At 45.3% G+C, this 72089-nt stretch overlaps 1 protein-coding gene across 2 annotated transcripts; it reads right to left on the bottom strand.

Annotated features, from left to right (window-relative positions):
* Positions 1-17191: 17191 nt before the first annotated feature.
* PLPP3 (phospholipid phosphatase 3) lies at positions 17192-71036 on the bottom strand. 2 transcript variants are annotated; one of them, XM_040408261.1, is made up of 6 exons: positions 70511-71026; positions 44498-44655; positions 29868-30148; positions 29096-29153; positions 22057-22233; positions 17192-17796 (listed from the first exon to the last, which is right to left on the bottom strand). In XM_040408261.1, exons 1-6 carry the CDS (start codon positions 70647-70649, stop codon positions 17683-17685), a joined length of 927 nt encoding a protein of 308 aa, XP_040264195.1. In that variant the 5' UTR covers positions 70650-71026; the 3' UTR covers positions 17192-17682. The 2 variants fall into 2 exon arrangements, with proteins under 2 accessions (XP_040264195.1, XP_040264196.1); XM_040408262.1 differs by lacking the exon at positions 44498-44655 and adding an exon at positions 44865-45022 and having other exon boundaries at positions 17661-17796; positions 70511-71036.
* Between the last annotated feature and the right edge of the window lie 1053 nt (positions 71037-72089).

The following is a 72089-nucleotide window of genomic DNA, read 5'->3' as shown; positions in this document are numbered from 1 at the left end:
GGAGTCCTGTCAGGGATCACTATGCTTTTTACTCTGAAATCCTGGTACAAATCCTATAAACCTGTAGATCACTGAGCTCCACTCGTCGGCTTCTCTCCCTCTATCATATCCTGCTCTCAGGTACAGCAGCAGAAATCCAACATCTGGAGAGAATATGGAAGGACTTGACAGAAGAAGACGACTCAAGGATTTCTGTTTACTTGGGATTTTCTTCTTTCAACAAACAAAAGAAGAGGCTGCCACTCGCTCGCCGTCCTGGAAGGAATTTGACTAGAATACCAAGGAGCACTGCAATCAGCGGGGGCACAGGCTGATGTTTTTTTCCATGTGGTCTTTTCCCAAACTAAGGCCCCAGACTCTTTCTCCTAAGGAGCTGATGAATAAATACAAATCTGTCAACGCAGGGGATAGGTTTCAAGAATAATACAGGCCGGCCACATCAACAAGACCTGTCTGTAAGACCGAGGCTATTCAACTTAACATCTAACCTGCCCCAAGTCAACTAGATCTACAAAGCTGATAAAATATCCCATATAGAATCACCAGTTACATATGGAAACATCGTCTCTAGCGAAGGGTCCCGGCCGCAGGTAACGTTTCCGCTCCTCGTCTCTGAAGTTAATAATAATAATAATCTTCTATTTTATCTTTAACTAAAACAAACACCTTCTTCTAGGAAAAGACAAGGCGCCAATGTTTTATTCCTGTTCTGTAAACCGATTTGGTTGAAGCTCCGAGAATAATTTCAGTTTCCTGCTTGGAAAGGAAACAGTGTTTTCCTTTAGATACATAAATATTACTTCCTCCACATGTCAGCGCATCTTCTATTATTATTATTACCCTGCGACCAATTCCTCCGTTATTACTGTATATCACGGGGCAGACATGTTACGTATGACCCTATGATATGCCCACCTTGCCCATAGAGACTACTGTCGCTAGACAGGGAGGTAAATAATAGCTAACTATCTGCACTTACACTCAGAACCAAAACATCTGAAATTCTAAGAAAAGAAACTGTTATAGAACAAAGTAGCCGAAAGCTGAAGGCCATGCACATTAGACTAAGGTTGGTCAAGCCCGCTGATTTTGGCAGGACCGGCTGACTCTCTAATGGGTGTTAGATGTTCGGACAAGGTTCGTACAACAGATGGCAGGAATGCAACAGATGATGGGAATGCACTCAAAATAGGATATTGATCAAGTGCCAGTTCCCCGCATTTTCCATCAATTTTTTCCACAAAAATCTGATTAATACGACCATAGTCAACTGTACAACAGTGACATTTCTGACTAGTTGCTAGAAACATTCACTTAAAAAATACTGTATCCTTAGCGACCAGTCTTTCTCATTAGGATTGGCACAAGAACAGGACGAGGAGAGGAGGCTGCATTACTAATCAGATTTTTCTAAGAATACACTTAGATTGAGAAGCCATTTAAACTCCGAGGGCCGAGGTGGAGGAGACATCATGGCAATGTCTATATCATGCAGAATGCCCGGTCTAAGTCTTTGGACTCTTTTTGCCAGGACAGGAGTTAGAAAATGGATTTAAAAACCAACCTGGCCCACTGTGATCTGGATAATATGGGCTCCTGGGAGTTTGTGGCCTTTGTGGTTGCGGACATTCATATGTGTAGAATTTCCATGCTGGATGGATAAAAGAGAAAGGAAAATGGGCAAAGTGCACAGAAAAAAAAACAACACAAAAATACCCAAGGCGAAGTTTGGCAAAGCTTAAGGCAGAGCTGATTCAGGAGGCTGGAAACAGTTGCAGCGCAGCTGTTTTCAAGGATGTTGGATAAGCACTGAAGCATGTGGATGGGATTCTGGAGCCATTGACATTTTACTCTGCAGAGAGTTTTTGCAACTTTTGTAGAGAAAGAGAAACTTCAGCAAAAAAAATTGAGGGGCTGAAAAAATAGGCGACAATCCCACAGGCTCTGGTCACATGATCCCCATTTAGTGCATTTGCTACATTGTTCCGCAAAATGAATCATTTATGCAAAAAAGTTGTGGTAAAATAGATTTAATTAGACAGGCAGCCAATCAGTGCTTAGCAAGAGGGCTCAGCCAGTATCCAACCAACCAAATGCTAATGGAGGACGGGACAGAAAATAGTAAGAAAATACCACTACGTAGGTAACTTTTCATCTTTCTTTAATGTGATGTCACATATCTGCAGTGACAACTGCTCCTCTTATAACACTAGTTTGCTACCATGTCATTGTTACTATATTATCGTGCTTGTAAAAGGGGAAGGGCTGTGACAACCTGACAGTCATTTATTTTATTTTATGGAAATGAGAATGGTTGTCACCCTTGAAAATGAAGCATTCTGCTATGCTGGCGGTCTGTGCCCATAGGGAAAGCATGATCTTTGGCTCTTAAAGAGCCAGCGCAGCCTGATCTCCACAAGCCAATGGCTGGCCACCCTGGGGTATTTAAGGCACCTGAGCAATAGGCTGATCTAGCTTGATATTCCCTGCATAAGGTGTGCTGTTCCGTTTGTCTGTCTATGTACTGACCACTTCCTGATTCTGACTCTCTGCTTCCTGACCTGACCTGTGCCTGATTGCTATATTGACCCTTAGCTGCCAGCTCTAACCTCACACCTGGAACGGATTTGCACGAACTCCTCCTGCCTTGACCTTGGCCTGTTACTTACTATGAGTTTAGCCTGATCGCTCGGTGTCCTGCACTGTTTTCTCTCCCGCCGGTCAACTGTCAACCACAACAGGACTACCCTAGGAGGTAGCGGCCTGGTGGCTTCCTTGCTACTCATTACCCTCTCTGCATGATAGTTGAGGTAGCTGTCAAATGCTTGTTTAATGGACCAGTATCTCCTGTGTATGGCCAGCCTTAGTCTCCTTGCCCCACTGTCTGTCTGGTTGCTAGTGAGGCCGTGTGTCTATAGCAACCAGTCCGTCTCCAATGCCGGTGGCAATGCTTGGGAAGAGAATGGGCCTTTCTACTCTAGCAGTAAATGATCAACATTATCCGAGCACGATTCTTCATATATGATATTAAGTGATATAATGTGTACAAAAGAAACGCGTTTTAAGACTGGACCAAAATTGCATTATCAATCAGACTTATTTATTTTATGCACTTATATAGCGCTACTATATTCCGCACCACTTTACAGACATCAGCGTCTAACTGTCCCCAATGGGGCTCACAATCTAAGGTCCCTATCAGTCTGTCTTTGGAGTGTGGGAGGAAACCGGAGAACCCGGAGGAAACCCAGTCAAACACGGGGAGAACATACAAACTCCATGCAGATGTTGGCCTTGCAAGGCACCATTGCTAAACTTAGAGGGAGAACCCCTAGAAAAGTTGGTGCGTTACATAAATTTTGCAAATACAATGGATACCATCAATGTCCAGTAAATGTAAATTTTCTGTGCCACTTGGGGCATAAGCTACAATAACCTTCATGCAGCTGAGACGGCCACACAGCTCTATAGTAGGCCATGTAGCACATAAGGGTATAGGTCTCTTCCTTAGCACTTTTTTAGGGCAGAAATAATCCCGGAGTCATGGGCTTGGCTATAGGGGGTGCAGAGGTAGCCGTCCTGAGGGCCCATTGACCTCACTTGCCACATAAGAAGACACCAGTGACATAAAGGTACATGCTAGTTGGGGTCCATGTTACATATTTTTGAATTGGGGCCCAGACCTTCAGCTTACACCCCTCCATAGAGTAGTCAAGTCAACCGAAAGCAAGCCAGCAGGGGGCAACGGTGAGCAGAAGAGAAAGCTCCTCCCAAGAGAATATGAAATCTCTGCTTCCTCCAAAATAGAAAAAGAATTCAGCAGAGCGAAAAAAATGACATTGTAACAGGAATTTTTTCCAGAGTTTTCCTTTAAGAAATGATCTGCAGATGACCTTGGTCTATCCGTCCCGTGCAGACACTTTGGGCTTCAGTATCCACCGGCCGGTAACTTCTGTCCACATGACGCTGGCAGAGTCTCGATACTTTTCACACATTGTTAACCAAACGCCCCCCCCCCCACACCCTAAAAACCGTCATAAATGGTTTTGTTTCTCTTTTCTAGTAGAAAGCTTTTTCTGCAAAGCTTCTTGTCAGCGAATAAAAGAGATGTTTTTCCTGGAACAGGTTCCTGGAGGGGAATGGAAATCTGATTAAAAATGAAGTGGCTCGATATAAAAGTGTCTCGTTATATAATGTCACATTCTCTGTGAGAGCAGATCCCGTTTACGGCACAAATTCAAAGGCGCAGCGCTCCTGCCAAGCCTTGTTTAACCCCTTCCAGACTGCCCAGTGCCGGATATACTGTATATGTGCTATCTGCACACACCCCGTGCAGATAGCACGTATATAAACATTCAGGCAGCGCTGGGATTGAAGCTCCTGCAATCTAGCAGGTTGGGTCCTAGTTGTGAGACACAGCAGGAACCCTGAGGAAAAGACCGGAGACGCTTCCTCTGTTAGTCCCGGCGGTCGCATGACCGCCGGGGGTGTCTGGGGCAGGAGCAGAGCTCTGCCTGTGTGTAATGCTCCTGTCAGTGTCCTCCAGAGGTCTTTTAATGTTGACCAAAAATAAATTAAAACAAGTAAAAAAAATTATATAAAATTACAAATGCTGTCGCCCCATTCACTCAAACCTATAGATGTTATATAAACCTATAGAAAGTTGGGGTCACTAAACCACTGCGTGCGCAAAATCACACAAAGTTGCCTGGACATTCAGGGTTAAGGCACGTGTGAGAAATTCATTCTTCTTTCTCTACAAGGAGGTAAACACAGCGTGGAGCTTATATCAGGGATGCTCAACCTGTGGCCCTCCAGCTGTTGCAAAACTACAACTCCCATCATTCCCGGACAGCCTACAGAAGGGCATGGTGGGAGTTGTAGTTATACAACAGCTGGAGGGCCGCAGGTTGAGCATCCCTGGCTTATATCATCCCAGATAATAACCGAGGTTTCTAAGGAGAACTTATCATTAAAGGCGAACCAGTTATAAACCATAATATTATTTACTGCAGTATTTACTCTACGTTGTATAAACTGGATACAAATGTATCAAACCCTCAGCTACAGTATTTACACTAGAAATGAGCAAAGTATTCCAAAAATACGTTTTGGCTGCTTCGCCGAATTTTACAAACAAATTTGCTTTGTGATAAATGACTTTTCTTTATAAGTAGTGGCTGCAATGACAGGAAGCAGCAATTGCGCCGCCCCCGTCATTGTGCCCCTCAGATGCCGCGTTCATACAAGAAATAAAAATACATTTTTTTGGAATAAACAAAAAAATAAAAATTATACTTACTACATACATGTGCTTGAGACGTGCCAGCCGCCGACATATTGACTGACGATCTGGCACGGCCAGTGATGACGTCATACGTCACTGCGCACGAGTTTTCGTGCCAGATCTTCAAGCAAGATGGAGGTGACAGGCCTGTTTGTGAGCAAATGGTTGAGGTAGGTATGATATATTTTTTTGTTTTTACAATATTACAATATTTTAGGTAAAAATTATTCGCTACCACGAAGCATGAGGAAATTCGACATTGCAACAAATCGAATTTATCCTTTGTGGACTCAACACTGATTTACGCCGTTGAAGAGCGTTGTATAGACTGGATACAAATGTATCAAACCTGCAGTAGCAGGATCAGGTCTTCTCCGGTCCTCAGGAAGCTTTCATTCACGAACAGCAAGCAGAGAGCTTGGAAATGATGAGGAATTGAATCACACTGAAAGTGTATGAGGCAGCTGAAGAGCTTAGATTGTTAGCTAGAGGACCTAATAGTCTAGTGTAAGAGCTGTGATCAGCGGTCAACCAGAGACCCTTCCAATCTGCTCCCTCTCCCCTCTCAACTGCAGCTGCATCCCCCTGCTCCCTCTCCTCCCCGTCTTCTGTATTACTAGAGATGTGCGGACATGTATAAAGGGTCTGCGGGCAAGGACATGGGAATGACAGGCTGCTGGAAGATAAGGAAGGCTCAGTACAAGGGATTGATGATCTGCGTGATCATACAGCATCCCCTATCTCAGCTTCCTGGAAATAGACTTTGGGTAGAAGTCTGGACTTTACTTTTGCTAAGGCCTCATGCACACGAACGTATTTTGTTTCCGTGTCCGTTCCGTTTTTTTGCTGATAGGATGCAGACCCATTCATTTCAATTGGTCCGGAAAAATGCGGACAGCACACCGTGTTCTGTCCGTATCAGTATGTCCGTTCCATAGCCCCGCAAAAAAAAATAGAACATGTCTTATTTTTGTCTGTTTTAGGCATTGTTACAATGGATCTGCAAAAAACAAACAAAACGGATGGCATATGGATGTCTCCGTTTTTTTTGCGGACCGCAAAACACATACGGTCGTGTGCATGTAGCCTAAGACTGTGATATAGACCATGGGTCAGGGTCCTCCGCCATTCCAGGTGTTGTCAAACTACATCTCCCAGCATGCACACTTCTCTGAACTCCTACAGAAGTCAAAGGAGCATGTTGGGAGTTGTAGTTTCCAAAACAGCCGGATTGCCAAAAGTTGCCGACCCCTGATCTAGACAACTGACTACTGACTCCGTGACGCCGAGGACTGTGATCACAAGATCTTGCTTCTTGTTTACTGTGATAGAATCGAATATTTTGTTTGGCGCCGTGTGGACAACGCTCTGCGCCGTAGGAGGCTCCGTAGGGTCTGGACCCCCATAAAACCACGGATTAGACACCTTGGCCTCTTTATTACAGTCTAAACAAGGGCAATAATAAGGGAGGATTCATTCGCAGCATTCAGCTTCTGTCGTTACAGTGTGTCCTCCGGCAGAACACCAAGGACAAGCCTCTCAGATTTTACAGTGAAGAGGTCACAAACCAGAATCACAAGGGAACAGAAAACACCACGTGACTGCACGCGAAAAAAGGGTTCCCTGGAGACAGCATTCGCCGCAGATCCTTAAAGGGAAGGTCCATCGTCACAGTTGTATTGCTCCAAAGGAAAAGAAATGCAGAAAATAGTAATTTTTCATCTACATCTTCCATGCAGTCCTATGCATCTCCGTGGTAACAGACAGCAAACAGCCCCTGTGTAGTCTGATCCTGCCGTCATATGTCCTCCATCTGTCCCCTATGTCTATATATTTGACAGATGGAAGGCAGTAGGATGGCAGGATCAGACTACACGGGGTTTGTTTGTTGTCTGTTACCATGGAGAGGCAGGGCTCTGCATAGGAGCTGCTGCACACACAAAACCGTAGGACATTTTTAATCAAGATTACAAAGCTGGTTTGTCTTACAATATAGATACATAATTCGAGGTCGTCAAGATGGAACATATTTAAGGGGGAACTCCAGACTCAGTTGCTATTAAAATAACTGATCCAGTAAATGTTCCTGACGTAAATAATAGGGGTGCGAAATGTCTTGCTTGATACTGAATATCACTCCCATCATGCTTCCATAACTACTTTACCCCGGGAGGAGCTTTCTTTTGAGCTCTGTGTCGCCCCCTGAATACTTCCAAGGCCTTAGAATCTACCTCTGATTTAGGCCTCTTTCACACTACCGTTTTCTTTTTCCGTTTTGCAGGCCGTTTTTTGCGTTCCGTATACGGAACCATTCATTTCAATGGTTCCGCAAAAAAAAAAACGGAACACATACGGAAATGCATCCGTATCCGTTCCATTTTTGCGGAACCATCTATTGAAAATGTTACCCCCAGCCCAATTTTTTCTATGTAATTACTGTATACTTTATATGCCATGCGGAAAAACGGAACCACAACGGAAACAAAAAAAATGGAACAACGGATCCGTGAAAAACGGACCGCAAAACACTGAAATAGCCATATGAGAGGCCTTATGATAACCTCAATACTAAACTGACCTCTTATTTTTACTGTCCCAAACATAGGCAGATATGAGTGCATATAGAAGTAGCAGAGCTGAGTTTGCAATTGAGCTGTTGTGCATTGCAATAACTGAGTACACTTACCTTCGTGCCAATGGAAACAAACTCAGCACCGCTACAACTGCAGATTATGAAATGTAGATTCTAAATCTTAAAGGGATTCTCCTGAATGTCCACGGTAAAAACCCAGATTGTCAGCACATTGTGCCAAATGACAAACTGAGCTCTGCTACACCAAGGAGAATGAAATATTTCAATGAGGCAAATTATAATAATTTTATTTAGGTCTGACTGTCACCCATGTTACCCCTCTGAAATGATTGGGGCCCCCAGAAGTGCATTGTGGGAAAATAAATTATGAAGCAACCTCCCTATTGCGTCTGTACTTGTATCTGCTGATGATATGGGGTAAACATCCTTGAAGTCTGGGAGTCGGGCGACCTTGGCCGCAGCTTCACCCGCCCGTCCAGACAGACTTATCGTCATGTGTAATCCTCACATAGATGTCAAGGGGCAAAAATGGCTGGGATGATATTAAACGTTATAGAACAGGAGTCCGGACGTCGCCCAAACCCTTGACTGCAGGAGATATGGCGCTCAGTGACATCATACGGCATCAATTATAAGATTATAATGACACGAGGTCCAGATTTAAGCAGGGACTCAAAGCTTCGTCTGATAGTGACCCCAAAACTGCACAGAACTCCCCTCCTTTATGCCAATCTTCATTCAATTATTATACTGCTATATAAAGCTCACAAAGTATCACAATTCAATATAAAAAGCCCAAATAAAAGTACCATTCTGTGTCTAAATAATACAACCATATGATGCCGCACCAGGGGCAGGGGCTCTGGGCAACAAGCATAGCATTCTGCAGAAACCATCCCTGCTCCAAATATTTACAGAATTTTTGTTACAGTTTTATGTTACTGCATATATGAAATAATACTGCCATACAATGTATAACAAAAATACTGAGATACAGTATATAAATGATACTATTATAGAATACCTTCTGACCACTTCTATATGTTGCCCACACAATAATGCCATTCAATGGCAAAATAAAGCGACCATTCAGTGCCCAAATACTACCGCTGTACACTACCAAATAATATCGTCATACTGTGTCCACATATTATTGCCATTAAGGATCAGGGCAGAGCAGGAGGCGGATCGGACAGCACGACTGCGACTGAACGATTTATGTTGAGCGTATCACAACATGTTGCTCTTAAAGGGGGACATCGAGGCCCCGGGGTATTGCCAAATTTGCTACTCACAAAACACAGGCCGACAACCTACAAGAGACTCCGAGTGTGCCAGTCTTAACTGTAATTCTGGTATTCTATTCTTCAGTCAAGAAGCTCATTGTGAACTGTCATATAGGCCCTTTCCAGATCGAATGTTACAATGCATAATACTGTGATATGTACCACCTTCCCCCCATTGACATTCTTCTGCTTTATTGCACTTTGTCATTTTTATGGTGAATTTATTAAACAGTGTTTGGTCCATTTTCTACATAATAGGAATAAAAAAAATCTATATATATAGGATTTTTGATGCAGTGTAAGATCAAATGCTGGGGGTTGTAGTATTGGCTGCTTATTTTCAGGCACTGGTGTAAGAGAGATTCTCACTCATGTTTTCTGGAGGGGGGGGGGTTGATTTTTGACAAAAAAGTTTTGATACCCAAGAAAAAATTAATAACAGATCATTTCTCACCCGTGGAAACAATGTTACATTTGGGATTCGGACTTTATTCCTTTGTAATTAATTATTCACAATGCGCATTTATTAATTTGCATACTTATTTGCCATTGACCATTGCCTGAAAATAAGTCTCCAAACACCCGCTGGGTCTCTTCAATGGAACTTGTGACTTCCCCCCCCCCCAAACTATTTTTTTTACTAAATATAGCAAAAAAAATAACCCAACCGGTGAGAACGGAGAACATGGAGAACATTTCATTTAGTATTGGGAAAGACTGTGACTAAGCAGTTCCAGGAGAGATTTCCAGCCTGAAAGAGTAAAGAAGATGAAACCTTCTATGTCAGAGCCGCGTCCTCAGCGATTAGGCCGCGGCACAACCAGGGCCCTGTGCTGGAGAGGCCGCCATGTGTGTGGCACCGCGTTGTCCTCAGGCCTCGGCCAAGTTCCGCACATTTCTCACAGTCACTGTACCTGGACCCGCAGGATATCACTCCACAAACACATTTAACTCCACTGCGTCCAGCAGGGATTATTGGCCTTTAGAACTTTCCAAGGGGGCGACCTGGCACCTCCTCGATTAAAGGAGCTCAAATGATTTTATTATATATGGAAACGCTTAGAAGGCAAATCCCAACCATAACTGAAAGTTCAGGCGGGGAACAGATGTCAGAAAACTGGACTCCAAGAATATAACCGAGCATTTCCCCTAAATTCCAAAACTATCTCTCTATCTACTTATCTGTCTATCTATCTATCTATCTATCTATCTATCTATCTGTCTATCTATCTATCTATCTATCTATCTATCTATCTATCTCATATCTATTATCTATCTATCTATCTACTTATCTGTCTATCTATTATCTATCTATCTATCTATCTATCTATTATCTATCTATCTATCTATCTATCTATCTATCTATCTATTATCTATCTATCTATCAATCTATCTATCTATCTATCTATCTATCCATGTACCTATCTATCTATCTATCTATCTATCTATCTATCTATCTATCCATGTACCTATCTATCTATCTATCTATCTATCTCATATCTATCTATCTATCTATCTATCTATCTATCTATCCATGTACCTATCTATCTATCTATCTATCTATCTATCTATCTACTTATCTGTCTATCTATTATCTATCTATCTACTTATCTGTCTATCTATTATCTATCTATCTATCTATCTATCTATTATCTATTATCTATTATCTATCTATCTACTTATCTGTCTATCTATCCAGGCTCAGACTGGCCCAGAGCCGAACAGGTGAATCCCCCCGTGGGCTCCTGAGCAAGGTGGGCCCCTAGTCCCTCATCCCTGCACTACATATAGTCAGTGTACAGCATCTCAACCAGACACTATTAATATGAAAATATGTAAATTATTTAGCAAACTGACCAGTTTATTATCTACACTGACGAGCAAAAGGGTAACAATGTTTTGAACCTTTGACTTCCAGGCTCCATCTCTCACCATCCACTGCAGCTTCATACGTGAGACTCCCATCATCTTACAGACAATCCTCCGGCTATCTCATACATACATTGGACTTCCAGCTATTTAGCATCTGATTAGTTCTGCAGATTCTTCTCATGTAACTTTGTTACTGTTTTGGTCCAGGTGGTGGAACAATCTGTTTCTTCTTTACTCCAAATTACAGCCTGTTCTCACATTCCCTGATAGCTCAGTGTGTTCTTAGGTTGATTCCCAAGCGAACGGTCAGTGGTCCAAATCCAGGAGCCGCCATGAAGAAGATTTCCCAAGAAAAGAGAAACAGCATCATCCAGCTCAATGATAGCAGTATCTCAGCCAAGAAAATTGCCAAACTGCATCATGTGATCACCATAACAGATGGGGAAGAATACGAAATGAAGTCCGTCCATCCATTCCAAAGGCAAGAGGTGGACGTCCAGGGAAAATATCGGAGTCACCAAGTCGGCTCATCACAAGGTCTATCAGTTCTGGAGCGATGAACATGGCAGTGGAGGCGGCTCGTGTGCTTCATAATTGTGAGATCCCAGACGTCAATGCAAGCTCCATGCGATGCACGTTACACAAGTCTGGAATGGTGGCCTGAAAAAAGGTGAAGAAGCCTCAACTTCAATATCGTCATAAGAAGAGTTGGCCTCGAGTTTGCAAAAAAGTACAAACAGTGGACAGTAGAAGATTGGAAACGGGTGATTTGGAGCAAAGTCAATAGACTGGACTGGACTGGAAGAAACAAGGGAAAAAGGTCTAAGGGATCGAGAGATTGAAAGAGCTGTCATGTTCAGTGGAGGAAGCCTGATGATATGGGGTTGTTTCACAGCCAAAAGCGTTGGATACTTGACCAGGATCGATGGTGGTCTCAGTGCTGAGCTGTATGTGAGTATTAGGGATGAGCGAATTGACTTCAGATGCTTCATCCGAAGTCGATTAGCCTAAAACGTTGTTGTAATACTGTACTGTAAAAAACCTTGATACCGAACTTGGGTTCCGTTCCAAGTGGTACCTTGGAATCGAACCCGAGTTCGGTATCAAGGTTTATTACAGTTATGATTAATTCACTAAGTTATTAAATGAAGTCTTGCAGGACGTCGCAAAGTAATAACTACTGCTTATCGGAGCCAATACATTCTAATACTGTACGGTATGTGAATCGACTTCCGATGAAGAATCCAAAGTTGATTTGCTCATCCCTAGTGAGTATCCTACCAGATGCGTTACTTCGTACACTCGAGTACTATGGGTATGAAAAGGCCGACATAGTGTTCCAGCAGGACAACCACCCGAAGCAAATGGTTCAATGACAATGAAGTAGAGGTGCTGAATCGGCCCCACAGTCCCCAGACCTCAACCCAATCCAACACTTGTGGGTTGAGCTGAAGAAAAAGCTGTATTCATACCCAAGTGAGTCGACCAGTATGCACCAACATTGGGAACGCGTAGAAGAGACCTGGGAACAGATTTCGGTCGAGACATGCTTTAGTCTGATCGAGAGCATGCCCAGAAGGACTCAGGCCGTGCTGAAAACCGAAGGTGGATTTACAAAATAGTAACAAAATAATAAAAATAAAAAAATTTGAATTTTAGGAGCAAAACAGTAACAATGCAGTTACATGAGAAGAATCTGCAGAACTAATCATATTCTAAATAGCTGGAAGTCCAATTTATGTATGAGATAGCCAAGATGATTGTCTATAGCAGTGGTGCCCAACCATTTTTCGTCTGAGGGCCGCACTAGACTTGGTATAAATTTCGCGGGCTGGAACCAGGTAGCTTTGCCAGAAAGAAATGCAAACGCTGTGAGGGGGCACGTGTGAGCATTACTACTGTGAGGGGGCACATATCTGGGCATAACTACTGGGAGGGGGCACATATCAGGGCATAACTACTGTGAGGAGGGCACATATCTGGGCATAACTACTGTGAGGGGGCACATGCGAGCATTACATCTGTGAAGAGGGCACATATCTATATCTTGGCATTATTACTGTGAGGGGGCACATATCTGGGCATAACTACTGTGAAGGGGCACATATCTGGGCATAACTACTGTGAAGGGGCACATATCAGGGTATAACTACTGTGAAGAGGGCACATATCAGGGCATAACTACTGTGAGGGGGAACGAGTGAGCATTACTACTGTGAAGAGGGCACATATCTTGGCATTATTACTGTGAGGGGGCACATATCTGGGCATAACTACTGTGAGGGGGCATGTGTGAGCATTACGTCTGTGAAGAGGGCACATATCTTGGCATTATTACTGTGAGGGGGGGGACATGTGATGTATACATGTGTGTAATGTATGTGATGATCACACACTGCACTACATACATTACACATAGAAACATAGAAACATAGAATGTGTCGGCAGATAAGAACCATTTGGCCCATCCAGTCTGCTCAATATACTAAATACTATGGATAGCCCCTGGCCCTATCTTATATGAAGAATGGCCTTCTTCATATAAGACATACACACATGTATACATCACATACTGCTCTGTCACCTTCTTCTGCAGGTCTACCTTGATGTCTGGTCTTTAGGCTTCAGTCAGATCCTCCACCGCGATGCTTGCGCCGTGTGCCCGACACCACCAGGAGCTGGCCCCTCCTCCTTTCATCTCCCGTCGGCTTCTCCTACAGCAGGGCGCTCTATCGATCCAGTGCCCGCCCAATCTTACCAATCAGGGGCGTAGCTAGAAAGGACTGGGCCCCATAGCAAAAAAAATTATTGGCCCCCCTCCCGGATCTCCCACCCCCACATACCTATCGGACCTCCCACCCCTTCCAGAGCTCCCACCCCAACATCCCTACACCCCTCCCTAGATCACCTCAGTGTCATCCACAGATCCCCCCTCAGTGTCATCCACAGATCCCCCCCTCAGTGTCATCCACAGATCCCCCCTCAGTGTCATCCACAGATCCCCCCCCTCAGTGTCATCCAGATACCCCCCTCAGTGTCATCCACAGATCCCCCCCCCTCAGTGTCATCCACAGATCCCCCCCTCAGTGTCATCCACAGATCCCCCCCTCAGTGTCATCCAAAGATCCCCCCCTCAGTGTCATCCACAGATACCCCCCTCAGTGTCATCCACAGATACCCCCCTCAGTGTCATTCACAGATCCCCCCTCAGTGTCATCCACAGATAACCCCCCTCAGTGTCATCCACAGATCCCCCCCTCAGTGTCATCCACAGATAACTCCCCCTCAGTGTCATCCACAGATAACTCCCCCTCAGTGTCATCCACAGAATAACCCCCCTCAGTGTCATCCACAGATCCCCCCCTCAGTGTCATCCACAGATAACTCCCCCTCAGTGTCATCCACAGATCCCTCCCCCCCCTCAGTGTCATCCACAGATCCCCCCCTCAGTGTCATCCACAGATCCCCCCCTCAGTGTCATCCAAAGATCCCCCCCTCAGTGTCATCCACAGATACCCCCCCTCAGTGTCATCCACAGATACCCCCCTCAGTGTCATTCACAGATCCCCCCTCTGTGTCATCCACAGATAACCCCCCCTCAGTGTCATCCACAGATCCCCCCCTCAGTGTCATCCACAGATAACTCCCCCTCAGTGTCATCCACAGATAACTCCCCCTCAGTGTCATCCACAGATAACCCCCCTCAGTGTCATCCACAGATCCCCCCCTCAGTGTCATCCACAGATAACTCCCCCTCAGTGTCATCCACAGATAACCCCCCTCAGTGTCATCCACAGATATCCCCCCTCAGTGTCATCCACAGATACCCCCCCTCAGTGTCATCCACAGATCTCCCCCCTGTGTCATCCACAGATTTCCCCCCTCAGTGTCATCCACAGATATCCCCCCCTTCAGTGTCATCCACAGATATCCCCCCCTCAGTGTCATCCACAGATATCCCCCCTCAGTGTCATCCACAGACACCCCCCCCCCTCAGTGTCATCCACAGATACACCCCCCCCTCAGTGTCATCCACAGATATCCCCCCTCAGTGTCATCCACAGATATCCCCCCTCAGTGTCATCCACAGATATCCTTCCCCCCTGTGTCATCCACAGATATCCCCTCCCTCAGTGTCATCCACAGATACCCCCCTCAGTGTCATCCACAGATATCCCCCCCTCAGTGTCATCCACAGATACCCCCCTCAGTGTCATCCACAGATATCCCCCCCCTCAGTGTCATCCACAGATATCCCCCCCTCAGTGTCATCCACAGATATCCCCTCCCTCAGTGTCATCCACAGATATCCCCCCCATCCAGAGCCGCTTCCTAGCTAATTTAGAGAAGCGCCGTAATCTCGCACAAGCGCACTGGCAGAGGCCAGGAAGACGGTGCATGCGCACTTCAATGCCTCTGTCAGTGCGCCTGCGCTTCTCTTCAATTTCACAGAGGCAAGTGCAGTGAATAAATTAGCTAGGAGGCGGCGCTGGGCGGGGAGATTGCAGGCACAGGCAGCATCGCTTTGCTGCCTGTGCCGTTCGCAGCGCGCCCTGCGCTGATAAAGATCGGTCACTGCGCGGGCCGCATGACACGGCTCCGCGGGCCGCATTTGGTCCGCGGGCCGTAGGTTGGGGGCATCACTGGTCTATAGGATGATTGGAGTCTTACGTTCTGAGCTGCAGTGGATGATCAGATATGGAGGCTGAGAGTCAAAGGTTTAAAACATTGTTACCCTTCTGCTCATGTAGATACATCAAGTGGCTGAGATGACTTCTGGATCTAGATGACTTCTAGATATAGAGGCATGCCGGCCAGCATTCTCCTAACCCAGGACCCTGCTTTCTGGAGGTCGCTGCAGGGACCCTCATAGTCATTTTGTAGAGTCTTACTCCTACCAGCTGCTGTGTGGGCAGGTAGTATTTGCATGGAGCTGTACAGTGGGCCCCCAGAATGAATTTTACCGGTGGGCCCTAGTCACCCCAGTCTGACACTGTATCTATCTATCTATCTATCTATCTATCTATCTATCTATCTATTAAGGGTCATTTGCACATGAGAGTAGTTTCATTTCCATGCTATTTTTTTCAAGTCTAGTCTTGATTAATTGACTTTCCAGAAAATTAAAAATACACCACACAAACCCCAGAATATGACAATAGACAAGACACAAGGGATAGAATAATTATCCAATATGAGCTTTTATTTAAAAAGCATCTTTTTACAGCAATTTTTGCAAAAAAAAAAAATAGTATTCTACAAAACATATTTGAATAATATTCTTTTTTTCTTCGTTTTTCTTTTCTTTACAATATGAAACATTACAAAAATACTGACAATTTCTTTCATTTTATACAATTGCCACTAGTTATTGCTTTTATTTAATAGTGAAATTACTACCACAGATCTAACAATATTTTAGGTGACTATACAAAAAAATTAAATTGTTGCTTGTTTCTTTTTTAAGCAGCAAAATAAAAACACAGGTCGAGACACCGTTAATGATCATAGTGGATATATCTAAAATTATTCTGTTTTTGTTTTTTTTTATTTTTGAAAAATATTTTACATAGTTAATTCTTTACTGTTTTATACATTATTTATATAATATATAATATAAAAAAAATCAGCTTGTTTGCTATTGTTGAAATGATAGGACGGATTTTATTTTTTTGTGTTAATATTGTGGTAAATTTAAGGAGTAAAAGTTACAAAAAGAAGTTTATTTGTGCCTTAAATTCCTCACTTTTGACGGTTTGAAACACTTCATATTGTTTGTATGATTGTTGCATGAAATGTCATGACTCTATCAATGATTGTCCACGAGACTGGACAGACTACAATTGATTCAGGATAGCATACCGTCCAGCGGTACCCTGCTCTAGGTCATGTACGTTGGGTATCAAACCCAAAGTCTATAGTGCTTAAAAAGTCTCAAGCAAGACAGGCCACTAATGGTTTTCCACCTTCTGAGAGTCTTCTGGCCAAGAACCGTGTTGGGTTTGTGTTGGGTACGTTCTGTTCTTGCCGGTTTCTAGACAGTTTCAGGAAGGGTGTCAACTGTGATCTCCTTGGTAGGAATGCCTGCCTCGGGTTTGATGGGGTCAATGATACCTTTTGTTATATATCTTTCTATATATTTTTGTAAGAAGGTCCATCGGGAATGGCCAATAATGGAGACACCATCCCCAACCATGAGTCCCTTATGGTCTTACTACATATGAGTGCTATAGATCTATATAGTGCTATCGTTAATAATCAGTTTTTTTCTATGAGCCAAGAATATCTATAGTCAAAGACAACTCCCTTTTGTTCAAATAAAGTTTGGAGTTCATAAATTTATGAACAATAGGTTGTTCATTACAACATGAACAGATAAAGACCAATTGTACATCTGGAATTCCATCTTGGCTTCTTGTCATCACTTGGCCGCCCAATAGTCTGAACTTCCCCCACCTTATGCCAGGTTGTGATCGAAAGGCCTCATAGCAGACATTGTTTATTGTATTTTTTTTTCTTTTTTAAGTCTCCGTTTGGTTGGGTCAAAGAGTCTTTCTCTACATTCTACTGTCTGATGAGATTGGAAAGCAGCAGGTCAATGAATTCACTGTCAGAAGTTCTTCTGCAATCAGTTTTCGGTGGTTTTATACAATATTTCGGTCAATGATGTCCACAGGTGACAGAGAGTCTTTCTTCACAGGAGGAGGGGTGACAGTGGGTTTCTTCGGCGTCTTGAAGAGGTCTGATACGAAAAACACCTGCAAAAAGATCAAAAAGAGAAGGTTCATGGACTCGTTTACAACTTTTTGTGTCAGTGGACAAGAGAAATAAAAAGTCAAATACACAAAACGGACTACAGGCCACCAAGATTTATGATTCAGCCGCCAGTGGATTGGCTTCCTACAGGGAAAGTCTATGCTATCTGTGAGGGCATGCAATGTCAAGTTGAGGATGACAGCACTCCTTCTAGGCATTGCTGGAATAATGCCGCCATCAGCCTCAAGCTCCCTCTCCCTGCTGACATCTAGAGCAAAAACCAATGCAAGGAAGAGATATTTGGCCATGATTTCCTGAATACATGATAGCGGATGCCGTCTGCAGGATGTGAAATAGACGACATTTAACATATCAGGGCAGGGATATGGTGACAATGGAACATAGGGGTGTGTGCAGGGAAATCACCAGCCAGGTCCACCTAACTTCCTACAGTGTGAAGTGTCAGCTGGGGACAGCACACAATGCAGGCGGAAAAATGTGTAGGATAAGAAAGAGTCTCCCCCTCCGGGGTCATCTGTGTCTGCCGGATTACTGCTCAGTTTTACAAGATGACCTATATTTTCTTACTGCCAAGTTCATTTTTCCTGCATGTAATCAGAGGTCGTGCTGGACGGTTGTACATTGATAAGTGCGGATATGCCTGTATATTGGACAGTGAAAAAATCTGGCTATATATGCCCTACAACCTAGAGCAGTCCACCTCAGAGCAACCATGTTGTGTGGTGGCTGAGGTGGGTCTCTGTTAAAGTTTATGCACTGGTGCCCTGACTGCCCAATTTTGCAAAATTGGATCAGCCCATGGTCTTGCAAAGGTCAGCAGAACTTCTAAAGACAAGCGCCAAAGGTGACCACTGCTTAAGCACACATAAGGTCAAAGGATGGGCATTTGTTCCCCTGAGCACCAGCAAAATGGCTATCTGCCAATGGGCTGCCTATATGGGACAACCAAACAAATGGAGTAACAGAACCTCTTCAAAATAACCAGGACCCTATGGAACTTCCCTACTGGAGAGTTAAAGTTGCCCAATGGATTCCAAAATTTTCCACCAATCTTGGACATACATTTCTGAAGAAATTAAATTGACTGTGTTTGACTTTTCATGGTCAAAGTCAACTTGAAAAAGGCAGTGACAGGGTTCTTGGGCAAAAGACCCACCCGCCCAACTCTGGAGGCACAAGTGCAAGCAAATTGGGTGTGTTAACCAACAGTTGTGGTCAGTCTGTCTGATTTCTGGGTTCAAGAAGACGGTGGATAATTAGACAGATGGGCAAACTAATGGTTGGTTGGTTGTATGGTAAGATGGATGGACTGCTCTGCTTTGCCTACCAAAAACAAGCCTAAAGATAGGGTTGGGATTAGGAACCTTTTTTCTCAGAAGGGTGATCAATACCTGTATGAAGGCCACCATGGCTTCTTTTGGAGGTGACTATAGTGCCCTGTGGAGTAATTTACTACAAATGTGAAATCAGCTTTTAAAAATTCCTTTCAAGCCTCTCCAGGTATGTCGGAGTTGCAGGCCTGGAGTTGTTAACTCACTAATACGTTGCACTTTGTCTTTTTCTTCGGCAGCTGTCGACCATTTCCCAATGGCTGGAGGTTACATAAACAACTGGCAGAGCTCATGAAATACAACCTCTGCAAATTCTCCTCTCCGGGTCACACAATGAAGGGCGGCAAATACAGAGGAGCGGGAGAGAGAAGGGGGAAAAGCTTCTTGTACTGGGTTTGGTCCACTTCCTGAAAAGTGAAGTTCTCCACCCAAAAAATAAACTCCCCAAGCCTTCTCAGGGAGAGGAATGCGCTTTCATTCCCGGCTGATGTGTCAAATTGTACATTTTTTTGAACCTCTTCATCTATTTTTGCACATTTTACTGGAAAAGCAACACATCTCTGGAAACATTAGAGAAATTGTCCGGCAGGGTAGAGTATTATAGACTCCTGGTGACTTCTGGAGAGTTCACTGCAGCCAGACGGCCCCTTAAAATAAAAAAAATCCACAGAAAAACATCTTCTCTTCTGTTTTATAAATTTCAAGGAAAGCTGGGTAACAGCTGGTAGTGTTGTATAGTTTTCTTTATTTGGAGGGGGGGTCACCCTTGCAGTGTGACTCATGTGAGGACATGACAATGGGTCTTTGTAACCCTGTCGAGATGCTGTGTTTTTAACCATATGGGATATGATAAAGGTCAGCGCGTGCTCACATCCTGCTGCACGACCATGATGATGACAACGTACATTTTCTATAGAAATATGATTTCATGACAGCACGAAGCGCCGGCGGTCAGATCTCATCTCACCACCATTACCCATCATCAGGAAAGACTCTGGCCGATATCCGGGAGGAATGATCTCAGTCTGTGCCCGGAGCTTTGTGTGAGAGCCGCATCTGCTCTGAAGAGCCTCTTACACGTCCACAGACGGCGGCGGCCAGCACAATGACTTGTCAGTGCTCAGTCCAACAAAGACCCAGAAGGAGTCAATGATTTTATTTGTTACTGATTAAAATTAGAAAATAATCCACAATTGCCAATTCTTCTTATCCAACCGAGAATTGGCGCTAGTGACAAGCAGCAATTTTCCGAGCTACGGAAAACTTACAGTAATTACCAGACGCCCTGAAACTTTTTTCCCCCCATGTAGAACATAAAAGTTTGCAACTATGTGTATAATCTGGAGCAATGCTTTAGAAAATGGTTACAGTTTGCAACATTTTAACAACATGGCAGCACAAAGGACCGTAGTCATCCATGACTCTCAGTATCCCTGTCCCTTTCCTTTGGTAAGGACACACAATAGTTTTACGACCCCCCCCCCCCCCCCCCACACCCTATAACACCAGCTGTTTCCTACGTGATTGTCATACGTCAGTCTATAAAAACCGCTTTTTCCCTAAATATTTTACAAGCCTGGGATGATGGCATGGAAGCCGGAATGAGGTAGGCCAGGACCCATGTAGACATAGTGTAAACTACAATGGTGAGAAAGTATAGAAATTGGGTCTCGTGAGAGCGACCGAGGGACTTAACAGCCATTCAATGGGATCTAACAGGGGCCAGATAAGCTGCCTCTCGGTGTAGTCTCCAGCCTTCGCCCATGTTTTTCTTCTGTTGCCCGAAGCCTCCGTCTCTGATAAATCTGCAGACATGATTTGATTACATGATCATTTTCTCTTCTGCTCCTGAATTAAGTGGTAACACATGGGTCGCTGTTCATAAAAAAAAAGAGGCGATGTCGACGGCCTGGCCGCTGCTCGTTGTGCAATCTGCCTGAGAACAAGCAAAGTGGCAATCGTGGTCAACTGGTTTCCACAAATCTACAATCGACTGGGTTTTGTTACCTCTCCAATAAAAACAAGGCGGCAGAAGTTCCCAGGGAAGGCATGTGCTGTGGAGGCACCGGGAGATACTTGTAGTGAGAAATTCTCAAACTTGGCCCCAAACATGGGATTTTTGTTGGTGGAGCCGCCAAATTTCACAGGATGAGGCAGCAATTGTGTCTAAAGGCAATTGTTCCCTCAAGTCCCCTATAGATGGATGATTGAATTTTTACCTGTCCTATCATTTGCTTCCCCAGAGATAAGGGGTGTCAGAAGTATCTGATAGCCGCTCATCTTGCCAATGTACACTAGTGTAACAATGGGCGAAGATAGCTGAGGTCCAAATATTATTTTATATTTTATATATTATTATATCTACTTGTCTATTTTATTAAATACCTGAATTCCTTCTGTTATTCCTCCAGGCGATGTATGACTAAATTTGCAACTAGGCCCTAAGCTTTGTCTCTAGGCTGTCTGACACCGTAAGTGGATTGGATAATGTCAGTGTAAAGGGGAATAGTAACACCTATTTGTTCATTTAGACATACAGTTCCAGGAGGAATAACAGAGGAATTGTAACAGAAAACATGCAGAGTTCTTAGAAAAAGATGCTACAAAATGGCTATTTCCTGAGAAATACAAGTATTGACCAAACTGACATGTCAGGAAAGTTGACTGGTATCTACTTTGTTTCCATTGATCTATGGACATGGCCTGAAATGGAGAACCCCTTAAAGCCAATAATACTTTACAGTCGTACTCTTGGTCCAGTGAAGGTTCAGACAATATGGTTGTTCATGGTCATATCTGCCTCATGGCAAGACCAACCCCAAGAATGAGACAGCTCCATGTGCAGATGTTCCTGATCAGGGTCACTCTCGTATCTATGTGATGGACCTGCCGATCATGGGAGATACTTACTATGCAATAAGCCACCAAAGCTCCCTGCACGAAACCAGCCAGCACGTCGGAGGGATGATGCTTGTGGTCCGAGACTCGGGACAGCCCTGTGTAGAAGGCCATCATAAGGAGGGTGAACTGCAGCAGGGGGCGCAGGAGCCGGGCTCCTCTCCATGTAAATCTTGACTGAAGGTAAAACTGGAAAAAAAGAGGAAACAATCATTAGAATTATAAATGTTATAGACATATTCTACTGCGGCTACAAGTCAACCAAAGAGGAGACACGACAGCTCCCAACGCGACAGAATTTGTTTTTAGAATCAAAAAATTGTTGGAACAAATTGGAACAAATCTGATCTAATTGTCACTTTCCCCCTGATCCGCTTAAACTTTATCCTTTCCTTCACCTCCCAGACATCTACAGGAGTCCCCAAGTTCTCAATTTAGCTAAAATTACATTTACTGGCAAAATCCTGTAATTAGCAGCTGGAGAAGAAGGCCAAAGGCAAGTCAAGGCCGGGGGGATCTGTCACTACGGAGGAGGCCGACGGCTTGTAAATGTCTAGGCCAAGGGAGCTACTGTGCAATGTAAGTGCGAGCCTGCGGCCCGACATTGATTTTCAAAAAACAAAACAGTTAAAGATAAAATTGGGATTTCTGAAAATCTTTCAAAAATTCTAAAAAATTACAGACGTGCAAAATTAAAAAAAATATATATATATAGAGAGAGAGAACAGATAGTGTCACTTGTCTCTAAATAATGTAAGAAGGTCCCAAGGTTCCAAACCACCATGGGCGTCACATGTTAAAGAAGTCTACCCCTTTAAGACCTCAGAAACACTTGTATACATTGAATCTATATATATATGTTGAGAGATACATTGTTGCTGTTTCCTCTTGGACTTGGGCCCAGTCCACTTGTCAGATTTCTGTGGGAACCTTCTGAAACAAAGGGGAAGAGATGCAGGGAAGTTGGACACTTCTGTTCCACTTATCAAAACCGATTGGACATGACCAGGTTGGGATGAGCACAACAGGCACCGGACAAGACCCATTGGTGGTCCCCTCCCTTCCTATAGGAAGGAAATCGAGGGAATGGCAGGGACGGCGCGGCTGGAGGTGACCTGTATTTTAAGAAATTACTTCATACAATCGTCAGGACGCAGTGGATCCTCAGGGAGACTGAGTCTTTCTGGCATCTATAGATGAAGTGTTACATTTCTGGCCCCAAAAACAGTAAAAACATCGTAACTTCCAATGTATCTGTGTCTGGTAAAGCTGGGTAACACCTACAAGAGCCCTGAACAGAAGCAACACAGCCGTGGGAGATGCAGCACTGACAAGATCTGTCATGGTTGTCACTCATCCTTCCTTGTAACAGAATATTTATTTATTTTATTTATTTATTGATAGATTTTTGCTACATTTCGCCGGTTTCTTGCTTCCTGCCTCTGTTCCTTCTCAAACCCTGAATTTCCGATCTTTCCTGCAAGGTCTGCAGCTTTTCTCTCCTGCCCTTGGATAGATGACGGATTTCACTTGGTTGGATGATGTCAAAAGACAACGTTTCATTTCCTAGTGTTGACCTTTGACACGGGAACTGATGTTTCCTTTGTCAGTGACTACTCAGTGCTGCGGTCATTAGAAACGGGCTTCTACCAGAATTCAAGGTGAGTCACGTGGAAGATTCTGTGGGGGGGGGGGGGAAGTGACTCAAGTGTGGATTTTATGGATTTTTTTTAACTTATTGTATGACCTAGCTTACAACAGATTTAAAGGGACAGTCCCTTTTACATAATTCTTTATAATATGTCCCAGAGGGTAGTCCTCTGATTCAGTCAGATCCTAAGGCTAACAGCATGCCTCCCCCGTTACGATGCTTATTTGAATTTCGGGACCTACATTGTCTATGGCATGCTGAGGCTTATAGTACCCCTTCAATTGTGCTGTAGTCTAAGCATACACAAGCAGTCATGTGATCTGCGGGGATCAATATAAATGAATGCCTGGTCACTATGACCCTGATGTTCAGTAAAACTTAATGAATGAGGGGTAACGTCTTCCATGTCAATGTGCAACCGTCCTGACCAGCTCACTAACTGACCCTGAAATACATATAAATCTGCAATGTTAGGAAACATTATATCCCTTTCCCCCCCCATTTTCACCCCCCCCCCCTCGTCTATTACTGTCATATGTGTCAGTCTGTACTGCAATGCTCGGATTCTATGTGTAAACCAGAAAGCTAAGTTTGACCTGATCTATAGGGAGCAGCAAGGTATGGCAGATACAATGTAATCATACACAGTAAGATCAAGGCGTACAGGGCCTGCTGGGAGTTGTAGTTTCCCTGCTGCAGGCTATAAAGCATGGCCTGGGGATAAGGACCTATATTTGGCTGCTGGCCGCACACCCCCGCCGCTCGGCTGTTTATACTGGAGCTGCTGGAATTCCCATTGTTTGGTAATGAAGGAGTCTCAGTTTTCAGAGCAAATATTAAAGTGATAACGAAACATCAGGGCATGAAATAGTGACCCTGTCATGGCGGCACAGGCACCGTCCGGAGCCTCCTGACCTCTTCGTGGGGCAGATGATGGTCCCTATGATGTATGGAGCCTGCAGAGGAGGCACAAGGATCACAACCCCCATTATCTGCTCCGTCACAGGGACATACAATGGCCACAGATAGGGATCACCTGGGTGTTGTGACAGTGGGTAATCCGATCTGTGAGGCGACCGTCCTAATCCTGATCCAAGATTAGCCGAGATTCCTGACAAGTAATCAGTGATCGACCTGCAGATTATCTCACAATAGCTACAGGCGGTCACTTATCTCCAGCACAATGGCTTTGAGGGGACAGGATTTCCAACATTTCATGTCACCTAGCTTTCTCAGAGTCCTGAATGGCAAATCAGGGAATATAAACCTGTTATAACTGCTGCTTTGCCCCAACACCATGCTTTATACTGCAGCTCTGCTTATTTATATTGGCTGATATGCATGAACACAATCTCACCCAGACTTATGAACAAACTATCTGACTAGTTATGCAGTGATGTATCACCAGCTATTGCTAAAGCTGCTACGCTCTCTTTACCCCATACTTTACACTGCAGCAATGACTGTCTGCTGAATATGACCATTAACTCCTCAGAGCATGGGACAGAACGATCATAAACCACAAGTAAAAATGTAATTTAATATATTTTTAATATCTGCAAAAGGCAGTAAACCCTGATCACAGTCTCATCAATGAGTGTCATGGCCGCCTCCGTTCTTCGAGGGGAAGGAACTGGGGAAATGAAACACCTGGCAAAGAATATATTCCGCCGCCGGCGTGGGACGGGGAGGTAGACATCTGTCTGTGGCTGGCAGCAGATGAATGATTAACCTGACATTATATTACCATTTATCTCTTTGCATCATGGGAAGAGCCCGGGGGCTCGATATGTTCATCTGGCGATCCAGACAGGATTGATAATAATATAAAAATGCTATAAGTAGTCTATCACCCAGCTTTCCTAGAATCCTGAGTGCGAATGCATAAATCAGGGGGTCTATGACTGCGTAACTAGGCAGATTTACCATTCCGGATACTGGTTGTCCCCCAGCGGTCCCTGTCACAGACAGCACCGTATGCTAATCTGATGGTCAAGTGAGCCGGATATGAACTTTGGCAATGACTACAATGTGACTAATATGTAATGATGTGTCATTTAGATCCGATACAATTGGCTACAATACAAGGAAGGATCAATGAGATTTCCAGGTAATGTGCTCTAATGACCTTAAAGGGGTATTCCCATCACATACAATGGAGGCATATCGCTAGAACATGCCCCCACTGTCTCTGGGACCCGCACCTACAATGAGAACGGAGCGGGGAAATTAACGGAGGGCGCACTGCGCATGCGCAGCTGCCCTCCATTCATTTTTATGGGGCCGCCGAAAATAGCCGAGCCAGCTGGCTCGGCTATTTCCGTCTGCCTCATAGAAATGACTGGGAGCAGGGGCCGCGCGTGCACGGTGCGCTCCCATTCACTTCTATGGGAGCAGTGCTTGGTGGTGGACGGACCCCGGGAAATCCGGGGTCCTCCAGCCACAGCTCTCCCCGCTCCGTTCTCAGAGGTAGGACCCGCACCTATAAGACAATGGGGGCATATCCTAGCTCTATTCCCCCACTGTATGTGATGGGAATACCCCTCACCTCTCCTGGGATGTCCGTTTTAGTAACTACTTGCATCCCTCATGCATCCCAAACAATTCTGGAGCATCTATTTTTATGACTCTTTGATGTGTCGTTACTTTATTATTCCTGCTAGAAGTTTTGAATTAATTGGTAGCAATATGCAATGAAGGTCCAGATGGGTGTTACCACCTGCACAGTCAGTGCTTCCAGTGTCAGACTGTGCAAGTAGTAACACCCGGCTGGACCCTTCATTGCATACCGCTAGCAATAGCAATAAAGAAATGGTAAAAACACAGAGTCATAAGAGTAGATGCTCCAGAATTGTTAGTAATTAGGGGGATGCAAGTAGTTACTAAAACAGACATGTCAGGAGAGGGGACGGGTCCTTTTTAAAGGGATCCCAATTCCAACGGTAATAAAACACAACTAATGGGGCTCACTAAATAAAATGTCAGTCAGAAGCTGGAAAAAGCCGATCGTGGATGACCCACCGCGCCCCAGCCGTATGTCCCTATTCCCTGAGAGCTCAGGGTGGCAGAGGTTGTCCTCTCTGGTCCCTATACTGTCATTTCTAGGGGATATTTGGTAAAAGGACAGAACAACCTATAGATGTCCTAACCTCAGGGGGGTCAGTCGGGGGGAGTCCTTTAAGGGGCAAATTATTATTATTATTTATTTGAAAGCACCATTAATTCCATGGCACAGTAGGTGAAAAATGAAACCCAGAGTGTTATATTTAAAGTGACAGGCGCGGCCTTGTTCCAAGTCTTCGATCTGTTAACGTGTTTATTTAAGGCAGGTCAACGGCCTCATGATTCATTCACTAATAAGGAAGTCGCCTTTTCTCATTTCCCTCTGTCCTGAGATATCGGCTCGGTTGAAAACACGTAAAACCCATCTTATCTCGCCATGGCCAAAGATCTGAACGCTACACTGAAAAAATAATGACAAAAAATCTATACACCATGCTCTGTTACGCTAAACTCCAATGTCTATCACTCTCCCGGTGCCGAGGGCGGTGATGTCATATCTGGCCGGACAGGTTCTGCCGCGGTAATTTACTGAAAGGAAAAATAGGAGCATTCGCCAAGATCGCACGCTACTTGCCAAACTGCACTGATTGCTTGCGACTGCTCAGGAGGTCCCAGGGAAAATGAGATTTTGTTTTACACTCCATGCACATCTGAAGCTGCATTCGGAAACTCTACTAGACGGCAGCGCCCTGTAACAATAAGAGCTGTGTGGATGATTTGCAAGAGCAGAATTCTGAATGCAGCTTTGCAGGTGAATAGAGCATTTATGAAACTCAAGCCTGCAACTTCTTCAACGTTACTGGTAGATGGGAGCTCCTCCGGTGGAAGGTTTCAGATGACATAGGTGTCCGCCATTGCCGAAGCCTCTCCCCCCCCTCCCTTAAAAACATTGTAAATCTGCAGTAATCGCGCCTAAGCCTCCTATCTGACACGTGGACGTATATTTTTCTTGTAATTAAATATAGAAAAACGTTTCTATAAATAGAATTCACTGTTCAATCTTCAGGACACCTCCGAAAATGGAAGTCAGGGGGCACAACAAAACTTTCATTCAGCCGAAGAAATAGGTCAACTTCTGTTTTAATAAATGTTGGGGGAAGGCGCTTACGAAAACAGGCAGAAATAAAAGTGACGGCCTTTATAGAGGGGCTTAGCTGCCTAAATGTTTTCATAGCATCCGAGCCGGGATGGGGGTATAACTGCTCACAGACACTATGATGGGGGTGGGGGGTCTTACACTACCACGGAGGAAATTCAGCACCACCTTTCCCCTCTAACACCTGCAGCAGGTAATATTTTACAGCTAGGCAGCGAGCCGGGGGTCTCAAATCATTTTCCAGACATAAAGCAAAATAAATACCATAAAAAAAGAAGAAAGAATCTCTAAACAGAAAACAACATCCCTGTTAGGACTCGAAGCAACCCTACGGGGGTCTTCCTGCAACTTTAACAAAATGCATAAAAATGATAATAAATCAAGCCGTAATACATCGGTTCTGTCCGCGTGGCTCCAGCGTGTCTTATTGAAAACTTTTATATCTTGAAATAGCAATCAAATGTCTCCTAGTCTGGACGGGACATCCAATGCTTTGTGGGGGATGGGAAGTGACAACCTCTGCTCCGAGGCGGCGTATGACATTGTTATAAAACATCAGAGCAGTTTAGTTTCACGTTGCAAGATCTGAAGTGGATGCCGAACTCCTATTCTCTGTGACCACACCCCTTCTGTTAAAAGCCCCACCCCCCTGCATTGGAAACTCAGTAAAACCCGCCATCCATACTTCCTATATGTGTTTAAGTCTATTAATCATCATCTCTATGGTTAAAAGAAGAGTTTTCTAATGAGGATTACAAAAAATACTGATCAGTGTCAGGCAGGTGGATCACCCCTTTAAGGTACCTGAATGTGGAGCACCCCTTTAAGATGCTTTCAGACGAGCGAGTGTCACGCTCCGGACTCACAGTGCAGCACCCGTTTTGAACTTCCAGCACTGCCGGGGGTTGTATAGCATTATATTGACTTATAAAGCTATGTAACCCTTACAGTTCTGGTATGTATTGTATAACACTAACATAATGCTGTCAGTGTTATCCAACACATTCCAGACCCCTAAGGGTTACAAAGCATCATAAATCAATATAATGCAGTGCTGGGAGGTCAGGATGGGTGCTGCACTGCGAGTCCAGGGCGTGATACTCGATTGTCTGAAAAGAACCTTAAACTGCATTTGCAGCCACTTTTAGAATCGGTGAGGGTCCTCACACTGGAATTCCCATTGATCACACTTGTATCAAGGTAAAGAATGCTTTGCTATGTATACAATGTGTATAACTTACCACCAAGTACAGCATGGTATACATGGAGAAGGAGGCGTGGCCGGAGAAGAACGACTTTCTGTAAAGACAAATAAAAAAATCCTTAGAATAAGATAAGGACATGACTGTGATGGACTTTTACCGAATAGATTGAGCAAGAGCTGACTCATGGCCTTATCTTGAGGAGCATCAGCCTCAAGAACATGTACAGGTATGTATAAAGAAATACTGACTGTATATAAGGGAATGCCATACCCCGTTTACTTTAAGATAATGCACCTGAGCACCAGGTCATCAAACTTATCTTTGGCATGATTCATTCTTACACAGCAAAGAAAGTTGCAGGACTTATTATGGAAGAAGGTTTATGACCATGTACAAAGCGGAGAACAGTAGAATAATGAAAAAGACCAAAAAATAGTCCTATTTGTCTTATTTTTAGATTATAAAGCCAGATTAGCATGATCTTCTGGGATGTAGCTCCACCCACAATTAAATAAAACACTGACGGCCCCTGAGGTGCTGGTCAGGCTGGCTCCATCCCTCTACTCCATGGCATTTATGGGGTTCCTCAGATTAACAGACAGAAAGTACAGGAGGCGGAAGTGGGCTGGCGGCGCTCATATTGCCCTTCTGTTCTACAAAGGGTGGGAAGGTGAAAAAAGGCATCAAGCTTGAACCAACCCCAAAAGAGGGGCCTGTTTTGACTGGCGTTTACTTCTCTATACAAACCACTGAGTCCCCCAATACCCTGAGCCAGTAACTACCGGCCTTCATGCAGTGTATCACATACCTGGCTTCAGTGACTTTACTCTCCAGACCTCTGCACTTATAATCCTGGATGTATCCAAGAGAACAGTTGATTTGCGTGAAATCCGGATCACAAACTTCTATGAAATGAGGGCGCAAACGTCCAATGGAAACCTTTGCAATGTCTGTAAAAGACTGACTTATCGCACAGCCGAATACGAAGCACCCGACTTGCTTGTACAAGGCAGAGACGTAGGGATTCTGGATGAAAGAATATGAGCGCTCCTTCAAGTAGTATATCCGGAAGAACTCGCCCACAATGATCTGCAAAGACATGGAACCTTCATTAGTAAAAGGCAAAAATGTTCAAAAGATGTTAAAGACCCAACACCAATTATCAAAAACAAGACCCAGCAACAATTACCAAGAACAAGACCCAGCACCAATTATAAAGAACAAGACCCAGAACCAATTAGCAAGAACAAGACCCAGGACCAATTACCAAGAACAAGACCCTGGATCAATTACCAAGAACAAGACCTAGGATCAATTACCAAGAACAAGACCCAATACCAAGTACCAAGAACAAGACCCAATACCAAGTACCAAGAACAAGACCCAATACCAATTACCAAAAACAATACCCAATACCAATTACCAAGAACAAGACCCAATACCAATTACTAAGAACAAGACCCAATACCAATTACTAAAAACAAGACCCAATACCAATTACCAAGAACAAGACACAGAACCAATTACCAAGAACAGGACCCAGGACCAATTAGCAAGAACAAGACCCAATACCAATTAACAAGAACAAGACCCAGGACCAATTACCAAGAACAAGACCCAATACCAATTACTAAAAACAAGACCCAATACCAATTACTAAAAACAAGACCCAATACCAATTACCAAGAACAAGACTCAGAACCAATTACCAAGAACAAGACTCAGAACCAATTACCAAGAACAAGACCAAGAACCAATTACCAAGAACAAGACCAGCACCAATTATCAAGAAAAAGTCCCTCCACTAATTATAAAGCAAGCAGCCAGTTCTCGAAAGATTGGATGTTCTCATGTCGAGGACCCCAATATAGAGGAAACTAGACAAGACCAAGCCCAACTTTATGCACATATTGTAAGAAGACTCACTCTTTGGAGAAGACTATCATATTTGGAAGAATTAAAAAGGTGATGAGAAAAGATGGCCAGGAAGATGGAGATAATCACAGGAATCAAAAACCCTGGGCCACGGGAAAACAGGAAACCCAAACACAAGACAGGACATTCTGGAGAATCGTTGTCCCTATAGGCTCTGGCAGTCTACACTAAGTTAATAGCATGGTGCAGGATTAGAAAAACATGGCTTCTTTCTCCCCAAAACAGCGCCACTCCTGTCCACGGGCTGTGTCTGGTATTACAGCTCAGCCTCACTGACGGTAAGGGGCAGGTGTGACACTGTTTTTGGGAGAAAGCTGCCATGTTTTTCATAAGGTCATTTTTACTCAAGTCAAAAAACTGTATCACCAACTAATTTAAGACCTTGTGTCCTTCTCCTCAGCATATATTTTATATTACAATGTATCCATTGCTTCCATCGCTTTGACAACCAAATAACCAAACAAAGCCCCCGGGATTATCTGTAGATACAAGCGTCTACGTGCGGCTTTTACAACCTGTAGCACATTAATGCCCATTCAGAGTATCCAGCCACCCGTGAACCCCAATGGCCGCCCCGGTCCCCGCTCTGGAGGGTGAGAATACAACGTTCCTGGACCTTAAACTAAGATATCAGAATTGTGACCATAATGGGGCACCACGGGCAGACCCTTTCATACCATCCCAACCATTAAGTCCCATTTACACATGAATGCTGCAGGAAATCTTGATAAGTCAGAGATCACTCACTTTCCCACAAGTTATTTTAGTTTTGGGTCTGTTTTTATAAAAAAAAAAGCATGGCCACAAGTAAATGTATAGAAGGCTATGTGCGATGATCATGTCTGTATATGATGCGTGCAGTCTATGTTCATACTCTGTATGTAGCCTATGTACATACTCTGTGTGTAGTCTATGTGTGTAGTATATATCTATGGTGTGTGCAGTCTATGTGTGTAGTATATATCTATACTGTGTGCAGTCTATGTGTGTAGTATATATCTATACTGCGTGCAGTCTATGTGTGTAGTATATATCTATACTGTGTGCAGTCTATGTGTGTAGTATATATCTATACTGTGTGCAGTCTATGTGTGTAGTATATATCTATAGTGTGTGCAGTCTATGTGTGTAGTATATATCTATAGTGTGTGCAGTCTATGTGTGTAGTATATATCTATACTGTGTGCAGTCTATGTGTGTAGTATATATCTATACTGTGTGCAGTCTATGTGTGTAGTATATATCTATACTGTGTGCAGTCTATGTGTGTAGTATATATCTATACTGCGTGCAGTCTATGTGTGTAGTATATATCTATACTGTGTGCAGTATATATAAGTAGTATATGTCTATACTGTGTGCAGTCTATGTGTGTAGTATATATCTATACTGTGTGCAGTCTATGTGTGTAGTATATATCTATACTGTGTGCAGTCTATGTGTGTAGTATATATCTATAGTGTGTGCAGTCTATGTGTGTAGTATATATCTATACTGCGTGCAGTCTATGTGTGTAGTATATATCTATACTGTGTGCAGTCTATGTGTGTAGTATATATCTATAGTGTGTGCAGTCTATGTGTGTAGTATATATCTATACTGCGTGCAGTCTATGTGTGTAGTATATATCTATACTGTGTGCAGTCTATGTGTGTAGTATATATCTATACTGTGTGCAGTCTATGTGTGTAGTATATATCTATACTGTGTGCAGTCTATGTGTGTAGTATATATCTATACTGTGTGCAGTCTATGTGTGTAGTATATATCTATAGTGTGTGCAGTCTATGTGTGTAGTATATATACTGTGTGCAGTCTATGTGTGTAGTATATATCTATACTGCGTGCAGTCTATGTGTGTAGTATATATCTATACTGTGTGCAGTCTATGTGTGTAGTATATACCTATAGTGTGTGCAGTCTATGTGTGTAGTATATACCTATAGTGTATGCAGTCTATGTGTGTAGTATATATCTATACTGTGTGCAGTCTATGTGTGTAGTATATATCTATACTGTGTGCAGTCTATGTGTGTAGTATATATCTATACTGCGTGCAGTCTATGTGTGTAGTATATACCTATAGTGTATGCAGTCTATGTGTGTAGTATATATCTATACTGTGTGCAGTCTATGTGTGTAGTATATATCTATACTGCGTGCAGTCTATGTGTGTAGTATATATCTATACTGTGTGCAGTCTATGTGTGTAGTATATATCTATACTGTGTGCAGTCTATGTGTGTAGTATATATCTATAGTGTGTGCAGTCTATGTGTGTAGTATATATCTATAGTGTGTGCAGTCTATGTGTGTAGTATATATCTATACTGCGTGCAGTCTATGTGTGTAGTATATATCTATAGTGTGTGCAGTCTATGTGTGTAGTATATATCTATAGTGTGTGCAGTCTATGTGTGTAGTATATATCTATAGTGTGTGCAGTCTATGTGTGTAGTATATATCTATACTGTGTGCAGTCTATGTGTGTAGTATATATCTATACTGTGTGCAGTCTATGTGTGTAGTATATATCTATACTGCGTGCAGTCTATGTGTGTAGTATATATCTATACTGTGTGCAGTCTATGTGTGTAGTATATATCTATACTGTGTGCAGTCTATGTGTGTAGTATATATCTATACTGTGTGCAGTCTATGTGTGTAGTATATATCTATACTGTGTGCAGTCTATGTGTGTAGTATATATCTATACTGTGTGCAGTCTATGTGTGTAGTATATATCTATACTGCGTGCAGTCTATGTGTGTAGTATATATCTATACTGTGTGCAGTCTATGTGTGTAGTATATATCTATAGTGTGTGCAGTCTATGTGTGTAGTATATATCTATAGTGTGTGCAGTCTATGTGTGTAGTATATATCTATAGTGTGTGCAGTCTATGTGTGTAGTATATATCTATACTGTGTGCAGTCTATGTGTGTAGTATATATCTATACTGTGTGCAGTCTATGTGTGTAGTATATATCTATACTGCGTGCAGTCTATGTGTGTAGTATATATCTATACTGTGTGCAGTCTATGTGTGTAGTATATATCTATACTGTGTGCAGTCTATGTGTGTAGTATATATCTATACTGTGTGCAGTCTATGTGTGTAGTATATATCTATACTGTGTGCAGTCTATGTGTGTAGTATATATCTATACTGTGTGCAGTCTATGTGTGTAGTATATATCTATAGTGTGTGCAGTCTATGTGTGTAGTATATATACTGTGTGCAGTCTATGTGTGTAGTATATATCTATACTGCGTGCAGTCTATGTGTGTAGTATATATCTATACTGTGTGCAGTCTATGTGTGTAGTATATACCTATAGTGTGTGCAGTCTATGTGTGTAGTATATACCTATAGTGTATGCAGTCTATGTGTGTAGTATATATCTATACTGTGTGCAGTCTATGTGTGTAGTATATATCTATACTGTGTGCAGTCTATGTGTGTAGTATATATCTATACTGCGTGCAGTCTATGTGTGTAGTATATACCTATAGTGTATGCAGTCTATGTGTGTAGTATATATCTATACTGTGTGCAGTCTATGTGTGTAGTATATATCTATACTGCGTGCAGTCTATGTGTGTAGTATATATCTATAGTGTGTGCAGTCTATGTGTGTAGTATATATCTATAGTGTGTGCAGTCTATGTGTGTAGTATATATCTATACTGCGTGCAGTCTATGTGTGTAGTATATATCTATAGTGTGTGCAGTCTATGTGTGTAGTATATATCTATAGTGTGTGCAGTCTATGTGTGTAGTATATATCTATAGTGTGTGCAGTCTATGTGTGTAGTATATATCTATACTGTGTGCAGTCTATGTGTGTAGTATATATCTATACTGTGTGCAGTCTATGTGTGTAGTATATATCTATACTGCGTGCAGTCTATGTGTGTAGTATATATCTATACTGTGTGCAGTCTATGTGTGTAGTATATATCTATACTGTGTGCAGTCTATGTGTGTAGTATATATCTATACTGTGTGCAGTCTATGTGTGTAGTATATATCTATACTGTGTGCAGTCTATGTGTGTAGTATATATCTATACTGTGTGCAGTCTATGTGTGTAGTATATATCTATACTGCGTGCAGTCTATGTGTGTAGTATATATCTATACTGTGTGCAGTCTATGTGTGTAGTATATATCTATAGTGTGTGCAGTCTATGTGTGTAGTATATATCTATAGTGTGTGCAGTCTATGTGTGTAGTATATATCTATAGTGTGTGCAGTCTATGTGTGTAGTATATATCTATACTGTGTGCAGTCTATGTGTGTAGTATATATCTATACTGTGTGCAGTCTATGTGTGTAGTATATATCTATACTGCGTGCAGTCTATGTGTGTAGTATATATCTATACTGTGTGCAGTCTATGTGTGTAGTATATATCTATACTGTGTGCAGTCTATGTGTGTAGTATATATCTATACTGTGTGCAGTCTATGTGTGTAGTATATATCTATACTGTGTGCAGTATATATGAGTAGTATCTGTGCATTTACCATATGGATGCGCTTCCACAGCTGGTCCTGGGCTGTAAGTCCCTCCAGTCAGTGGAGCGCTGCCGTCTGCAGACTATTTTTCTTCAGATCATTATATTCCATATTAAATATGAAAAATAGCTTCAGAATATCCCCCAAAGCGCCCCTTACTAATACAACCGCTCAGCCCCATTTGCTAAACCTCTGCTCCAGAAGGTGGACTGTAAATCCTGAGATCACGGACTCCAGGACTCACTGAAGTCTTCTGGATGTGAGAAAGCGTCCATAAATCAGAATTATGACCTGGAGAGGCTCCGCTACCCTGACAGGGCACATAATTAAAGTCAGATTGTGACACCAGGTCCAACTCTCTCACCTCTGTAGAAGGGGACAGGGGGGCGCCAACTCCCTCCCCCACACTACAGGCAGCAGGCCATGGGCAGCACAGAGGGCAGGCGGCTGGCACTGTCCATAGAGGGGAAGGCAAAAAAGCTGAAAATTGTAAACAATGCACAAAAATGAGAAAACTTTGGATTAAATAGGGGAATAATGGCCAAGACCCCAACTCCTCTACTTCTACAAGTTTATATGTCCTGTAAACTTTGTGCAAAAAATTTATATCAGTATCCGTGAACGAGACAAGACAGGGATACGCTGCCTCCATTACTGTATTAATCACATGGGACCCGCACCGGACCGCGATTCTGCTGCGCAATTCTCACCCCCCTAGAATTTAATGCTGAGACTGTACTGAGGAGCAACAGAATATAGGAATCCTGAAGTCTAAAGAGTTTCTTTTGAGAAGTTCTTCAAGCCCCCGGGGACGCCCTGTATCTATATTTATTTTACTATCAGGGTCCCATCCCCCATCTGGTGACACTGCTGGTGGTCTTCACAGATGCAGCAAGCTGTAAAGAATTAATTGGTAAATTAACTGAGTTTTCTTTTTCTTTTTCTATTTTTGTAGGAAAACAGAGGACACAGAACAGACGTCCATTCTATGCCGGCCATCGGGCAAGTAAAGGTCCTGACTCCTCACATAAGTAGCTAAGGTGAGAGGGGGGCTCTCAGATGTCAGACTGTGTCTAATTACCAATTATCAGGACTAAAGATGGAACTACTTAGGGGGAGCAGACTGGCCATTTGGGCATGAGGGCAGTGATTGGGGCCCTATGGCCTGATGGGGCCTATATTCCCTTAATTAGTTATATCAGACATACTGATAGGGACCTTAGATTGTGAACCCCACTGGGGACAGTTGGAGGCTAATGTCTGTAAAGCGCTGCGGAATATAGTAGCGGTATATAAGTGCATAAAATAAATATCAGGGCATGCAAAAAAGTTTAAGGGGTAAATGCTCCTGTAATGCTATAAGATCCTCTGTCCCCTCCGGACTCCTCTGTCCCATCCAGACTCCTCTGTCCCATCCGGACTCCTCTGTCCCCTCCAGACTCCTCTGTCCCCTCCAGACTCCTCTGTCCCCTCCAGACTCCTCTGTCCCCTCCAGACTCCTCTGTCCTCTCCAGACTCCTCTGACCCCTTCAGACCCCTCTAGACTCCTCTGACCCCTCCCAGCTCCTATGTCCCCTCCAGACTCCTCTGCCCCCTCCAGACTCCTCTGCTCCCTCCAGACTCCTCTGCTCCCTCCAGACTCCTCTGCCCCCTCCAGACAACTCTGTTCCCTCCAGACTCCTCTGTCCCATCCAGGCTCCTCTGACCCCTCCAGACCCCTCCAGACCCTTCTGTCCCCTCCAGACTTTTCTGTCCCCTCCAGACTCCTCTAACCCCTCTAGACCCTTCTGTCCCCTCCACACTCTTCTGTCCCCTCCAGACTCTGCTGTCCCCTCCAGACTCTTCTGTCCCCTCCAGACTCCTCTGTCCACTCCAGACTCCTCTGTCCCATCCAGACTCCTCTGTCCCATCCAGACTCCTCTGTCCCATCCAGACTCCTCTGTTCCCTCCAGACTCCTCTGTCCCATCCAGGATCCTCTGTCCCCTCCAGACTCCTCTGTCCCATCCAGACTCCTCTGTCCCATTCAGACTCCTCTGTCCCATTCAGACTCCTCTGTTCCCTCCAGACTCCTCTGTCCCATCCAGGATCCTCTGTCCCCTCCAGACTCCTCTGTTCCCTCCAGACTCCTCTGTCCCATCCAGGATCCTCTGTCCCCTCCAGACTCCTCTGTTCCCTCCAGACTCCTCTGTCCCATCCAGGATCCTCTGACCCCTTCAGACCCCTCTAGACTCCTCTGACTCCCCCCAGCTCCTATGTCCCCTCCAGACTCCTCTGTCCCCTCCAGACTCCTCTGTCCCCTCCAGACTCCTCTGTTCCCTCCAGACTCCTCTGTTCCCTCCAGACTCCTCTGTCCCATCCAGGATCCTCTGTTCCCTCCAGACTCCTCTGTCCCATCCAGGATCCTCTGTCCCCTCCAGACTCCTCTGTCCCATCCAGACTCCTCTGTCCCATCCAGACTCCTCTGACCCCTTCAGACCCCTCTAGACTCCTCTGACTCCCCCCAGCTCCTCTGTCCCCTCCAGACTCCTCTGTCCCCTCCAGACTCCTCTGTCCCCTCCAGACTCCTCTGTCCCCTCCAGACTCCTCTGTCCCATCCAGGATCCTCTGTCCCCTCCAGACTCCTCTGTTCCCTCCAGACTCCTCTGTCCCATCCAGACTCCTCTGTCCCCTCCAGACTCCTCTGTCCCATCCAGACTCCTCTGTCCCATCCAGACTCCTCTGACCCCTCTGTCCCCTCCAGACCCTTCTGTCCCCTCCACACTCTTCTGTCCCCTCCAGACTCCTATGTCCCCTCCAGACTCCTCTGCCCCCTCCAGACTCCTCTGCTCCCTCCAGACTCCTCTGCTCCCTCCAGACTCCTCTGCCCCCTCCAGACAACTCTGTTCCCTCCAGACTCCTCTGTCCCATCCAGGCTCCTCTGACCCCTCCAGACCCCTCTGTCCCCTCCAGACCCTTCTGTCCCCTCCAGACTCCTCTGACTCCTCTGACCCCTCTAGACCCTTCTGTCCCCTCCACACTCTTCTGTCCCCTCCAGACTCTGCTGTCCCCTCCAGACTCCTCTGTCCCCTCCAGACTCCTCTGTCCCCTCCAGACTCCTCTGTCCCATCCAGACTCCTCTGTCCCATCCAGACTCCTCTGTCCCATCCAGACTCCTCTGACCCCTTCAGACACCTCTAGACTCCTCTGACTCCCCCCAGCTCCTATGTCCCCTCCAGACTCCTCTGTCCCCTCCAGACTCCTCTGTCCCCTCCAGACTCCTCTGTTCCCTCCAGACTCCTCTGTCCCATCCAGGATCCTCTGTCCCCTCCAGACTCCTCTGTCCCATCCAGACTCCCCTGTCCCATCCAGACTCCTCTGACCCGTCTGTCCCCTCCAGACCCTTCTGTCCCCTCCACACTCTTCTGTCCCCTCCAGACTCCTCTGTCCCCTCCAGACTCCTCTGTCCCCTCCAGACTCCTCTGTCCTCTCCAGACTCCTCTGACCCCTTCAGACCCCTCTAGACTCCTCTGACCCCTCCCAGCTCCTATGTCCCCTCCAGACTCCTCTGCCCCCTCCAGACTCCTCTGCTCCCTCCAGACTCCTCTGCTCCCTCCAGACTCCTCTGCCCCCTCCAGACAACTCTGTTCCCTCCAGACTCCTCTGTCCCATCCAGGCTCCTCTGACCCCTCCAGACCCCTCTGTCCCCTCCAGACCCTTCTGTCCCCTCCAGACTTTTCTGTCCCCTCCAGACTCCTCTGACCCCTCTAGACCCTTCTGTCCCCTCCACACTCTTCTGTCCCCTCCAGACTCTGCTGTCCCCTCCAGACTCTTCTGTCCCCTCCAGACTCCTCTGTCCACTCCAGACTCCTCTGTCCCATCCAGACTCCTCTGTCCCATCCAGACTCCTCTGTTCCCTCCAGACTCCTCTGTCCCATCCAGGATCCTCTGTCCCCTCCAGACTCCTCTGTCCCATCCAGACTCCTCTGTCCCATTCAGACTCCTCTGTCCCATTCAGACTCCTCTGTTCCCTCCAGACTCCTCTGTCCCATCCAGGATCCTCTGTCCCCTCCAGACTCCTCTGTTCCCTCCAGACTCCTCTGTCCCATCCAGGATCCTCTGTCCCCTCCAGACTCCTCTGTTCCCTCCAGACTCCTCTGTCCCATCCAGGATCCTCTGACCCCTTCAGACCCCTCTAGACTCCTCTGACTCCCCCCAGCTCCTATGTCCCCTCCAGACTCCTCTGTCCCCTCCAGACTCCTCTGTCCCCTCCAGACTCCTCTGTTCCCTCCAGACTCCTCTGTTCCCTCCAGACTCCTCTGTCCCATCCAGGATCCTCTGTCCCCTCCAGACTCCTCTGTTCCCTCCAGACTCCTCTGTCCCATCCAGGATCCTCTGTCCCCTCCAGACTCCTCTGTCCCATCCAGACTCCTCTGTCCCATCCAGACTCCTCTGTCCCATCCAGACTCCTCTGTCCCATCCAGACTCCTCTGACCCCTTCAGACCCCTCTAGACTCCTCTGACTCCCCCCAGCTCCTCTGTCCCCTCCAGACTCCTCTGTCCCCTCCAGACTCCTCTGTCCCCTCCAGACTCCTCTGTCCCCTCCAGACTCCTCTGTCCCATCCAGGATCCTCTGTCCCCTCCAGACTCCTCTGTTCCCTCCAGACTCCTCTGTCCCATCCAGACTCCTCTGTCCCCTCCAGACTCCTCTGTCCCATCCAGACTCCTCTGTCCCATCCAGACTCCTCTGACCCCTCTGTCCCCTCCAGACCCTTCTGTCCCCTCCACACTCTTCTGTCCCCTCCAGACTCCTATGTCCCCTCCAGACTCCTCTGCCCCCTCCAGACTCCTCTGCCCCCTCCAGACTCCTCTGCTCCCTCCAGACTCCTCTGCTCCCTCCAGACTCCTCTGCCCCCTCCAGACAACTCTGTTCCCTCCAGACTCCTCTGTCCCATCCAGGCTCCTCTGACCCCTCCAGACCCCTCTGTCCCCTCCAGACCCTTCTGTCCCCTCCAGACTCCTCTGACTCCTCTGACCCCTCTAGACCCTTCTGTCCCCTCCACACTCTTCTGTCCCCTCCAGACTCTGCTGTCCCCTCCAGACTCCTCTGTCCCCTCCAGACTCCTCTGTCCCCTCCAGACTCCTCTGTCCCATCCAGACTCCTCTGTCCCATCCAGACTCCTCTGACCCCTTCAGACACCTCTAGACTCCTCTGACTCCCCCCAGCTCCTATGTCCCCTCCAGACTCCTCTGTCCCCTCCAGACTCCTCTGTCCCCTCCAGACTCCTCTGTTCCCTCCAGACTCCTCTGTCCCATCCAGGATCCTCTGTCCCCTCCAGACTCCTCTGTCCCATCCAGACTCCCCTGTCCCATCCAGACTCCTCTGACCCGTCTGTCCCCTCCAGACCCTTCTGTCCCCTCCACACTCTTCTGTCCCCTCCAGACTCCTCTGTCCCCTCCAGACTCCTCTGTCCCCTCCAGACTCCTCTGTCCCCTCCAGACTCCTCTGTTCCCTCCAGACTCCTCTGTCCCATCCAGGATCCTCTGTCCCCTCCAGACTCCTCTGTCCCATCCAGACTCCCCTGTCCCATCCAGACTCCTCTGACCCGTCTGTCCCCTCCAGACCCTTCTGTCCCCTCCACACTCTTCTGTCCCCTCCAGACTCCTCTGTCCCCTCCAGACTCCTCTCTCCCCTCTACACTCTTCTGTCCCCTCTACACTCTTCTGTCCCCTCCAGACCCCTCTGTCCCCTCCAGACCCCTCTGTCCCCTCCAGACCCCTCTGTCCCCTCCAGACTCCTCTGTCCCCTCCAGACCCCTCTCTCCCTTCCAGACCCTTCTGTCCCCTCTACACTCTTCTGTCCCCCCCAGACTCCTTTTTCCCCTCCAGACACCATTGGCAGTGGCTTATCTCTCTAAAGCTAAAAGGACTGGGCAGTTGAAATCCAACATGCCTGATACTTTTCTCCCCTGTCAGGAGATCCTCACACACATTAGATGGTTGACCAGGAGGTAGCCATCATTTATCTGATATGTATGGCTAGTTTTAACCTCTATTCATTATGGCTCTGGAGGGTGGTAAGGGGCCCATAAAACCCCCTCCCCCTCTGGTAGACTCTGCCCATCCAGGTATTACATAACCTGGGGGTGACCCTAATCTTCCCGGGGGTATCAGCTGATGACTAGGGCCACAGGAGCCGGACATGGGTCGCCTGTTTTTAGAGAAGGAGTTCTCTTCAGTGTTTTACTTTGTTACCTCGAGATTGTCAGCAGTGACACACGAGACGCTTCTGTAACTAATCTCACATCTTGTCATTCACATTGTTATTATGGTCATTACATAATGAGACATTTGGTAAAATTCTTTAACATTCAATGACTTAATAACTTAATTAACTTAATCGCCTCAACTACAAATCACTTGGAATTGTGAAACTGGCGTCAGTGCTGGTGGCGTCACACAAGTCACAATCCCTTCAGATGGGAGATGTCACCTCTACATCACCCACTGATGTCCTCATGAGGTCTGCAAGCTCCACAATCACAGGGCTGAATACAGCCGCTGGACACTATTGTAGTACTACAGCTCTGAAGACCGCAGCCAAGATGGTGGTTGAGCAGATTTGTACCCCCTAATTAATATAATAGTTTACTGTTTACAAATAGATACAATCTAAATACAATGTTGCAAAACTTTGCAAACACTTTGCTTCTGCTTCCAAAGCTGCATTCACAATTCTGCTATTTTTTCCCAGCTCTGATCCCCCCCACCCCCTGCTTGTTTAGTATCTGTCCAGAGCATGTTCTGATGTTTTTTTTCTTTTTTTGTTAAAGAGATATTTCAATCTTGTAAGGTGATGGCACACTGCTAGGATATGCCATTGCTATACTGTATGACTGGCAGATGTCCAGCCTCTGGGATCCCAAAGGATCTTGAGAATGGAGGAGCCCCAGTGCTGTGGGCCCTCAGCAGCTTTTTCTTGCATGGTGGTCCTCCTGAGAACCCAGTTCCCTACACAGCTGGGTGACAGAGTGTCACTGTGCAAGAAAATAAAGTAAAGGGCTGAATCAGGATAACTGGCTACACTCCCACCAATTACAGATATATAATATCACTTTATGAAATGGAATACCCCTTTAAGACTTATATCAGACACTGAGGAACAGTCTGATATTGAAAAAGATTATCCCAGAATGCATTGCACTAGAGTGTACTGCATTATAGGACCCCTACTGGTAGATGTGTGTCTGTCACTAATTTCAAACTGAATTGTGAATGCAGCTCTGGCTGTGATTGGAGTATAAGAACATTACTAATAATGCAAAGTATTTCTCAGCCTTAAATAGATTATCTTTAAATATTTGCTATTTATTGGTTAAAGGTGAGCATACCCTTCAGCAATTCACAGATGACTTTTATAACATATATTACCTGTCACATGCAGAATTAACTATGAATATGATGACATCTACAGGCTCTATATTCCCAAACCTGAAGACTGACGCAAGTGCAATATGCCAGGCACATAGGTGGATTATGCAGTAAGCCCCGACCTCTGTCCCAGGAGGGCCATGTTCTATATAGAAAGCTCCAGCATGGGGCCCCGGGTGATCATAACAGAATGAATCCACATATGGAAGAAAAGCAAAGGATTTTCCCAACACCGATGCAAAAGCAGAGATAACGTGGAATAAATCAGCAGTAATTAAACCCAGATCCACATAAAACTCCAATAATTGTACTTGCTTCAAGAAACAAGAAAGGAAAAAAATTTCCCCCCAACTCTGGGTGAACTGTAATAGTGGATGAGAAATGGCTGCTCGATAATAGATGTTTTGGTAGAATTTATCTTTTCAGAGGTCAGAGCTCAGTTTTTTTATTTTTTTTTATTACAGAAATCCAAAAGCCCAGAGCGAAAAGATAAAAGAAAAAGAAAGAAAGAAAGCCTGCAGGTACCACTAGGGGGAGCTCAGTGTATACTGTATTTTATCAGTGCAGCCAATGTATGCAGAAATCTCTTGAGCTCCCCCTACTGGTGGCTGCAGGCAGATACCATTTTATCATGTCTAACCAGGGGGATTTGGAGCTCTGTATCAGAAACACAGAGTCCTGAAAATTTGACCTTCATTTCAGGTAATTAATAAACAGGATTGATACAGAACATTTAGCTGAAGAGTTCTTAACCTTCACGTGGGCACATACGGACAGTGAACAATTTCAGTTATTATAGTTCCTTTAAGGGGTTGTCCAACCCATTTTCATATACACTATTAAGGAATTCTGAGTTACAATTGGGGGGGGGGGGGGGGGGGGGGGGTCCTCTGTTTAGGATCATCTATGGGCCATAGTGGAGAGTGGTTACAAAGGGCATCTCTCTCTCTGGAGGACCTATTCTTTCCTGCATTACACAAATCATCCATTGAAATAAACAGGTACTGTGTAATACTTCACTTCTCCTGTAGAGGTGCTGCAGGGAAATCAAACGCTTAGTTCTAAGTTACCCCACAGATTGTCTCAGCATGGGGGGCACTTTATGATCAGTTTATCAGAGGTTGTCCAAAGTAGAGACTTTCTTTAACTGCTTTAGCGTAGTCTCCAAATGGACATCAATTTTAATAATATACAAGGCTTTATACCAAAAAATAATATTAAGGGATAACTCTGACTGCATTCCTAATGGTGACAACTGCCTTCTTTTTCTTTGTAAGAATGAATGACTAGTAGTCACAGCTTCACTGCTTTTTCTATCATTGTTACAATGTATCATAGCAATTGTGGTGATACATTTCTATTATCATAACAATGTATCTATAGTTATAGAAAAACTTCACCTGGTGGTTTTGAAGGTCTCCTGACAGAGGTCAGTCTCTGGGTTACAAGAAGCAAGGAAATTGGGAGATTTCATATCCCCTCGGTGGCCCAGAAGGTTAAGAACCCTTTTCAGCAGCAATTCATAGGAAAAAACAGAATAGATTTTTGTGATTGACAATTGACAACTTACAGCAAGGATGGAAATTAAAATGCCAGCAGCAGATAGCACAGCGTCACTAATTGTCTCTCCTGATTTGGTGGGGTACCGGATACTCTCATCCTTACAGTAGAACCCCCGATGATACGGTTGGATTCTGTTAGTTTCAATTATCAGGAAAGGGAGGGCGGCTACCCATAGAGCAAGAGAGAGAAACACAAAAAAAATAGAAAATACGTCAATGCACAAACTAATAGACATGAAAACAATGCACAGGGCAGGCGGCGCGGAGCAATGCAGGACCTCCCAGGGGTAATGATGATGACCAGGACTCCATCATTACTGGTAGAGGGGCGGCAGGGCTCCGCGGGGCCCGGCTCCTGTGCCAAGCGTCACTTACAGAAACCAGCGCCACCAGCACCCCCAGTGCCAGAAGCAATGGGATTGATATTGTGCTTTTCTTAAACTCATATCTGACGCTTTCATCACTGCAGAAAAAGCCCCTCTGGTAGGGTAAGATGGCAGATGTACAGTTGGTCACGACTGCCGGGGCACAAGCTGTTAGGACAAATAATGAAATGTCACAAATTACAATGCACTGGTGGAAATAATCAGCCCTGATTGATCAATGCAAGAAATGTCAGGTCCAGGGATCAGCAACCTCCGGCACTCCAGCTGTTCTGAAACTACAACTCCCAGAATGCTCCATTTACTTCTATTGGAGTTTGAACAGCCGAGCATGTTGCATGCTGGGAGTTGTAGTTATAAAGCAGCTGGAGTGCCAAATTTTGCTGATCCCTGTTAGGGATGAGCGAATCGACTTCGGATGAAACATCCGAAGTCGATTCGCATAAAACTTCGTTCCAATACTGTACTGAGCAGGAGCTCCGTACAGTATTAGAATGTATTGGCTCCGAAGAGCCGAAGTTATTGCTTCGCGAAGTCTCGCGACACTTTGGGTAATAACTTCATAAATTAATTTGTACTGTAAAAAAACATTTCCCGTTTTTTTACTGTACAAATTAATTTATAAAGTTATTACCGGAAGTCTCGCGAGACTTTGCGAAGCAATAACTTCGGCTCTTCGGAGCCAATACATTCTAATTGGAACAAAGTTTTATGCAAATCGACTTCGGATGTGTCATCCGAAGTCGATTCGCTCATCCCTAATCCCTATTAAAGTCTATAGCTCCACCATCAAACAGTATTCTCCAGTTGAAATCTACAGAGGTCTTGGTTTATACTCTGTTCACACCCAAAGCTGCATTTACAATTTTGCTGCTTTCCTGATATACTGTATGTGAGGCTGCATAGGGCGGACACAGGGTTAGCCACATCTGTCGGAACAAGACTGGCAGGCAGCAAAACATTGAATGCAGCTCTAGATGTGACTGGAGCAGAAACCATAATGGCAGACATCTTTGTATGATGATTTCCACTGTGAAGCCTGTTCAGACGTGGGGCAATAAATGACTGATACCGGTGGCATTTGACTTTATTCTTCTTCCAACCAAATAATTTGAAGCAAACGGAAAGCTGGGGCTTGTAGGAAAATTGGAAATTGTGCAACTTAACGCATTCCTACGTTCTTGTGCAGCCCCAGCCTTACAGCAAACATGATAATGTAGCAAGATGGTCACCTTTTACTTCTTAAAGGGGCTGTCTAGAATTTCCTGTGCAGGGGATGTGTCTGTCATAGCAGCTCAGCTCCATTGAAGCGAATGGCTGCAATACCGCACACAGCCTGTGCACAGGTGCAGCACATTTTTTTTGAAGATTTTAACCCTGGACACCCCCTTTAAGACAGGCATTACTCCTCTGACACGTTGCACAATAAACAAAGGCGAGCAGCGGCGCACAGTAACGTCTTTCTCCTGCAGACAGAGCGGCCTTCAGCACCTGGGAGGAAAGCAGCGCAGCATCTTATATAAACCAGGCTCATCTCTATTTCACTACCTAAACATTCGAGTAGTTGGCCAACTTGGCTGCGCTTGGCGTCCTGCGTGCCAAGGAAGACTGAGTCTGCACAGTGTGAGAAGCCAGGACTGCGAGGAGAACCTTTAGCGCATGCAAGATCCAACCAATCAGACGGCGGCAGGAAGACAACGCGGCCGCGGCCAGGTCCATGGTGCTTGAATTACGTGGCTTTGTGTCATTACTATTATTTTGCAGACAGTTTATTCTGCAAATGGCTCACACATGACAAACCTGTAAACCACATGTTGCTCTGTGGGGGAACGTTAACCACTTAATCCCTGGAAGACGGCCGCACGTGACAAACTTTGCACACGTTCGGTTATTCTGGGGGAAGCCATATAATCCTTTTGTTACTGCAAGGGATGAGGACTGAAGAGGGTAAGTGTTCGCAGATGCCGAGGATGATGGGGATGCTTACAAGACACACAATCATCAACTTATATCCAGGCTCCCACCTCACACGACCAATCGGATGGCAGAAATGGCCGACCGCGGCGCAAATGCAGGGATTGTCCAGTCGTATGTAAGTATGAAAACGTCTGCAATCTATGACTTTATATTTCAAGATCTCTGCTTGCCATCATTAAAAAGGAACATACTTGTTGACATTCAGTGGCGGAAATCTCCTTCTGACCTAAAACATCTCACAGCTGAGGGTTTGTTACATTTGTAACCAGTGTAAACAATCCGCTGTGAAGTAAACAGAGCAGCAGCGCTCCTCTTGTGATAGTTTGAGACAATGTATCGCTGCAGGTAAAATGTATCAATATGGAACATTAGAATGTAGATAATTGTAACAAACCCTCAGCGGTGAGAAGTATTAGGACAGCTTTTCAGCCATAAACAAGACTGAAGAACTGAAACACAAAACAGAATATGAAGTTGCATTATACCTGTACAATGAGGGGGGAGGGGGCATAGCATAAAAAGGCCCCTCCCACCAACATAACCTTGGTTCATGATATGCCTCCATATATTCATTCTATGTTCCACCCATTCCTTGGAGGCGTGCCCTACGTGCAGTTAACTCCACCCATGAGGATTAGCCCTGTAGCGGGTCACAGAGGGAAGAAGCTTGAGGCCAATCGGAGCCAATCCTATTCCTTATAGGACCCCATTTCGTCTGCAGGGGCTCCTACTATGGTGGGGTGAACCTCTGGCAAGTAATGCGCTGTGTAGTGTGAAGTGTGACCCGCCACTATTAACTAGTTAACTTTTTTCGGCCACTTTTGGGTCTTTTTATAACAATTTACGTGTGAATTAAAGCTCCTGGGTCCAAATGCAAAATCGGTACCAGATGTGCCATCTACTCGGTGCCATCTATAATATTGGTGTCTTCTTCTCTGCGCTCCATCAGTCATGGGCTGCGACTGCTGCCTCCGCACCCCTATGGTTATACCCCTGAATATCCTGACCCCCTTCAGATGTCGCCCCAATTTCCAGTGCAACAAGGAGCCATTTATTACCAGCCTGGCGAATGGAGCCACAAAGTCACTTTAGAGCTAATCTCCACATGACAAGGCTCGCCGGGCCGATGACGGAGCTTGGAAATTTCTCTTTAATATTTGGTAGCTGTTTAATTTTGGGAACGGGGCCAAGGACTAGAAAGGAAAACGAAAAACCCACCCTGCCAGGTCGGTGCGGGAGCGCCCGGCGGGGCGAGTGATACGAGAGGTAAGCGCGCATTCTAAATATTATGATTGCACGCTTGTGACTTGGGTGCTATTTTAAGCAGTTCAGGGCTACTGGTGCTGGGGGGGGGGGGCTCATTTGGGTTGTAATAGACGCTCAAATTATTGAAATTGGCTCCCAGCCAAAGTGGCTGAAAGTGAATGTCTTACATTCTGCCCGAGAGCTTTGAAGCTGCAAAGTTTATGAAGAAATGATGTCTGTGTGCACAGCGCCCTAGATGAACACTGTGCTGCAGCCTCCGCTCACCGACCACCGCTTATACCTCACGGGAGGTGACTAGTAATGTCCTCACGTCTTCAGCCAACAGGGGTTACCCAGGTCATGGGGCTTTGTCCTGAAATCTATCTACCTGTCTGTCTATCTATCTATATCATATCTATCCATCTCCTATCTATCTATCTATCTATATCATATCTATCCATCTCCTATCTATCTATCTATCTCATATTTATCTATCTATCTATATCGTATCTATTTATCTATGTATCTATCTATTTATCTATCTATCTATCTCCTATCTATCTATTATCTATCTATCTATCTCATATCTATCTATCTATCTATCTATCTCATATCTATCTGTCTATCTACTGTATCTCATATGTAACTTTTTTCTCCTATCTACAAATCTTTCCTTCCTTGATTCCTTCCTTTCTTTTCTTAATAAAGTTATTTTCCTCAAGTACTTCTGCAATGCCATACAGAATCTCCTCCTGACGTACCCAATGTGCCCTGTGGGCATCTCTGTCACCAAGGAGTATAACTGTTGCAGAAATGTCCGCCAGCGTCCTAGTCACCTGGATGGGTTTGCAGACAACATTCAGATCTGTCACGTGTAACCAACCCTAAAGATCTGGGTGGAATATAAGCCCCTTCTATTCTTAGTGCATTCATCTCCCATGTACGGATCCATGTGTCGCCTCCACAGGCAGGAGCCACAGACCATCATTATTTTTAAGTCCTAGTGACGACTCTTATGTTCTGAATTCCCTGGGAAACTAGCAGATGGTGAATAATCTTATACTGGTATCTCCAGCTACTAGAAACATTCCAGCTCCATGAGAACAGGATCTGATCCGTCCTCCCGTTATCTGCAGCCTGGAGTAATAATCCACTACAACAGAGTATAAACCTCTACAAGTATAGAAGCTCAAAGAGGGATACAAATTGTTACAATGTTACAAGATAACTGAAATAAATAGCAACACTGCTAACAATAGGAAAGCGTGGAAGGAGATTCCATTTGTCCAGGACTTTGCACCCCTACGGCTCCAGCCACCTGCACCCTTATCTATTGGCGTTCGCCCCCATCGTGCCTTTCTCCTCTCCATGCTGCAACAATACCTCCGGGCACCGGGTAATTCATCTTGGGTTGACTCCACCAAAATAGTGACAATTCCAGGAAAGCTGGAGGAAGGAACCAGATAAGATACAGCTCAAGATTTCCATTGGCTCCACCTAATGTGCAATTAAAGACCCTTCCCCTCTAATAATTTATCAGAAGTGGTTACAAATTGTAGGAAAGCTGGGTGACAGTCAATCAGGACATCTTTACAGCTCTTAAAGGGATGGTCATTCAGCTTTCCTGGATTACTGAATGCCAAATCTCCCAAGTTCGGCGGTGCTCCAAACTCCTCCCTAATACAGCAGCCAATCTGATGAAGCAGAGCTGCATCCTTAAAGGGGTTGTCTGATTTTCTGATCTGACGACCTATCCTCAGGCAGGCGGTCAACATCAGAAAACTGGACAATCCCTTAAAGTACATGGGAACATCAGAGCACAGCAGAGGATATATCACTAAGTAAGTAGGTAGACTTACCATCCATTCAGGTTCCCATCTGAGCATGTGTTTTCACAAAACAGTCAATGCAGATGAGCAAAGCTGCAGTGTAAAGCATAAGGGAGAGAGAAAGCAGCAGCCTATGACTTAGCAGGGGATGTAGAAGTGCATTGGTTACCCAGCTTTCCTAGAAACAGCTTGGGTATAGTTGTGATTTCAGAGGAAATCCATTTAGGTGGATTTTAATGACTCAGCGTCACTTTAAAGCAGAACAGCGGCGAGAATTAAAAGCGTATATAATGGAACGTTAGTTGCAGTAGCCAATTCAAGGACAGTGCGGGATTGTGCACGGCGGCTTTAATGGGCGATTTCCGCCGCAGTAACGACATTTCTGAATCTCATAAAAGCCAATGATAGTAAACACTGGGTTCCTGCCGCTCCGCAGTTGCCGCCGTTTGGTGAATAGCTGCTTAATGTAATATCCGATTCAGCAGAATCCCAGGATGCGGCTATAAAGCAGCAAATTTATGTATCTTGTGCGTCCCGGCCGAGCGCCAGCCGCCGCCTGTCAATGTGTCTATTGTGGATCTGGAAATCTCTCTTCAGTGTCGACAGCTGCCACCTGCACAAACAGCGCCGGCTCTGAGTACGGATAAAAATCCAGGCCCGCGACTGCGCAGGGCGGAAATATTACTAGCCTCTCCAGAAATCCACTGATCACTTTTTTTAAGGAGGGGGATCCTTTAAGGTATTTCCTAAATTTGGGTATATGGACTATTAGACCCTCCATCACTTCTGTGTCGCTAGTGACCCCTGAAAGTACAATGTGTGGAGAAATACGTAGAAAATATAGTGCAGCCGACAATCGTACTGTGAGCGGCCTCCTGACCATCAGATTTCTCATTTCTAGGAAAGCTGGATGGAATTTACAGAGAAGCTGCAATATAGAGAGATAGATATGAGATAGATGAATAGATAATAGATAGATAGATAGATAGATAGATAGATAGATAGATAGATAGATATGCTGACAAAGGGCAAAATCTAGAGGACGATACACAAGTACAGAGAAGAGTATATCAGCGTCTGGAGGAACGACATAAGAACATCCCAGAAGCTGACAGTATACCAGAGCCTGCAGAGGGAGCACAAACTGGCCCCATATCTGGAGAAACTCCCCAATCCAAGAGACCGACAGATCCTGAGCCGGTACAGACTGAGCGCCCACAGCCTGCCCACTGAATCCGGGCGTCACCGACAGAGGTACATGCCCAGGGAGAGCAGACTGTGCCAGCAGTGCGACCAGGAGGCCGTGGAGGATGAGGCTCGTTTCCTGCTGCGGTGCCCCAAATACTCAGCAGTGAGGGAGACTGACTTCAGGAGACTGTCTGATCTCTGCCCAGACTTCACCTCCAGGAGGAGGAAGAGAGACTCTCCATACTGCTGGGGGGAGAGGAGAACACAGCGGCCACAGCAGCCCAATATATTACTGCCTGCCATAGACTGAGAGGAGCCTGATATACCATGGACTCCTATACCCCCACCCTGGATGTGTCCCCATCCCCCAACCCTATCCAATTATTTCCCACTTGCTTTGGCAATGCTAAAATGTATTTAGTCCTGCCAATAAAGCTTTTTTAGATAGATAGTTAGGAGATAGATAGATAGATAGATAGATAGATAGATAGATATGAGATAGGAGATAGATAGATGATAGATAGATAGATAGATAGATAGATAGATAGATAGACAGATAGATAGATAGGTACAGACTGAGCGCCCACAGCCTGCTCATTGAATCCGGCGTCACCGACAGAGGTACATGCCCAGGGAGAGAAGACTGTGCCAGCAGTGCGACCAGGAGGCCGTGGAGGATGAGGCTCATTTCCTGCTGCGGTGCCCCAAATACTCAGCAGTGAGGGAGACTGACTTCAGGAGACTGTCTGATCTCTGCCCAGACTTCATCTCCATGGAGGAGGAAGAGAGACTCTCCATACTGCTGGGTGAGAGGAGAACACAGCGGCCACAGCAGCCCAATATATTACTGCCTGCCATAGACTGAGAGGAGCCTGATATACCATGGACTCCTATACCCCCACCCTGTATATGTCCCCATCCCCCAACCCCACCCAATTTTTTCCCCACTTGCTTTGGCAATGCTAAAATGTATTTAGTCCGGCCAATAAAGCTTATTTGATTTGATAGACAGATAGATAGATATGAGATAGATAGATAATAGATAGATAGATAGATAGATAATAGATAGATAGATAGATAGATAGATAGATAGATAGATAGATAGATAGATAATAGACAGACACCTGTAGATAGATAGATAATAGATAATAGACAGACACCTGTAGATAGGTAGATAACTATAACGAACATAAATCAAAAAGATTGTTCCCAAATTTTAGACTTAAATCCTTTGTAAGAAAGAGAACATTGCCGGATAATCTCCAGGATGGCAGACAGAGAGCTTCTGAGAGCGCCACGTAACGTGAGGAGCATCTAAACTGCCCGGGAATATCGGCGGCATTCAGACCGGGCTAATTATGCTTACATTTGCTCAATCACCTGGCCTGAATAGGAATTCTGCCGGGATAAATCCCCCGCCTTTGTGTTGTGGCACGCAGGTTTGTGAGGATCACATGGTGACAAGGGAGTTCTTTCAATTCCCACGGGAGGGATTTCGCTGCGATGGTGGCTGAGCCGCTGACCTCCATTCACCGCTCTCCTACTCCCAGAAAGACAAAGGCCCAGCTATGAAGGAGGCATTGTGTGCCCCCGCTGCATCCCTAACTGTGCCGCCTGTCTAATGCCCACCAGGAGTGAACAGGTTAAGGTCTTCGGCCAAATCCGTCATTCATCGGGTCCCAGTACAATGTCCGCACTGTCCTGATGCAGAACATCAGACGGGTCCGCCCCAATGTCCCCCCATACGCAAAGCTCCGCTCCACCGTCCTGGAAAGGGGAGCAGAGGGAGGCGGCCAGTCTTCGGGCAGGACCACACGGTCAGGGTTCTGCGGGCAGTTTTGGAAGCCAAAATAAGGAGTGGATCTCTTTTTTGAATTCACTCGAACTGGTTTTGGCTTCCATGACTGCGCGGAAACCTGATCTTGTGGCCGTACCCTTAGGCGGAAATTACTGCAACCGAAAATATAGTGGTGGGAAACAGTACCTGTGGGTGTGAATGCAGCCTGCTGATTGGCTGGGGAACATGCTTCATATCTATAGGCTATACTGTAAATATTTATAGAGCGACCCCCATACATCACCCATAAATCCGGGGGGAGCTCCTGGGTCACAGTCAGGAGAAGTCCAACGTAAACCCCTTTAAGTCTTTAATTCTAACCAGAACTCCCTTTAAAGGGGTTTTGCAGAATGGGATCAACCATACCGCTTTCTTCAAAAAACAGCGCCGCTCCTGTCCACAGGTTGCACCTGGTACTGCAGCGGAGACTCATTAACTCCAATGGAACTGAGTTGTAATACCAGACACAACCTGTGGACAAGTGAGGCACTGTTTTTGGGAGCAGCCATGTTTTATTTAACCCTTTATTGAAATGTAGGCCGTGTAACAAGTCCAGGGGCAGTAAATGGGCACCACTTGGAGCACCGTCTTGTGACGCTTAGAGGTCTTGTCACCACCCTTCCCACAGAAAAGCAATTCTTCTATGGTCCCCAATTGCCAAGGGGCATCAAAGGTAGGTAGAACTTACAGCAGCAGAGTGAATTGGAAAAGCTGGCTACAATGTAACAGAAATGATGACTCCAAGTAACTGTATCCACTCCGCTGCTCGCGTACAAACATGCAAAGCCAGACAGACGGACGGTCAGGTTCCTGGGCCCTCATCAGACACTGCATTAGTCACCGCTCCGCTGAATGCACCAATTAATCAGGGAGCAACAACTTTACCGATGGGGGTTGTGAGGATTTCTAAAAGGTAATTCCTTAAGACCCTGAAAAACAAGAAAAGTGCAGCACCTCATAAAGAGAGAAGGAGCTGGCAGGGGCTCGGAGCAGGACCGAGGGGCTCCTAATTACAGGAGGCTTTTCTGGCCAAAGCATCATCAAGGGAGGAGGAGGGGGGGGGGGCACTAATCAGGGCGGCCTGGGAAAGGATGTAATCAGCAGAGCAAGTAAGACTGGTAGTGTCCGACTGGGACTGTGTCATTATGTCATTAGGAGGGGTGTAAGGTAAACTACTGAATGGATAGGCGGCATTCTCAGTGATGTCACTGCTGATCTCTAGTGAATGGATAGGCTGCATTCCCAGTGATGTCACCGCTGATCTCTAGTGAATGGATAGGCTGCATTCTCAGTGATGTCACCGCTGATCTCTAGTGAATGGATAGGCTGCATTCTCAGTGATGTCACCGCTGATCTCTACTGAATGGATAGGCTGCATTCCCAATGATGTCACCGCTGATCTCTAGTGATGGATAGGCTGCATTCTCAGTGATGTCACCGCTGATCTCTAGTGAATGGATAGGCTGCATTCTCAGTGATGTCACCGCTGATCTCCAGTAAATGGATAGGCTGTATTCTCAGTGATGTCACCGCTGATCTCTAGTGAATGGATAGGCTGCATTCTCAGTGATGTCACCGCTGATCTCTAGTGAATGGATAGGCTGCATTCCCAATGATGTCACCGCTGATCTCTAGTGATGGATAGGCTGCATTCTCAGTGATGTCACTGCTGATCTCTAGTGTATGGATAGGCTGCATTCTCAGTGATGTCACCGCTGATCTCTAGTGAATGGATAGGCGGCATTCTCAGTGATGTCACCGCTGATCTCTAGTGAATGGATAGGCTGCATTCTCAGTGATGTCACCGCTGATCTCTAGTGAATGGATAGGCTGTATTCTCAGTGATGTCACCGCTGATCTCTAGTGAATGGATAGGCGGCATTCTCAGTGATGTCACCGCTGATCTCTAGTGAACGGATAGGCTGCATTCTCAGACGATAAGACACATGATAAGATATATAAGATGCGGAGAAGGATGAGTTGCTGACACTGAAGTCTCTGGGAGAAGTAGGAGGCGCTGTTTGACTGCTGGGTCCTGCTGCCTGCTGGGGCGGTGCTGCGGCGTCGGTGGTCGCCGTGCAGCGCTGTGCCAAATTTAGAGTAGGGTCCCATTCAAAGAGGTAACCTTGTCGCGGTGAGTGGGCCTATGCTTTTTGATCAAATTGTATAGTAACGCCTCATGTACAGCATGCAGCATAAGGGTAGGTATATGACAACTTGTGCTGAGAAGCAGTTAGATAAACGCTTAGTATTGAGGATGTGCGATCCAGTTCTTTTTCTTATATTTTACATGTTTAATTAAAGATCCTTCCCCTCCTACAATTAGAGGGTAATTAGTTTCTCCAAATGTCTGTCCGGCCTCACATTTGACTGGAAACGGAAAGGAAGGTTTTAATATATTATAGAGAGCGTTGAGTAATTGCATTTCCTCTGTAGTACTTATCCTGGGTATTCTGTTTGCTCTGTCAATGGAAAATTAAATGATGCTCCGTAGGTGTGCTCTCGGCCTATTCACCCTCCGCTATCCCCGATGAGACCTGCAGGACCCTACAGTAACCACACGGCCTTCTACTAACCCATGGACTCCCTACTGTATCCAGATACTTTGTGCAGCCCCCATGTTTGCTCTCTAGCACCCAGCCACTTGAGTTGGCACCATCTAATCATTAACGCCTGAGAGCCTCTACAGAGCTGCTGCTATCTGGTCTGTAAGCAGAGTTTGCAGATAAGCCTGTGCTGACAGATCGTCCCTCCATTGTCTTCTCGAGTGGGAAAGCTGCAAGAAAAACCCCAAGCTGTATGGCAAGCGCAGTATGGCCGGGTCCTGGAGGAGACCACAACGAAGTGATGATGATGTGCAGCCCCCGGCTGAAGGATATGACAGCATGGAAGAGAGAAGACCATTATCTCCTATAGCACCAATATAATCTGTGACACTTATGTACTGGGAACAGACCATGGAGGACGGTGTTCCCAAGAGCTAGCAATCTAAAGAGATAAGGAGGCAATGGACACATGGTGAAAAATAATAATGAATGCAATCTCCCATTTGATCCCTATAGTTCTCCTATGGGGCTTGTATTGATATGTATTTGGATACAAACTTTCCATTGTATCCTCCAATCCTTGTTTTTATAAACCTCCAGCAAATTTGTATCAAAGAAATAAGTTACTAATTATTTAAAAGTAAATTAACCACCTAATCTCAGGTTACTGTATAATGAAGGCACTAATCTTTTTATAAAATTCCCTTATACAGAGAGCTGAGCATGCATGGGTCTCCAATACTCTGCCAGACATATCTGGGGGCAGAAACAAAGGATTGGGCATGCTGAAATCCAGTATGTCCAATCTGAGTTGGATTTTTAGGCTGCCTGATATTGTATTGTATATTGTATTACTGTATTGTATATTGTATATTGTATTTCATTAAGCTCTTCCCACCAGACTCCACTGAAGTAGACATTGGCTTTAGGCCTCATGCACACGACAGTGTTTTTTCACTCTCAGTGATTTGGCTTCAGTGGTCCGTGTCCGAATTTGCTTCAGTTGTGTTTCCTTGTGTCTTCCATTTTTTTTGTCTGACAGGGGAAAAAAAAGGAAGGTTAATGAAAAGTGTAATTTTATTGCACCAAGGTCTTGTAGAAAAAAACGGACACGGACGCGGACACGGATGACATACCAGTTGTGCATCCTTTTTTTTTTTTTGACGGACCCATCGACTTGAATGGTTCCGTCCTCCGTTTTCTACTGACAAGAATAGGACAGGTTATATTCTTTTGACAGACTGGAATCACGGACGCGGAGAAAAAACTGAGGACTTTCAGTTTTTTTTCACAGCTCCATAGAAATGAATGGGACCTCCGCTAAACTGTGAAAAATGACGGAACGGCCGCGGATGCACACAACGGTCGTGTGCATGAGGCCTTAGGCACATACATACTGGTGGAGATCCTGTCTTTTTGAGGACTATCTGACCTCCTCATGTATGGCCAGCCTTAGGGCTCGTTTTTTGCGTTCCGTATACAGGCCATTTTTTGCGTTCTGTATACGGTTCGTATACGGAACCATTCATTTCAATGGTTCCGCAAAAAAAAACGTTCTCCGTACGCATTCCGTTTCTGTATTTCTGTTCCGTTCAAAGATAGAACATGTCCTATTATTGCCCGCAATATGCCATACGGAAAAACGGAACGGAATCGGAAACAAAAAACATAAAAATGGATCTGTTAAAAACGGCCCGCAAAACACTGAAAAATTCTTCCTTTATTTTTATTTTTTTTCTAAATAACACAGAATTATGTTTTGTTACCCTTTGTATTTGAATGTAAAAAATACATAAAACATGTACCAAATAAATCGCTGCAATTACTGGATGTTGGAATAAAAAAATCTGCATTTGTTAAACATAGAACTGCCAAAAAGTCAAATCTGGGAGGGATGAAAAAATAGCTTAATCCAATTTAAATGGATGTAAAGGATCGCTCCTTCAGCCCTGAGATGCCACCTCCCTTCAGATGAAACACGACGGATCAATTCCCAGCTCATTCCTGGGCATTTAGGATACCCGTCTCCACCTCTAAGACAAACACAAAAACTTCAGAAGATTTTTTCCCTCTTCTGCAAATGAATTTCCCACTAAAGAACATCAAAACCAGAAGCGGAGTAAAGAAATCCAAATGAAATCCACTGTCTGTAATCGAATGCTCCTGATTTCTGCACATTCCCAAGTGCTCTGCTCTAAAGAAATGGCTTTGCATTCACGCCAATGGGCCCTGTCCTCCTGAAAAGCCTCATTGTTTTACCCCCGGAGCTCTGTATCCTGAACTTGAACCCCAAAGATCTGAACTGGTGAAATGTTTGAGAAGAAACCAAGCACTGCCAGCAGCTCTGTGGTTCATAATAGGCCTCGAAATCTTAGAACGCAGACCGTTCCAAGGAAACCTTTTCATGGGAAGGAAATAAAAGCAATTTCTTAAAAGAAAAACAAAGAGGGATTAACAACGTGTAGAGGGTTCAAAGAGAGTTCTGTGACTACGCTCCATGATAAAGTCAAGGCCAGGGTCCTCCTGCTTTACAGTTGATTTTGAAGATTAACCTGAACTAATAAACTCTTGTGTTTTGTTTTTTTTTCTGCTATTTTTTATTTCACCACATAAAGTTACTAATGTTTGGTCTTTCAGAGGAGTAAAGGGGCAAATGACTGCAAGCTGGGAGACATCTTTACCTAAACAGTCTACTAATCAAAGAACAGCACTGAAAATGACATAATACAACCCTATTATACTCTATACATAGAGCACTACAACCCCCACCATGACCCGACCACAGGACATGAGTATAAGACAGTGCTACTATACTCTATACATAGAGCACTACAACCCCCTACATGACCTGAACGTGTCCAAAAGTACAAGTCTAGTATACTGTATGCACCCCCAATGTGACCGGGCCTTTGGACATAACCATAACACAGTTCTATTATTGCTATGTAAAGTACACTACAACCCCCAACAGGACTGGACCCTAAAACAATTCTATTATATCTACTGTATATTTAGACCACTACAACCTCCAACATGACGCCTTTGGGCGTGACATGATACAATTCTATTCTATTCTATACTTAGAGCACTACAACCTCCAACATGAATTTACCACTGGATATTACCATCATGCAATCCTATCATACTCTATACATAGAGCACTACAATCCCCAACATCATCTGACCACCAGACATGACCATCATACAATTCTATTATACTCTCTATATACAGCACTACAATCCCCAATATCATGTGACCACGGGTAGGGCTGCAGTAAACGATTATTTTAGTAATCGAGTATTCTATCGATTATTTTTTATGATAAATCAAGTAATCTAATAAGAAAAAATGAAATAATAGACTGTTTTCCTTTATAAAAACTCATCAGACCCCGTGCCATCAGTGCCCAACACCCTTCGTTCCCCCTGTGCGATCAGCCCAAGTGCATCAGTTCCCCCCAGTGCCATCAGCTCCACTATCCCCCAGTGCCATCAGCTCCCGCCCAACCCAGTGCCATCAGCTCCGTTCCCCCAGTGCATTCAGCTGTCCCCCACCCCAGTGCCATCAGCCCCTCCATGCCATCCATTGCCATGTCCTCCACTCCCCCAGTGCCATCAGATCAGCCCCTCCATGTCCCCCAGTGCCATCAGATCAGCCCCTCCATGTCCCCCAGTGCCATCAGATCAGCCCCTCCATGTCCCCACTCCCCCAGTGCCATCAGATCAGCCCCTCCATGTCCCCACTCCCCCAGTGCCATCAGATCAGCCCCTCCATGTCCCCACTCCCCCAGTGCCATCGGGTCAGCCCCTCCATGTCCCCACTCCCCCAGTGCCATCAGATCAGCCCCTCCATGTCCCCACTCCCCCAGTGCCATCGGGTCAGCCCCTCCATGTCCCCCAGTGCCATCAGATCAGCCCCTCCATGTCCCCCAGTGCCATCAGATCAGCCCCTCCATGTCCCCCAGTGCCATCAGATCAGCCCCTCCATGTCCCCCAGTGCCATCAGATCAGCCCCTCCATGTCCCCACTCCCCCAGTGCCATCAGATCAGCCCCTCCATGTCCCCACTCCCCCAGTGCCATCAGATCAGCCCCTCCATGTCCCCACTCCCCCATGCCATCAGGTCAGCCCCTCCATGTCCCCACTCCCCCAGTGCCATCAGATCAGCCCCTCCATGTCCCCACTCCCCCAGTGCCATCAGATCAGCCCCTCCATGTCCCCACTCCCCCAGTGCCATCGGGTCAGCCCCTCCATGTCCCCACTCCCCCAGTGCCATCAGATCAGCCCCTCCATGTCTCCTACTCCCCCAGTGCCATCAGATCAGCCCCTCCATGTCCCCTACTCCCCCAGTGCCATCAGATCAGCCCCTCCATGTCCCCACTCCCCCAGTGCCATCAGATCAGCCCCTCCATGTCCCCACTCCCCCAGTGCCATCAGATCAGCCCCTCCATGTCCCCACTCCCCCAGTGCCATCGGGTCAGCCCCTCCATGTCCCCACTCCCCCAGTGCCATCAGATCAGCCCCTCCATGTCTCCTACTCCCCCAGTGCCATCAGATCAGCCCCTCCATGTCCCCACTCCCCCAGTGCCATCAGATCAGCCCCTCCATGTCCCCACTCCCCCAGTGCCATCAGATCAGCCCCTCCATGTCCCCACTCCCCCAGTGCCATCAGATCAGCCCCTCCATGTCCCCACTCCCCCAGTGCCATCAGATCAGCCCCTCCATGTCCCCTACTCCCCCAGTGCCATCAAATCAGCCCCTCCATGTCCCCTACTCCCCCAGTGCCATCAGTCAGCCCCTCCATGTCCCCTACTCCCCCAGTGCCATCAGTCAGCCCCTCCATGTCCCCTAGTGCCATCAGTCAGCCCCTCCATGTCCCCCAGTGCCATCAGTCAGCCCCTCCATGTCCCCCAGTGCCATCAGTCAGCCCCTCCATGTCCCCACTCCCCCAGTGCCATCAGTCAGCCCCTCCATGTCCCCCAGTGCCATCAGTCAGCCCCTCCATGTCCCCCAGTTCCATCAGTCAGCCCCTCCATGCCATCCATTGCCGGCTGTCCCCCTTCAGTGCCATGTCCCCAGCACCAGTGAAATAAAATACTTACCTTTCCTGTAGGGGCGCCGCTCCACAGCTCCTTCCTCTTCTTCTCTGTGCGGCGCAGTACGAGCAGGCGGGTGACCACGGAGCGGTAAGTAATAGCAAGCTCTTCACTCCCGCTCCATGGTCACATGACACAAACGAATCCTCGATGCAAAACATTTGCATCGATGATTTTTATGTGTCGAATTACTCGATTCTATCAAGTAATCGTTTTAGCCCTAACCATCGGAGATGACCATAAAACAATCCTATTATACTCTCTACATACAGCACTACAATCCCCAACACCATCTGACCACTGGATATGACCATCATACATTCCTATTATAATCTATACATAGAGCACTACAATCCCCAACATCATCTGACCACTGGATATGACCATATTACACTCCAGGGATTATTATTACGGTTCCTCCAGGAGTTCTGCTCAGATCTTCCACATTGTGCACTTGTCAACATGTCCTCTGTTCGTCCCCTCAGCCTCGCCCTATCCGAGGCGCTGTATACCCTGTATACCCCAGCGCTGCTGTCTCCCATGTTAATCACTGCTCCATTCATCTAAAGCCTCCGTCTGAATAGGGCTTTGACAATGGGCCAAGGGCATATTGAACCTGCTCCACAAAGCTCAGTCCTTTCACTCCGGGAAAATAGTTTTCACGCTCTTATTAGCAAGAGCTCATAAACGACGCTGTGTAATTTAAGGACGCGGCGGTCCTCACTTTCTGCAAGAGACTTCATGCAAGTCTGAACACAACACACGAAGAAACTGGTTACACCGTGTCAATATTCATGCTGAACCAAGGAATGTGTCAGGGGCAGGGCTGACGAATTTGACAAGTTGTTACTTTTTGAAACGTCACTAAAGTTTGTTGACTACTATTTACTTTATTTTCGCAACAATTGGGGGTTATTTATGGAGGCAGTAGAACAGACAGGGGCAGATTATCCAGACTGAGATGTAAATTGGGCATCAATGGCTGTTGCCAAGGAGACAGCCATGAAACAATGTCCATTGTGCAAACTTTTCAATAGAATTGGTGGGAAAAACATAACGGCCATTTGGCTCTCTCCGAGTTATGTACGGCATGAATTGCCATTCACAGTGACATTTCTATGGCCAGTGAAAGCGCCGAGCACAAGGCTGTATTCACTTTTCAAAGATACTAAATTAGATCAGGCAGTTGAAAGGGGCATTGTTCCCGGACCCCCTCTCCGCTCTTCTTGATTTCCTAATCAAATGGTTGATGAGAGGGAAGGCTCGAAAAGGTAGATGGCGACACAAGACAGTGAAGACACGGTGGATGAACACAGGCTTAAGACACAGGAGACAGAGGAGATTTCTGAGACGTTGTTACCCAAGGTGATACAAAGATGGAGCCTAGTGAAGAGGTTTACAGTTGTCTCTGATACCTGGCCTGTTCCAGATAATAACTTCAGTATTCAGACTTTCCTTGTTGAGACACTAGCTTTGGCCATTTTGTCAACCGGGTGGTAAATCCAATAGATAAGAGGGTTGGTGGGAATAACTGTTGGGTGTGGAGACATCTGGTTGTCCACTAGGTGGGTGCACAGGTGGGAACTTTTGCTTTCATTCAAGGATTGGCTAAAAGATGCCTAAACCTAGGTAACTGCTGGAGGATGTCAAGGAAGCATGGCCCCAATGCTACTACAGCCCAACGTGGCCCACCTCTGAGGAACAGGAGGACTTTCTTTTGTTTATAGGTGGATGTCTAAAAGATGACCCTGGAAAGTTATCTTGGGGCAATCAGCAGTCCACTGAAGACTTTATACTGGTTGGCCCTTGTCTCTCTAAGTGTACGCCCCACTACTAGCATAGCCCAAGGCCTTTAGTCATTGGAAAGTCCAACCACCAACCTAGAGCCGGCCAAACACATTAGATAGTTACAGTCCAAATGAGCTGACTACAATCTATCTTGTGCCCCCATACAAATGCACTCTGGGTTGGGCTAAGCATGCATGTGTTCTCAATAGGCGCAGAAGGGTAAGCTGCTTCCAGACATCTCTAGTGGACAGCTTTTCTCCCTGAGAATGGAAGTATTTAGCAAGTTGAAATCCAACATGTGAAAAATGGGAATCTTCTAAAGAGCTAACCATGCATGGCACCATCATTGACCCAATCAGGCTAAAGCATGGTCAGCCAGGATGACCACATGATCAATAATTCACCAAAGCCCAGTACGAAAAATACAAGCTATGGGTAATAATTGTTTTCTCCCAACTCCCCTTCCCACGAAAACTGTAATTAGTCAGTGCTTGAATGGGAAGTGGAAGATGATCTGCAGTGAGCATCCAGTGATTTCCGGTCAGCTGTCCCCACATATCCTCCAGATGTTACAAAATCCTAAATGCACCTGGATTCTCGTAGTCAGCTTTATCGAACAAGAAAATACATCTCTCCCTGAAAACTTCACAAATTGAACCCAAAAAGGTCTAGAAAAAAGGTGAAATCTGAAGCATCAAATCCTGGTCACATGTCCAGATGCCCCCAAGTGCCTTATCACCATGGTGCAAGAAGACGTTAGCTGAGGTGGAGGGAATCCTGCTCAGAGACCCTCCTGGTTACAAGCCTTGACAAGACTTTGACCCTGGTCCACTCCTGCCGAGCTTCTCAATCCTCCAGTTTCTATTCTCAGGCGATATCTAAGTTAATCTGTAACTGACCTCGAAGCCCAGAAACTAGTGGTAACAGAAGCTTTAGTTTTTCTACTTAAAATCTGACAATCCCCAGTAAATAATTGCCCTTGAATCGTCCTTTCCTATTTTTGTCCTCTGGACCTGGTAGAGCTGGAGGACAGCCGATCTATATGTTCTACATCAGGCTTCCCACTTATGAAACCAATTGCCATGAAGTGATTTTATAATTAGATAATGAATGCTCTATGGCTCGGATGTAGATGTAGTAACCTTTCAAAGCTGCATTTATAGGAGTATGAATTTACAGGGCTTCAGCCGCCCACACTCCAGACTCACATCTCACCCTAAAGAAGAAGAGAGAAGAAATACTGCCTGAAGCTACCATTACCATTAAATGGATTTTTCAAAAATAAAAATAAAAATAAACGCCATAATCCTATGCAAATACGTTATCTATAAATGAAATAAAATCTGTAAAGATGCCCATGGCAGATTGGGGCCAGCAGGTGCATGGAAATCGGTGCCTTCTAGCTCTGCTACATATCAAGCTACATAACTGCCCTGTCCCTATGAGGAATCATATGACCAGCTCAAGGTCACCTCCAAAGCTACAAATCAGATTCCATTTTGGGCATCTCATGTTTCAAGGCTTAGATCAAAGACTGCAGACTCAGCGCTTTAAGATTATATGATTTTTCCAAAAAATTAAGCAGCAGAGACATTCTGGAGAAAAAAGGGAACAGACACATATATATCACTGGACTGCCAGTTTCCAGACCCTGTCAGGTCTGTCGGTGGAGCATGAAGCCCCCTCCTCTCCTTCCCCCTTTTAAAAGACCAACGGGGAGATCCAGTTTCCAGGAAAAAAAAAGAAAAAAGAAACTAATTAAGAAAAACTAAGTCAAAAAGTAACTAAATTTCTGCTGCAAATTCTAACCACAAAAGGAGAACTGCACGGTACCTGCTGTTTCATTAGGAGTTTCCTGGAAGGTTTACATTTCCCATTTGGTCTGTACCCACATAAAGAGACATGTTCAAGTTTATTGTATTTGCAGACAAACCGAGTCCCCAGATGGCCCAACTGAGGCCACAGTGAGGTGGATGGGGCCCTGATGCATGGCTGGTGAGACCATGAAGGGTTAACCCTCCCTCCAAGCTCTGCATCTGTAAAGTTATTCCAGATGGTCCTGAGGCCTCTTCCACTGTAGCAAGTCAGGAATAAGAAACTTTTCTGTAAATATTATTAACTGGGTGGGTTAAATTACTCCAATCTGTTGTCCAGCATTGGTGAAATACTTGGGATTTTCCTACCACCTTCAAGTTTATGATACCATCTAAGACCATGGAAAATGTTGGATGAAGAAAGTCCTCTTTTAAATCCTCCCAGACCATTTTGAAGGAAAGCCCTGAAGTGTTTGCACCTGTCAATCATTCATTAAGAAAACTTTGGCTCTCCAGCTACGTGGTGCTCCTCAAATGGAACATGTGAAGAGCTAGGAAGGCCAAGGTGCCGTTTTCATTGACTGTGCCGAGCAGTACCAGTCTACATAACCTCCAGTTCACCTCACAATGACCAGATGGTGAGTTCTGCTCTCAGTTTGTAGTCATTTTCATCCATAATACATTACAATCTGTCAGGGAATCAGGGAAAAGTGCTATTGAGTGCAAGCCCTGGTTCTTATCTAAGACGTCTTCCAACAAGTCCTAGCGACCACCATTTCTAACAAGTGAAAGGCAAATATCTCTTGTCAACCCTCCTAGCACATTTTTAAGAAAAGGCAAGACGTATTTGCTCTTGTCAATCACTCATTATGAAGACAAACTCTGCAGATACGTGGTAATCCTCAAAGGGAACATCATAGATAGTCATGGAGGGGCTGGATGACCAAGGTACTTATCTCCATTGATTGTACACAGCCGTACTAGTCTACACAGCCTCCAGTTCTCCTTATAATGACCAGATGGTGGGTTCTGCCCACAGATTCCAGTCGATTGAACTGAAGGTAATGCATTTCAGTCTGTAGGGAATGTTGGTGTTAAGTGTAAGTCCTGGTTCTTATCTGAGATGCCTTCTAGCATGTCCTAGCAACCTCATCAAGCAAAGGCAACCACTGGGTTCAACGGGATTGTTATAAAGGTTGATTTAGCATGGGTCTCCAAGGTGACAACTTTATCATGAAACTCCACCATGCTTGTCTATTATGGGTGATACCAGAAGACCGCCTGTGCAATTTGTCATGTAAATGAGGGAACTGTTTTGCTTTGTGCAGGTTCTTTAAGATGCAGAAGAGTTGTTACAGAAACTATTGTCAAGATGCTCCAGTGTGACAGGGCATCACATGAAGCGGACTAATGACAATAATTAGGGGCAGCAGCAATTAGAAAGGACAATATGACTATTTTCTAGGTTTACTGTACACACTGACATACAGTAAATGGTCATTTTGATTCCATATCTCTGCACCATCCTCTGGAGATGTCTTCTGGGCGAATCAGGGGGTGCAATGCAGAAAACAGAAAAGCAGACAAGATAGATGACTCCCACTGGGTCAGTCTGAGGAATTTTGCAATAACGAGGACAGAAGTCACTAATGAAACGTTTGCCTCCCCCTGACAAAGAAAACATCTAGTTGACAGTCAATGTCTCCGCTCTTTGATTTATACACCCTGTACAGAATTATTAGGCAAATGAGTATTTTGACCACATCATCCTCTTTATGCATGTTGTCTTACTCCAAGCTGTATAGGCTCGAAAGCCTACTACCAATTAAGCATATTAGGTGATGTGCATCTCTGTAATGAGAAGGGGTGTGGTCTAATGACATCAACACCCTATATCAGGTGTGCATAATTATTAGGCAACTTCCTTTTCTTTGGCAAAATGGGTCAAAAGAAGGACTTGACAGGCTCAGAAAAGTCAAAAATAGTGAGATATCTTGCAGAGGGATGCAGCACTCTTAAAATTGCAAAGCTTCTGAAGCGTGATCATCGAACAATCAAGCGTTTCATTCAAAATAGTCAACAGGGTCGCAAGAAGCGTGTGGAAAAACCAAGGCGCAAAATAACTGCCCATGAACTGAGAAAAGTCAAGCGTGCAGCTGCCAAGATGCCACTTGCCACCAGTTTGGCCATATTTCAGAGCTGCAACATCACTGGAGTGCCCAAAAGCACAAGGTGTGCAATACTCAGAGACATGGCCAAGGTAAGAAAGGCTGAAAGACGACCACCACTGAACAAGACACACAAGCTGAAACGTCAAGACTGGGCCAAGAAATATCTCAAGACTGATTTTTCTAAGGTTTTATTGACTGATGAAATGAGAGTGAGTCTTGATGGGCCAGATGGATGGGCCCGTGGATGGATTGGTAAAGGGCAGAGAGCTCCAGTCCGTCTCAGACGCCAGCAAGGTGGAGGTGGAGTACTGGTTTGGGCTGGTATCATCAAAGATGAGCTTGTGGGGCCTTTTCGGGTTGAGGATGGAGTCAAGCTCAACTCCCAGTCCTACTGCCAGTTTCTGGAAGACACCTTCTTCAAGCAGTGGTACAGGAAGAAGTCTGCATCCTTCAAGAAAAACATGATTTTCATGCAGGACAATGCTCCATCACACGCGTCCAAGTACTCCACAGCGTGGCTGGCAAGAAAGGGTATAAAAGAAGAAAATCTAATGACATGGCCTCCTTGTTCACCTGATCTGAACCCCATTGAGAACCTGTGGTCCATCATCAAATGTGAGATTTACAAGGAGGGAAAACAGTACACCTTTCTGAACAGTGTCTGGGAGGCTGTGGTTGCTGCTGCACGCAATGTTGATGGTGAACAGATCAAAACACTGACAGAATCCATGGATGGCAGGCTTTTGAGTGTCCTTGCAAAGAAAGGTGGCTATATTGGTCACTGATTTGTTTTTGTTTTGTTTTTGCATGTCAGAAATGTATATTTGTGAATGTTGAGATGTTATATTGGTTTCACTGGTAAAAATAAATAATTGAAATGGGTATATATTTGTTTTTTGTTAAGTTGCCTAATAATTATGCACAGTAATAGTCACCTGCACACACAGATATCCCCCTAAAATAGCTAAAACTAAAAACAAACTAAAAACTACTTCCAAAAATATTCAGCTTTGTTATTAATGAGTTTTTTGGGTTCATTGAGAACATGGTTGTTGTTCAATAATAAAATGAATCCTCAAAAATAAAACTTGCCTAATAATTCTGCACTCCCTGTAGACTTGAGACATCTGACTCAAGATACAGTAGCTGACCCAGAAACCTGTAGTCAGGAGACCTCTCAAGTCTTCAGTTGATCAACCAAGTACCTTGATAGCTAAGACCCTATGGAAGGAGATGCAAGTTCCTCACATCATTAGGGTTAAAGGTTCTAATCTGAACAGAGTCAACTTCTGTGTGGAGTTTGTATGTTCTCCAGTCCACATGGTTAATTGGGTTTCTTCCCATACTTCAGAGCATTAGCTTCTTAAGATCCAGGTTCAAGGAGATAGGCTGTAGGTTTCATCTGTAGGTGTGACTACTGATGAAACAACGGATAGACCCAACATACAATTGGGTAGATTATATCCGTTCTTCACTTCGGAACCAGTCTGCAAAATGAGTCAGCAAATACAATGAGATACAAGTTTTTTGACATCTTTGTGTTGCCAATTACCTGTAAACCTTGGGAGCAGCCTCGTTTGGGAGATGTCTGCACAGTGTCACACGATAGCTGCTCCTTGCAGAAAGCATTAGGACATCTTATTTCATAGCTGCCAGCCATTAAGTGAACCTAGGGAGAATCTGGTGACACCGAAGAGGAGCATGGTAACCAACACTTAACTGGACATGTTACAAGGGATACCAGGAGGCTCAATGCTCATAGAAGCTTATCAAAGACCAAGCGTAGAAAATGCTGAATAACTTAAATCAAAGGAGAAAATAAAAAGGATCTGGCAATAATCGGAGGATTACAGTCGGAGATTAGCTGGGGCAGCTTCGGCTTAGCTCCTATATTTGGAAAGTTTACAGTGCAAACGTCAAGTTAACCTTCCAAGTCTTATCTCCTCTCATGGCACTGTTATCTGGGATCTGCGCCTTTAATGTGGACAGACAATGCATTGTTGCTGCTGTTAACTGTCAGCAGACTCATGCAGCAGCCAATGGTAGAGCCATGAGTATGGCGAGAAGACACTTAGAAAGTCTCTGTCTCCGAGCTGGGCTCCTTTGAAGGCTAAATTCTTGCACTAATGGTTGTAACAGAAACCACCTTAATCATTCAGACAACTTACACCAGGAGATCTCAACTGTACTGGATGGAGCAAAGCCAACCTAGGCTGTATATCAAGGGGGACACGTACTATGTTTAAAGGACCTAAAGCTATCCAATCCCCAACCATTCTCAGTTACATGGGATACAATGCAAACCAGATGTCAATTATATAATGATTTATGGATTCGGCTCAGCTTTAGACACCCCTTAAGTCAACTTTAAATATCCACCATTGACCGGCTACTAACTACATTGTTGACATGCAGCTTAGCCGCAGAGCCAAGGTATTGCACTATGTGGGCGTCCATGACATGACCTTTGGAAACAAGTCACTAGGGTTGCACTTATGGTCAATGGGACATTTGTCACTACTGAGGATGTTCTTAAAGGGACGGGATATGGCCATGGTTGACTCCAGTGCAATGAGAATGTAATGATGGTGTATCTGCTGCAGTAGGGGGGGGGGACACGGCGCCTCTCCTTACTAGAAGTTATCAAGTTTCAGCCCACAGTAAGCTTCAGATTGTACACTGGGAGGAGGGGGGGGGGGGGCGTCTAATTGCGGTTTTGGAAAATCATTTCATAAGTGTTGCACAGCTGAGTGGAGGAGAAGTCATACATCGGTGATTGCAGAATGTAATGTGGAGAATTCAGACCAAAGCAGAAAGGATTGTCTTTGAAGATATTGAAAGGATTTCTCTTAAATCTGATAAGACTGAGACGGTGCTGTTCCTCCAGAGACCCCAAAGTCACAACACAGCCAGCTACTCCTATCATACAGGCACCAGCTGCTTACTCTCAGGGACCTTATGTTTTACACTAGGGACTCTCCCATATACAACCTATAGGAACTAAAGCTGCATTCTCCAGGACCACACATTGATACGGTTTATAGAGCAAAAGCTACAATCTAAACACACACACACCCAGCAGATGGGTGACCATAATGAGTACCATATACAGCAGTGGGGCAAAGCCTCATCATCACATGCTGAGAGTTGTAGTTCTGCTCTATACTTGCCTGCAGGGTGCCTGTGCGCCCCCCCCCCCCCCCCCCCTCCCATAAATCCACATTTATTTAATCTGTCATTGCTGTGCAGTTTGTAATTCCAACCTTTCCTATCAAGGGATAGAACCAGTGGATCAGGATCTGCTGGGTGCTTTCCACATATTCATAATCACACACTTTCCCTTTTCCAGTGACAATTTACTCCACAAGTGAAACTCTACACTACACATCCACCAGGCACATGAAGTCAGTGAAAGTCTGCAGGATACTATGTTACACATCACTTTTTCCTAACAAAAATATTTCCTGAAAATATGAAGAGGAATGAAAATAGTGTGTGAAGAAGTTAAACATTGGGGGCTGGCATAAAGGGAGGGCTGTTCTGCAAGAGGGAAGTATAATGTAATGCAAAAGATAATATAATGCAAAATGTAAAATAATGAACGTAGAACATAATGCAGGCGCAATAGAATACACAATGTAATACAATGCAAGTATAAGATAATGCAACGTATAATGCAATGCAGGCGCAATATAATGCAAAATGTGATAGAATGCAAGTATACTATAATGCAACCTATAATACAATGCAGGCGCAATATAATGCACAATGTAATACAATGCAAGCACACTGTACTGCAAAGTGTAATACAATGCAATTATAATATAATGTAAAATATAAGGCAGTCACAACAATGCAAAATATAACACAAAGCAAGCCCAATATAGTGAAAATGTCATGCAATGCAAGCACAATGTAATGCAAAATGTAATAAAAGGCAAAAATAAACTAATGCACAGTCTAATAATACTCATGAATACAGAATATAATAGGATTCTGGGACCATCATGCTGTCAGAGGAGTATGTGCCTGAGAGAAGTGAACACTATGGGCTCCTTGAAAGCCCCAGGGCTCCACACCTAGTGACAGCCCGGCAGCTTTGACCCCCAGAGCCATGGGCTTAAAGGGAAACCTAAGACTGGACTCACCGACTATGAGGCAGAATACATCCAGGAAGATGAGGAGGATCTTCTTGCAGTTGCCAGGGCCATTATTGTTGTTGAGAGTGGTGCTGCCCCCATTCCTGCTCTCTGGTACCATGGCCTTGTCATACTTGTAGTTCTGCATGCTGGTGGAGCAACTGGAGACTATTCTCTTGAGGTCCAGGCTGCCCAGCTTGCCTCTCACTGACAGCACAGGGAGCCGCTGACTTTATCCTGTGTTGACAAATCCCCGGGAGCAAAGTCCTTCCAGCTCAGGGTCCGCGCCTGCACGAGCGGAGAAGTCAGCAGAAGTTCTTGGAAAGTGGATGGAGGGTCCTGGGGGGTACAGTCCAAGGCTCTGGTGAATGCACTGCACACTGCTCCAAACCTCCAGCACAAAGGCTCGGCCAGTCTGAGGCTCTGCTGTCTTCTTGCACTTTTATTCTCTCTCTTTCCAGCCCCCTGAAAGTCTCTGCCTGCTCCGGGCTCTGATGGGATTTGACTTGTTCGGCCCCTTCCTGAAACTCACTTATACATATGATAATTAAGAGCACATTTGTTTCCAGCAGAAAGAAACCCCTGGCCAGCAGAATGAGGAGGGCGCCCCTGGCGGCCACTGGGGGGATCCTCACCCTGCAGCTCGCTGGAAAGTCTGAAGCTCCTCCTGCAAAGTGACGGAACTTCACCTGTAGAGGGCAGGGACCAGGCTTCATTCACACCATGCCATGCATGTAGGAACCTGTGAGGAGCGGCTGCTGGCATGTCACCGGGCTCGGCCATTAACACCTTGCTTGCCAGAACTGTGCACAGCTTTCTCCCTTGTGTAGTAGTGGAACTATAACCCCCAGGATTGTTGAAGGTGATAAGGCTAGCTGGGGTTTGTAGTTCATCATCGGTAGGTCCTTGTCAGGGCATATTGCTGGATTCTGTAGTCCCACAGGAGGGCGGAGCCAGGGTCTGAATCTAAGACACTGTGTGGTCGGGTTATGCTGGGGGTTGTAGTCCAGTGCAGGTTACTATGTGTTCCAGGAGGGCCCATGTCTCCTTGTGAGAAGTCATGCAGTGGTCCTCTGGGAAGATGATGCACTACAAATCTCAGCACCCCCCAGGTGGCAATGATACGGCAACTAAATGGCATGCTGGAACTAGTAGTGCTCCAACAGCGTGATGTGTTTTATGGTCACAGATACCCAGATAGGCTAAGGCTGCTCGCCTCCTGGTCACTGAAGGGTTAAGACCCACCCCTGTCCTTAGGTCATCTAGTGTTTTATACTCATTAACTATAGAATTACAATGTAAGAGGTTTATAGCCTGTTTACCTAACCATGGCCTGCCTGAGCGCTGCTCCGAAGGTCACTGCACTGGATTGGCTGTTACTGTATATGTATATATATATATACATGATATAAGAATGCTTACTGGAGACTGCACTGCACAGTGTACGCAGAAGAGCGAGTGCAGCTCTGGAGTATAATACAGGACATAACTCAGGATCAGTACAGGATAAGTAATGTCTGTACACAGTGACTCCACCAGCAGAATAGTGAGTGCAGCTCTGGAGTATAATACAGGATGTAACTCAGGA

Source organism: Bufo bufo, chromosome 9 (genome assembly GCF_905171765.1).
Source record: "Bufo bufo chromosome 9, aBufBuf1.1, whole genome shotgun sequence".
In the NCBI taxonomy this organism is placed as follows: Eukaryota; Metazoa; Chordata; class Amphibia; order Anura; family Bufonidae; genus Bufo; species Bufo bufo.
This window is presented reverse-complemented; position numbering and strand designations above follow the sequence as displayed.

What these genes read in the sequence shown, in the direction of transcription:
- PLPP3 (XM_040408262.1), bottom strand. Translation starts at nt 70,649, where the DNA reads ATGCAGAACTACAAGTATGACAAGGCCATGGTACCAGAGAGCAGGAAT. An exon ending in AGTAAAGTCACTGAAGCCAG is followed by an intron (nt 29,154 to 29,867) that starts GTATGTGATACA and finishes TTGTCTTTACAG; the next exon opens with AAAGTCGTTCTTCTCCGGCC. An exon ending in CTTTGGTGGCTTATTGCATA is followed by an intron (nt 17,797 to 22,056) that starts GTAAGTATCTCC and finishes ATCTTTTTGCAG; the next exon opens with GTGTTTTTCGTATCAGACCT.